The sequence below is a fragment of the Blastomyces dermatitidis genome, assembly GCF_000003525.1.
Source record: "Blastomyces dermatitidis ER-3 genomic scaffold supercont1.7, whole genome shotgun sequence".
Taxonomy (NCBI): Eukaryota; Fungi; Ascomycota; class Eurotiomycetes; order Onygenales; family Ajellomycetaceae; genus Blastomyces; species Blastomyces dermatitidis.
Window position 1 is genome coordinate 2563911 of NW_025544780.1, and position 71735 is coordinate 2635645.

The 71735-nt window shown below is 33.7% G+C and overlaps 8 protein-coding genes and 1 pseudogene across 11 annotated transcripts; 4 read left to right on the top strand and 5 right to left on the bottom strand.

Annotated features, from left to right (window-relative positions):
- Positions 1-15164: 15164 nt before the first annotated feature.
- On the bottom strand, positions 15165-19461 carry BDCG_06869 (C6 transcription factor FacB/Cat8). Its single transcript, XM_045422626.1, has 5 exons — positions 18173-19461; positions 17780-18093; positions 17432-17712; positions 16989-17346; positions 15165-16920 (listed from the first exon to the last, which is right to left on the bottom strand). Exons 1-5 carry the CDS (start codon positions 18672-18674, stop codon positions 15691-15693), a joined length of 2685 nt encoding a protein of 894 aa, XP_045278225.1. The 5' UTR covers positions 18675-19461; the 3' UTR covers positions 15165-15690.
- A 12642-nt stretch (positions 19462-32103) lies between these two features.
- Positions 32104-32192, top strand: BDCG_17416 (annotated as a pseudogene). Its single transcript has one exon. The product of its transcript is annotated as a tRNA-OTHER (tRNA).
- Positions 32193-46383: 14191 nt separating this feature from the next.
- Positions 46384-47108, top strand: BDCG_17417 (uncharacterized protein; the record flags this gene model as incomplete). Its single annotated transcript, XM_045426545.1, has 2 exons — positions 46384-46798; positions 47074-47108. 2 exons carry the CDS (start codon positions 46384-46386, stop codon positions 47106-47108), a joined length of 450 nt encoding a protein of 149 aa, XP_045281881.1.
- Positions 47109-54026: 6918 nt separating this feature from the next.
- Positions 54027-60299, top strand: BDCG_06870 (transketolase). Its single transcript, XM_045422627.1, has 6 exons — positions 54027-54651; positions 54907-55049; positions 55345-55429; positions 55500-55794; positions 55888-57251; positions 57356-60299. The coding sequence occupies exons 1-6, from the start codon at positions 54595-54597 to the stop codon at positions 57467-57469; spliced, it is 2058 nt and encodes a 685-aa protein (XP_045278226.1). The 5' UTR covers positions 54027-54594; the 3' UTR covers positions 57470-60299.
- BDCG_06871 lies at positions 57872-60143 on the bottom strand. Of its 2 annotated transcripts, none has more exons than XM_045422629.1 (5): positions 59846-60143; positions 59529-59709; positions 59251-59398; positions 58943-59180; positions 57872-58640 (listed from the first exon to the last, which is right to left on the bottom strand). In XM_045422629.1, exons 1-5 carry the CDS (start codon positions 60006-60008, stop codon positions 58360-58362), a joined length of 1011 nt encoding a protein of 336 aa, XP_045281882.1. In that variant the 5' UTR covers positions 60009-60143; the 3' UTR covers positions 57872-58359. The 2 variants fall into 2 exon arrangements, with proteins under 2 accessions (XP_045281882.1, XP_045281883.1); XM_045422628.1 differs by having other exon boundaries at positions 57932-58640; positions 58940-59180; positions 59846-60041.
- Positions 60300-63002: 2703 nt separating the features above from the next.
- Positions 63003-64412, top strand: BDCG_06873 (uncharacterized protein; the record flags this gene model as incomplete). The annotated part of the gene is made up of 2 exons (XM_045422630.1): positions 63003-63124; positions 63767-64412. 2 exons carry the CDS (start codon positions 63003-63005, stop codon positions 64236-64238), a joined length of 594 nt encoding a protein of 197 aa, XP_045278227.1. The 3' UTR covers positions 64239-64412.
- A 316-nt stretch (positions 64413-64728) lies between these two features.
- BDCG_06874 (uncharacterized protein) lies at positions 64729-66136 on the bottom strand. Its single transcript, XM_045422631.1, has 3 exons — positions 65829-66136; positions 65569-65772; positions 64729-65492 (listed from the first exon to the last, which is right to left on the bottom strand). Exons 1-3 carry the CDS (start codon positions 65940-65942, stop codon positions 65130-65132), a joined length of 681 nt encoding a protein of 226 aa, XP_045278228.1. The 5' UTR covers positions 65943-66136; the 3' UTR covers positions 64729-65129.
- A 34-nt stretch (positions 66137-66170) lies between these two features.
- Positions 66171-68323, bottom strand: BDCG_17418. 2 transcript variants are annotated; one of them, XM_045426547.1, is made up of 3 exons: positions 68238-68323; positions 68090-68161; positions 66481-67961 (listed from the first exon to the last, which is right to left on the bottom strand). In XM_045426547.1, exon 3 carries the CDS (start codon positions 67668-67670, stop codon positions 67233-67235), a length of 438 nt encoding a protein of 145 aa, XP_045281885.1. In that variant the 5' UTR covers positions 67671-67961; positions 68090-68161; positions 68238-68323; the 3' UTR covers positions 66481-67232. The 2 variants fall into 2 exon arrangements, with proteins under 2 accessions (XP_045281884.1, XP_045281885.1); XM_045426546.1 differs by having other exon boundaries at positions 66171-67982; positions 68090-68323.
- Positions 68324-69005: 682 nt separating this feature from the next.
- Positions 69006-69291, bottom strand: BDCG_06875 (uncharacterized protein; the record flags this gene model as incomplete). Its single annotated transcript, XM_045422632.1, has 2 exons — positions 69006-69077; positions 69169-69291. 2 exons carry the CDS (start codon positions 69289-69291, stop codon positions 69006-69008), a joined length of 195 nt encoding a protein of 64 aa, XP_045278229.1.
- Between the last annotated feature and the right edge of the window lie 2444 nt (positions 69292-71735).

The following is a 71735-nucleotide window of genomic DNA, read 5'->3' on the forward strand; positions in this document are numbered from 1 at the left end:
TCACACTCTGAAGAAGCCTGTACTTCTCACCAGTTTTTAGACATACTATCAGATGTGATTCAAAGGTTGCTTGACTCAGTGTATGATTACAGGCGTACGCCGGCTTCTTATATACGTTATCTAAATTAATTAGTGGCCGCTAGGGCCCCTTTACATTCGCAAGCGTTTTCGGAAGCGGCCGCGTTATTATCCGGCGGTCGTACGTTCTTCCGAACCACACTTAGTAGAGGCTACACATTGAGCTCTATCATTTTCTCTTACTGCCCCACTTTCGTCCTTGGCACTGAAAAAGAAAGAACTCCACTTACCTTGTTTCTCTACCGTGGATTGTCTCTACGGGATCAGTTCCTGGTGTTTCATGTTATGTCAGTTGTTCTGTGGAACTCAGTCAAGGCTGGCATCATCAGCATTGAACGAAGAAGGTTGGTTTTAGAGTGAAGTGAGGCTTTGTACATTTGATAACCCTAGTTGACTTGGTGAGATGAGGTAATTGATAAAGATACTGTACAGAAGGTTCAAGGGACTTGTCACGAGCATGACCTACATATTAGTTAGCTCTGGTTAATTAGGGCCTGTTCGGTGCGTCCGTACTTTTTGAATGCAATAGTGGATCTCATTAAAAATAGTGTATTTATCAATTATTTAGTAGCAAGCCGGTATTGCATCATTTTAATGATCTTTACTGACAATATTCTTCTGTAGAATGGAGAAAGAAGGAGCTTACAAAATGTGTTCTTTTTAAATGAAGTTCAGAGTCTGTTTAAAAAGAACATGTTTTTGTAAGCTTCTTTCTAATCAATATTAGTTAACTGTCTTCACTATGAATGCTATTCTATACTATATTATCTCTAAAAGTGCTATTCTACATCATCTCACACTGTTGAAGTTAAATATGACTTTTTAATAAGATCTTGACAAAAGATGTAAGTACAGTCACTCAATTCACTGAACATCTGGCCTTTTTCATCTGTACTTTGTAAAAAGCAGCTGTACTATTAGTACAGATGCTCTGTTCACTGAACAGTCATGAGATTGAGGCTGTACTTTTTAAAAAAAGTGGAGATCTGTACAAAAAGAACGAGTACACACGGACGCACCGAACAGGCCCTTAATATCTCACGGCTACCTAACACCTATTCATATATCATATCTACTTTGTTATAGATTTTTATTATGTGAAGAAAAATGTACTCTGTAGAAGGCAAAAAGACTTGGCAATAAAAGCGGCCTTCAAACTGGCCACGTTGCCATAAATATCATACTCAGACACCATACCGTGGTTCCCAAGTCGAAGTCATTCTCGACCGAATTCTAGGAAGTGACCTTGGAACTACGAGATATCTCCGACATCCGGGGATGTATATGTTGGACCAATCAAGTTCAAACAGCTATCTAAAAAGGCAAATATATCACAGTAACAACTCCTCTTTTCTTTTTTCAATGTCTGGCATTGAGGGCTTGAAGTTGTAGCCACGATTACTTTGCCATATCGTCATTTGATTATGAGGAGAGATACACGCCCAAACTGAAAAGAAGTGTTCATTTTGTGGCGGTCAGTCAGCCTGCGCCTGAAGGTTCTGTATCAGATCGAGATTCCCCTGGCTGGCTACTATATATAGGAGACGCGGGAGCTAATTAATAATGTCTTTGTACTGTACGGAGGATCCTCTGAAAAGGTTTGATTAGTGCTAAGAATTTAAGGTTGTAACTTTGTTACAGATATAAAGTATTCTCATTCCCTCTTGTAATCAGAGTTCTAAGGTACTGTCTGAATAACCGGCGACAGCTAGCCTAAATCTCAGGAGCTTGAGAATGGAATAATCACAGTATTACAGCTCAAATTCTTAGTGCTAATCAAAACTTTTGAGAGGATCCTTCGTACTGAGAACGAAGTATTCCGGGTAAAATCTGCAGATACCTAGGTTGTCTATCACTTTTTTAAAGAAGAATCAAATAATTGATTTGATGCATTTTAAGTATGCGGTGCTGAACATTCTGAGGCAGCCATCAGAAACATGAATGGCTCACGGGCCTCATGGTGTTGATGATGGCAAAAATAGTCAAACCCAAGTTTTCCCTCTTTGTTTTGGGTTGAAACTGTTTTTTATTATGGCCGACGGAATTTCTGCGGGTTTTTTAAGGCGTCACTCACGGCCGAAGGAATGCCGATAGAAACAGTGAACAGCTGAAACTCTGTTGCTTTTTTGATTAACTGAAAACAGAGAGCTAACCCTTTGTGCTGTATTTACCATTTGTTTATTTATTCTTTTTAAAGGGGTTGAGAGGGCGGAAGATCGCCAGAATTGATAGAGGGAATGAAAACGGCAATCAAAAAACAAAAGAAAAAGATGGCTCAATATGAAGCTGCCTAACGGCACGGCCTGATTAGTTTTTCTCTAGCCAGTCACGAAGCAGCAGATATCAAGCCCTGCTAGCTTTTAATCATTGACAGCTTATTTCTTCTTAAGAGAACAAACTTGACTTTCTCTTATAATATGTAAGATTAAATAAATGAATAATTAAGTATCTTCTTCTACTTCTTATTATTGTTATGATTAATTAATTAAATAATAAATAATTTTAATATAGTACAATTTACTATAGTAATTACACTTGAGAGAAAAAGTTTATAATTAGTTGAAAAAAAATATTAAAGTTAAATATCTATATAATACTGTATTTTATAATAATTATTTATCAGTATAGTAGAAATTTTATTATATAATTAAAATTATAAATTTATTTAAAAGACTTAATATTATAATTAAATTATTTATTATAATATAATATTATACTTTATATTAATAATACTATTATTATTTATTTAATAAAATTTAAACTATATAAATATTTAAAATTTTATATTTATAATATTTTATATATATTCATAGTTTAATTTGTATAAATACAGGTATATTTTATATATTAATTTAATATCGTCTTTATTAAATAATATTATAATACTTTAAAATATTATTATTATTATTCTTTTACTATACTTATATATAAGCAGAGTTTATAATAAGTTCTTATATAATATTAAATACAGATGAAGTGTTACTTATACAGAAAAAAATACAAATATTAAAATTAAATTACGATAATAAAAACACAGTATTGAGAAAACTTAATAATTTACAAAGCTAGATATTATCACTGCTTTTTATAAGATTTATATCACTGTAATAGATAAGTGACTTATAGTATTTTAAACATAATATAATCTGTTTGAATAAGTAGTCATATCTTTTGAATTAGCTAACACTCTCAGTGTATTTCAGAAGTATATTAACTAAGCACTCTAAGAATTTTTTAATAAGTTTATATCTGTCTATCTCAATGACATTCTCATCTTTACTGATAAGTTCAGAAAACAATATTAAGAATATATATAAAGAGTATTACAATGACTATAAGAAGCACAACTACTGATCTGATAGATATAAATAAGTATAATTTTAAAGTTAAGAGTAGACTGACTGTGTAAGTGTGACTCTGTCTGAGATCAGAATCAGAATTTTTGATAGTTTCATTATTAATTTAACTGATCTTATTACACAGTTTTAACATTAGATAGTAGTCTTATACTGTCTCAGTGAGACTTACTGTCTACTCTTATTATATTTTTCAAATGAGATTATGATTTTCACTTCTCAATTTAAATTATTTTTATTTCTTTAAATAACTTTAAATCTTATTTGAGTATTATCAAAAAGTGTTACTTTTTAAAAAATTAAAAATAGTCTAAAAAAATCTTAAAATATCTAAAAATAGTAACTTTATGCTAAAAATGAGATTAAATGAGATTAAATGAGATCACTTTCTCATTTTTTTCAACTCATGATTTCATTTTGAGATTTGATATATAGTCACTTTACATGTTTTTTTAATGACTAGTCTCAGCGGAATTCACATCAAGAAACGTATGAGATCAGATTAAATGAGATTAAATATGAAATTTATAGTCTCAATAGTTAGTCTAGTCAAGAGTATGAAGTATCTAAATTTCATTATAGAAGCTGATAAGAAAATCTGAATAAATTCTAAGAAAGTCTTTACTATTCTTAAATAAGAAGCTTTACACACTGTGAAAGATATATAAAGCTTTATTGAATTTATCAACTTCTATTAATAATTTATATAAAACTTCTCAGATATTACTAGATCACTTATAGATTTTATTAAGAAGAACTCAGTATTTTAATAATCAGTTAATACTGAAGCTGTATTTATATAAATAAAGAAGATGTTTATTAATACTTCTCTATTAATAATATTAAACTCTGATTGAGAAATAGTTGTTAAAGCTGACTTCTCTAACTATATTACTAGACTGACCGTGTGACCGTGTCTGAGACCAGGACCAGAATTTTTGATAGTCTTATTGTCAATTCGACAGATCCCATTACACGGTTCTAACATTAGATAGTAGTCTCATACTGTCTCAGTGAGACTTACTGTCTACTCTTGTCACATTTTTCAAATAAGATCATGATTTTCACTTCTCAATTTAAATTATTTTTATTGCTTTAAATGACTTTAAATCTCATTTGAGTGTTATCAAAAAGCATTACTTTTTAAAAAATTAAAAATAGTCTAAAAAAAAACTTAAAATGTCTAAAAATAGTAACTTTATGCCAAGAATAAGACTAAATAAGACTAAATGAGATCACTTTCTCATTTTTTTCAAGTCATGATTTCATTTTGAGATCTGATATATAGTCACTTTGCATGTTTATTTAATGATTAGTCTTAGTGAGATTTATGCTAAGAAATGTATGAGATCAGATCAAATAGAATTAAACATGAAATTTATGATTCTAGCAGTCAGTCTATATATTACAGAGAAAGCTATATTACAATATAATAATAAAGATATCTTATAATTACATATCTTTATATCTAAGAAACTGAGTTCTGTTAAATACAATTATGAGATCTATAATAAGAAACTTCTTATAATAGTACACTGTCTAGAAGAATAAGACTTTAAACTTTAAAGTATCTTTAACTTTGAGATAATCACAGATCATAAGAATCTTAAGTATTTTATAATTACTTATAAACTTACTGAATAGCAGATGTCATAATCTGAGCTATTAAGCTGTTTTTATTTAATTATACATTACTGCTTCAGCAGCTAGAACTCAATAACAGATACTCTCTTATAATAAGAGTAAGATATGACTTTTAATATAATAGATATTCACTGAATAAATCAAGAGCACTGACTCTTGAACTTGAAAATACTAGTTAATTGTAATAATATAACTTATAACATTATATTTATCTCTCTAGTTTGAATACTCTCTTCTCTCAAACATACACTGAACGAATTGTGATATATAATAGCTTAAACTAATGAACTTTTTCAAGTACTTACTGAAGCAGTATATCAAGAAGCATTTTAATTTCTCTCAGAACTATGTATAAGAACTAATATCTCAGAATACTTAATTAATAATAATAACACTCTGTGATTCTGTGAATAATACTGAGTTTCTCAGTCTAAACTCTTATACATCTGAATAATATAAGAGATGCATGATTTATATATAAATAACTATTCAGATTATAAATAACTGTATTAAATAATCTCTTAAGAATTCTACTGATCTGAGATATTGAACAGTATCAGATACTTTATTTAAAACTGCAACTATTATTTCTCTATTATCTTATAAAAACATTGCAGAAAAGATTTACTGAAACTACTTAATATCTCTGATAGAATCTGATAAGATGTAGTAATTAACTTCACTATCAATGTCTCTAAGAGTAAAAGTTATAGAAATATTCTGATTATTATTAATTAATTAAGTAAAGATATAATATTAAAATCTTGTTATAAGATAAATACTGAACAGATCACTGAAGCTTTCTTATAAAGCTTATTCTATTGAATATATAACTTGCTGAGATCTACAGTATCTGATCAGAGCTGTTAATTTATTAGCACTTTCTGAATAAGAATCTGTTAAGTTCTTAAGATTAGACTGAGTGTGATCATGTCTGAGACTAGAATCAGATTTTTTGATAGTTTCATTATCAATTCAACTGATTTCATTACACAGTTTTAACATTAAATAGTAGTTTTATATGATCTCAGTGAGACTTACTGTCTACTCTTATTACATTTTTCAAATGAGAAAATGATTTTCACTTCTCAATTTAAATTATTTTTATTGCTTTAAATGACTTTAAATCTTATTTGAGTGTTATCAAAAAGTGTTACTTTTTAAAAAATTAAAAATAGTCTAAAAAAAACCTTAAAATGTCTAAAAATAGTAACTTTATGTTAAGAATGAAACTAAATGAGATCAAATGAGATCACTTTCTCATTTTTTTCAAGTCATGATTTCATTTTAAGATCTGATATATAGTCACTTTGCATGTTTTTTTATGGCTAGTCCCAGCGGGATTCACGCCAAGAAATGTATGAGATCAGATCAAATGAGACTAAATGTGAAATTCATGATTCCGGCGGTCAGTCTACTTAAGATTATATACTATTCATTAATTATCTATCACTTTGAAACTGATAATGTATTGAAATAAATAATTCAAACTATAAAGAACTATCTTTATAAGTTCAGTAATTATTTATAAGATAATTAATATAATCTTCTTCTACATACAGAGATTGTCATCAATGACTGAAATACTATTTCAACAGATATAAGCCTGTTCTTTCTTATATATAATTATCATATGAAAGTGTTAAATCTTCTAGAGATTACACAGTTTATACTGAATCTCTGCAGTTTGATTCAGATCACTGATAACTTTGTAATAAAGCTCTAAGATACTTGTAACTGAGCAGAGATCTTTATAATAAGTATTAAATAAGATTAAGAAGACTAAGTTAATATCTACTGAGATTCTGCTAAGTAATATAAGATAGAAGATCTGATGTGATTAAATCTTAAAAATATATAAATTATGTACTCGTCTCATACACTGAACTATTTAAGCAGAGTATATTAATATATATTACCTCTTTTTAAGCATATTTCACATTTATACTTACTAGTTTTATAATTGTCTGCATAGATTTCGCATTTTGAGTCTCTGAAATAGAAGACTGCAAAGTGTTCATACTTTTAACAGTTAGAGTACTGTGTTTGATATTTGAGATTCACTCTTGTATTTTTGTATTTATGAATAGACTAACTGTGTGACTGTGTGTGAGACTAGAATCAGACTTTTTAATAGTCTTATTATTAATTCAACTGATCTCATTACACAGTTTTAACATTAGATAGTAGTCTGATACTGTCTCAGTGAGACTTACTATCTACTCTTATCACATTTTTCAACTGAAATCATGATTTTCACTTCTCAATTTAAATTATTTTTATTATTTTAAATGACTTTAAATCTCATTTGAGTGTTATCAAAAAGTGTTACTTTTTAAAAAATTAAAAATAGTCTAAAAAAACCTTAAAATGTCTAAAAATAGTAACTTTATACTAAGAATGAAATTAAATAGAATCAAATGAGATTACTTTCTCATTTTTTTCAAGTCATGATTTCATTTTGAGACCTGATATATAGTCACTTTACATGTTTTTTTAATGATTAGTCTCAGCGGAATTCACATCAAGAAATATATGAGATCAAATTAAATGAGATTAAATGTGAAATTCATAGTCTCAGCAGTCAGTCTAGTTATTACTACTATCTTAATACATTATCAGAGATTTATAATATCTTTTATATAAGCTTATTCTACTGTACTGTCACTGACTTATTTTCTTCTTAACTGACTTTCAACTGACAGTTATCAGAGATTATAGAAGAAGATAATAAACTTAAATAAAAGATTAAAGATATTCTTAATAAGAGACTCTGCAGCTGTAACTGATAATATCTTGTAAAATAAGTCTGTTATAATTATCTGATCTGAACTCTGAGCTCTGTATTATCTAAAACAGCAGCTCTTGACTAATGATAACTATGCATAATCTCACTTCTGAAAAGAAGAAGTTAATGTAACAAGCTATATCTGATTATAAGATTATTTCATTATACTTTATAGATTTCTATTAAAAGCTCTGATTCTAGACTGACTATGTGATCATGTCTGAGATCATAATCAAACTTTACAGTTATTATATTATTTAAAAGTATTACTTTTAATCATGATTTGTATTTATTATATTAATCTCAAATTACGTTATTTTAAATATTAAAGATTTTAGATTCACTTTTCAAATAAAAATCTAGTCTCAGATAAAGAATATATTTAAATTCTTAGTTATATATTCATTTTGATCTCATTATTGAGAATAATATTAAATAAGAGTATAAAATTATTTCTCACTTATATAATATTATAATATAAGCGTGTCATGCTTACTCACTCTCTAGTGAGCATGTCACAGTGTACAGAAAATCACATTATATAGAAAATATTTTTAATATCTTCATTCTTCATCTTTAAATAATTATCATTAATTATAATCATGTCTAAATCTTCTAATTACACTGAGAAGCAGTTGCAAAGAGCTGTTAATACATACAAAAGCAATTCAAAATTCAAAATTATGTCTCTGTCACAAGAATTCAAAGTCTTATATATCATCTTGTATGAGAGAATCAATGAGAAGAAATCAAGAACTATGAGAGTTTCACTGAATTTAGCATTGAATGACAGTTAGAAAGAGACAATTAAAATATAAATTCATCAGTTGAATATTAATTTTTGCCTGCTCATCATTGAGTATATCAAAGCTGCTGTGAACCGCATGTTAAAACAGCATTATATAGATTCAGAGACTGCACCTCTCACAGTAAGTAAGATATGAATATATTGATTTATTAAATGCCTATCAGATTACAAATGAGTCAAGTAAAAACTTATAAATTCAAAATAAGTGTCTTATAAGAATATAAGCTTCATTATCAACTGATTTAATTGATATGAAGCTGTTTTCAATTAATATCATTTTTTTCACTGCAATATCTACAACTTTAATGAGATTAAATTTCAAGAAGAAGAAGAACATGAACAGTGAATTATAACTACCTTAGAAGATGTGAAGAATACTCTTACACCTGGTTTGACAAGGCAATTGAATAAGATCTTCAAGAGTCGTATAATTCAGACGGAATTGAACGCGTACTGTAAGAGTGAACTTACAGATCATTATTAAGCAAATAGATGTCAGATTATTAAATTCTCTCACAGACAGATACAAGTAGATAAAGTTCTCACTATTAAGAATGTCAATTACAAGATCACAATCTGTAGAGCAGATGAGATGAAAAAGATATTTAATAAGACTCTTCAATTAATTGAAATTAAATCTATAAAATCTACAGTTACTTAATTATAATAAGATAATTCTATAGAATCTCAATCTACAGTGAATTCTACAGCTTTATATTATAGAAGATAGATGTAATAATAATTATTAATTAATTTTTAAAGATTACTATATTTAAAATATTTTCTTTACAGTGTGATTTTCTGTATACTGTAACACACTTTCTAGAGAGAGTGAGTAATCATGACATAATAAGTACTTATTTATTAAAAATTTAATAGAGAGTATTATCAAATACTATTACTTTTCTAAATATAGATTATAATTTATATAATTTTAATTATAAAAAAAATATAAAATATAAAAAAAAATAAAAAAATAAAAAACAAAATAAAAATAAGAAAAAATTACAATAAAAAAAGAGAAAGAATAAAAAATTAAAAAAAAGAGAAAGAATAAAAAATTAAAAAAAAAAATAAAAAAATAAAAAAAATAAAAAAATCAAGATTGCAGAGCTGCAGTATTCTTAAAATACTTACTTTTCAGAGTTTTTATAATATTTATTATCAACTGTATATCTCTTACAGTGAGAGTAATACAGTTATAATAAGTTATTATCTTAATATTATCTAATAAATAATCAGTATATATCTGTATAAATGTGAATAATTAGAAAATATACAGTTAAAAAGTGTGATCAGAGTGAACTCTGCTGCTACTTAAATAGTATCAAGAATAGAATACTGAAATTAATAATTTCTTTCATTAATTTCATAGATATTATATATAAAGATAATCTTAAGAAATATAAGATTTTCTGACTTCTGATAAAAACAGATCTCATAGAGAGACTTTAATTTCATAATATCAGAGACTGAGTATTATTAAAAAGTATTACTTTTATATAATATAGATATACTTACTATAATAATTCACTCTCTGTGTATGTAACTAAGAGTTGCAGCTTTCTCACACTGCATAGCTCTCTCTGAAATGCTGTCACTGATTTATAACTTATACAGTCTCTTAGTTCAGTATATACTGTATATATACAACTCTGTGTACTGAAGTAGTATTAATTATTACAATCTGATGTGATACTCACTTTTCACAGACTATGTTTCATTTAATTGAAGAGAGAAGAGAGAGACATAACTACTATTTTATTTAAGAAGAAGATGAATAATTGAATTTATAGAAGATAATTTATTTTCTTCTGTATTTAAAATTCAATTAATTTATACTTTTCAATTTAAGAGTTTCTGAGAGTGTTTTAATAGTTTTTATATTAGCTTGAAATTAGTAATTGATGAAAGAAGAGAAAAGAGAGAAGAAAGAAATGAGAATAACTTATCTTTATATTATAAAAACAGAGAATTACTGTAATTATTTTCTTTAGTAATAAAGATCTGTTTTCTTCATATATCTCTGATATAGATTATATAATAACTGTATACAAAGAATACTAATAGTGTATGTATTAAATAAAGAAAATATTACTATATAATACTATAGCTGTTTCTGTACATCTTTGAAAGCTATTAATATTTTCTTTAAGTCTCTTTATATTTGATAAGTTAATAATATATTTCAATACACTCTCTTTTAATACTTATTAAAATCAATTATATTATCTCTCTTTAAATATTCTGTGATTCTGTGTATTATCAAGACGCATGAGTGCTGTCACAGATTGAAGAATGAGAAGAAGAAGATATTTAAGTAAGAGAAAACAGATTATAAGACATATTATAATATCTTAAAGAGACTCTGTAAGAGAGTAGAATAGTAATAATTTTAAGTAATACTTCTGATAAATTTAAACTAAACTAAGTATAGAAATAATACAGATAGCACTGTATATAAGAAAATGAAACAGAAGAGACTAAAGAGTTTTATATAATAGTAGTAAGACTAGAAGAAGTTCTGAGAATTGTTTAAAATTAAGATGAAGAAAGAGAGAGAGAAGAATAGTATTACTATAAATAAGTAATAATAGAAGAAGATTAAGAGAGTGTTAAAGTAAGAGATAAAGAAGTTAAAATTGATAAGTTTTTTATTTATTAAGAAATAATGATTTTTAATAACACTTCTGTTCTCTAATTGATTAGCAGAAGCTGATAGAGAAGAAGGGAATTCAGATTATATTCAGATCTTAAATATACTTTATAATTCAGAATATTAAGAAGATAGCTCTACTCTCTAAGTATATTAATCTACTTTGTACTGAGATGAATCTCAAGACAGCAGATAAGAAAATGCAGGATTTTAAAACACAGATTAATCTAACTAAGAGAAAGTAGCAGAAACTCTTTTCTAAGAAGACAGTGAAGAGAGATTTTAAGATGATTATTATCTCAGATAAGAAGAAGAAGAAGAAGAATGAGAATAAGAAGTAAATTATAAAGAATGATAAAAAGAATAAGAAAGAGCAGAAAGATAATAAGTAGAAAAAGATTTTTTCTTTTCTATATTAATTAGTTATAGACTTGATAGCTGTTAAATAATAATTGAAATTAATTTTAAGTTTTGAAAAATTATTGTGCAAGTTGTAATTAATATCAGAAATAATATATATATATATATTTAACTATTATAATTCACAAATCACTATAATGTATAAGTATCAATATTTTTTCAGTATTGATATTTATAATATTAATATATTTTTACTAATATTATCTAATAATGTAATTTGATAATACTCTCTTTTACAATATTAATACATTTCAAGAAATATAACAGAGATTAATCAAGATTATTTATTTACTTTTATACATTGATAATATTCAATCTGAGTTAGTACTAAAATTATAACTAAGTTAAGAAAGAAGATTATTTTCTCTTATAATAATTCTTCTTATACATATCAGTGATTAGTTATTGAAAATAAATTATTATCTTTTTTAAATTATTATTATATCTTCTGAATTAACTTCTTTTACTTCTTTTACTTCTACTAAAGATTCATAAACTCTTTAAGAAATTACTGTGAATTACAAAGTCTATATTATTTACAATTTAACACAAAATACTCTCTTTTAATTATAGTGAATAATCACTTTATTCTTCATATCTAATTTCAGATCATGAAATTTATGAAAAACTCAATATAAATACTGAGATAAACTATGAAATAATTATTAATATATTATATTATAGATTACTGAAGAGTTATCTCTCTACTATAATCACTATAACTTCATTCAGAAATATTTATTATAAACTGATTATAACTTAGAAGAAATTTTCTAATATCTGAAGTTATCAGAATGTAGATAATAAAAGATAAATAATCAGAAAATTATTACTGAGTTAATAAGTTACTCTATCAGATAATAATTTTTAGTAATACTAACTTTCTAATTTGAAGAAAATTATGTAAAAATAATTATATATCAGTACTCTAATTTCATAACTCTTATCTAATAACTTTTATAAATAATTACTTAATATATATATATATCTGAATCTTTCTCTTTAATTAATTGAAAACTCTGAATTCTGAACATATTTTCAAATACTTACTTCAAATCTTCATATTTCATATTAATTCTGTCTTTAGTTTAATCTTGAGATATACTATAAAGTTAATATACAATATTTAGAATCAGAGTTGAAGAATCATTGAAGAGTGTCTCTCATAGTAAATGTATAAACTAGTATAAATAATCTTACATTTATGAGAGTTATATGTTATTATATTGATAAGAACTGAACTTATTAAGATATATTAATTAGATTTGAATCATTGATCAATAGTCATACTGAGAATTATATAACAGAGATATTAATAACTGTGATTAAAAATAACTATTAAGATATTAGTCTCAGTCTTCTTATAATTATAACTGATAATACTGTGAATAACTACACTATAATAAAGAGCTTAAAGTAAAAATTAACTTTGTATTTCTAAAATAATAAATAAGATTATATTCTCTATATTACTTATATAATTTAACTTGTAATATAAACACTGATAAAAAATCTTAATATTAAGATAATAAATAATAAAATGACTGATTCTTGAGATGAGAATGAGATAAAAGTAATTACTTATAACTTTTATATTTACTTTGTAAAAGATAATATTTTTTAATAATACTTTTTAATATTGTTTTTTACTAATACTTTTTAATAATACTACTATTAATTTTGAATAGATGAACTAATAATTTAAATATTATAAATTTGAAATATTATTAATATAATTTATATCTTCTCTAAATAATAATAATAATTTCATAATATTTAATAAATAAATAAATCAATCATATCACTGAATATAATACAGAATATTAGAATATAATAAAGTTTAATATATAAAATAACTATTTAAACTCTTTGATTGTATCAGATAATTAATTATTAAGTGTAATACTTCAATCAGAAAAAGATTTAAATATTGAAACTTTCTGATATAAAGTATACTTAGTTAAAATATATGATTGATTTACTGTTTCAGTTTTATAAAATAATAAAGATAGTCTTAATCACTTATATATCAATACTGCAGTCAGTCTGATAAGTATATAACAGTTTATTTACTTATCTTAAGAAATAGTTAAATTACTTAAAAAGAAATTTAGTCTGAGATAATATTATAGTGCAGACTATTATTACTATAAGAAATAAACTGATATATTACTACAATAAAACTGAATAATCTTTTTCAAAGTACTATACTATAGCAGCTCTACTAGATCTCTTCTATTAAGTTAATATCTACACTTCTCAAGATTAAATAGAGAAGAAATAAGACTTATATATCAGATTAAATTAGTCTGAGACTATTATAATATTAACTATCAGAGATTTGAATAAGTAAATATTTAAAATGTGAAGATAGTGAAATATAATTCTCTAGTAAGTAATAATCTTTGATAATACTTTATATTATATAGAACTATAATACTAACTTTTAAATAGAACTTATATATACTAATTACAACTGACAATCAGATAAAACTATATACTTATAAAACAGAATTTAATCACTATCTTCAAGATAATCTGATGAATTTATATATTAAATCAATTCTAGAGGTATAAAAAATTGTTAAGAGTATATATTCAACTGTTATACTGATAATATATAATACTCTAACAATTTCATTGACAGAGATGAGAATGAAGTAAAAGTTCAACTCAAGCTGAGATATTTATTACTATTACTGAGAACAAGTATAAGAAGAAATAATTAAGAAACTCATAATTATAAAATATAAAATTATCAGATAGTTTAATATCTCTGATTACAGTATATCAGAGAAGTATAGTTTTCATAAGAAAGTAAAGAATAAACTTGTATAAGAATATATTTAGTTATTTTATAAGTATTATTAATAATTATTACTAAATTCTGATTATATAAGTAATTACTAAATAAACTGAATAAGATTGATTTTAATCTTCAGTCTCAGTCTTATTCTGATTTTAAAAGAATGATTATCTTTTATAGTTTATTCTGAGAAATTACTCTTATTTCACAGTTCTTGAATTAAATCTGATTATTTTTCATATCATTTCTCTCAGAAATGATTTATTTTCAGATTTTTTTGAGACTTGATTCTGATGAGACTCATGCTAAGAAATGTATGAGATCAGATTAAATGAGACTAAATATGAAATTCATGATTCTGCCAGCCAGTCTATTTACACTTAATAATAAAGCAAATATTAAATAAAAATATTTAATGTTATTTATATACTAGAAAAATACAGTAAATAATATAAGTTATATTTTTAACTTCTGTTGAATTGTAAAAATAATAATATAAATTAATATACTAAGTTATTAATTATAACATTCTTTTCAGTACATACTTTCATTTTATATAATACAATTTCTGATAAAAATTAAAAAGTGATTTTGAATTAATTCACTACCTAGAAATGAGTCAAATGACTGTTATTATTTTAGTATTAAACATAATTTTTCATACTCTTATTTATCTAGAATTTTATAAGTTAGATTGAAAAGAGTTAAAATAAGTATGTAAACACAATCACATCATATACTTCAAAAAGAAAAAGAAATAACGTATAGATAAAGAAATAAGAGTCACATATAACAAATTATTCCCATATTTTTCTTGCTAGAGAGAGTTCATGAGTGGTAAAGACAATACAACAGAGCAAATGTGTAATTAATCCGTCAACAGCCCAGTAGCAAGCAGCACAAGAAAACAGATAAAACGCCCAAACCCGGAGGGAAAAATGGAATCAGATCGAAATCGATATAAAAGAAAAAATTTGTTACCAATACGCCAGCCTACCCGTATGTACATGTACTAAAGGATATCAGGAACTCCGCGCACCCAAAGGATAAAAAACCACTGAAAAGCGACTACCGATACAAATAATATTAGGCATTGGGTATATTCATTTGTTATATCATTTTTAAAAATCTTGCTCACGCAGGCTGGCGTAAAGCCCAGGTATCAATGATACCTCCAAAGTCCGATGCATTGTCCAGCTGCTCGATGTTATGCGGTATTATGATACCGTCAAGTCCGTCCGAGGCTGATGGGTGTTGTGGCGGCAGCGCTTGCTGTTGCTGCTGCTGCGCATGCGTATGTGTAAGCGTCTCGCAATGTTTACCACTTATCGCTGGCGGCGGCAGTTCGTCAACGGTTCCGATGCTATCTTCCGAAAAACTTAGCACGCTGTGTCTGGTATTCAGATCGCTACTTGTACAGGAGGACCACTCATCCGGAGACCAGCCGTGCAGATCCTGCGAGGGGGGCTGAGTGGACATTCGTGACGGGTGCGGTTGATTTGGTGCGTACTGGAATGGGGGCGTGATCTGGGCGAAGGGACCGGCGCTGACGTCCCCACATTCCCCTCTACCATATATCCCATTGAATATGTTTGCGTGTCCGTTATCCACGCCGCCAAGAACGTGCTCCCAATCAGACACACTAAATTCACCCCCAGCAGCGTTGGTGGTTGTTGCTTTCAACCCAACCTTCTGGTCGCCGAGAGGGAGGTAGTCCAAGTTCAGGTAGTCCGAAGGCAGCTCACCCGAGGAACGGGGAGTTATCGCCGTTAGCTCTGGGTTCGCGGATGAGGCGATGCTGAGGGAGCTGGAGGACCTGACACTGCGCTGGCATAGCTCTGGGCTTGAAATGGATGTCGAATTGGAATTGGAGACAGGTGTGCTCATGCTAAGCGACTGACGGGATTCTAGCAACTGGGATTTTCTCGGTGATTTAGCCTTTGGCGAAGGGGCAGGCATATCCGCGTTTGAATGATGATGGTATTCTGGCTTGACGCGCTTAACTTCATCAGTTGGAGAAACAAGGTTCAAGATGTTGCTGAATTCACTAGCGGCTTCTGTAGCTTCGTTTTCGAGTAGAGACAGGGAGGACGAAAGGAGCTTTTGTCCTTCTTTCACGAGTTTGCAGTCACGACCCAGATCCATGTTCTGCCACAGCACTCCCAGGCTAGAGACAAAAATAAGTTCCCTTCTGTTAACAGCAAGCGAAAGACTCATTCTCCTCTCATCTAGGAGTTGCAGAATTTGAATTATATGCTTCCCCGAGTCAACCAACGCAAGCAGGGAAGGGGAGGCATTGTTTTGCGCAGCAAAGCAAACTGCCGGTCGTCGGATGAGCGTCCGAATGAAGTAGTACGTTAAAGACTGGCGGAGAGGGTTAGAAACAGGCCCCGTAACGGACAAGAAGGATTTCACTAGACTTCAAAACTTACGAGAAGAGGTGACCGGCTTCCGGTGACGCTACTGCTGGGTTTATCCTGCGTAAACTCAAGTCGAAGATGCGGCGGAAGATTCTTCTGCCACCCATCAAGTTCCTCTGCCAGAGAATGAATCGTAGACAACGAAACATCATAACCAGCCGGCGAAGGGTACAGCTGGGCAAGAACCTTGGTTAAAATCCGTGCCGCAGCAAAAAGGGCTAAGGCACTTGAAACTCGCGTTGATTCGCCAGCTAGCGTTGGGACGAATCCTGCATCCGTAATGTTTTCATCATCAATATCGACCGGGTACTCCGCACAGACATCTGATTCCGCTAACAACACAGGCAATCCCGTCAGCGCAGCGGCAAAACTAAGATAAAATGTTAGCAAAAGTAAGCACCACACGTGAACAAGCTCAGTACATAGAGATCCTTCTGAAATAAGAGGGAACTTACCGGTCAAGAACATATTGACACCAGAACACTTTCTTCCGCATTTCACTGGCGAGCGGATTAAATGAAAACCTCCTCTGGCTTTGATGGAGACCAAGTTGATGGCACAACCCCACAGCAAGGCCGCGATAGCGTAGCAGGCTTTTGTAATCAGCCTTGACGGTGTAGTAAATCTGCGCCAAAACGTAGCATTGGAGGGCTGGCAGAGAAATGTCATCTGCTAGAGCATCAATCTTGGGCAGCCAATTTTGCTCGAAGAGCGCTGGATCCTGGGGGATACGGGCCTAATTAGGAGGGCTATTTAGCAAATGGCTCAAAAATATAAAAATGGGGATATGTCCAGTTTCATACAGTAGAGGAGATGGCAGATATTCCAAAAATCAGGTTCAGCTGTACAATGTAGTATTTATCGTCCTCGAATTCCCCAGGATCGTTTGTATACTGGCTGTATACTTTCAGGAGGGTAGGTCTATGGATGACAGGATATAGCGGTGCCCATTCTTGGAAGAAAATGTTGATAAGCTGGTCCGATACCAGCCTCGGGGGACTTTTGGGGTTGACATCCTGATGCCGCCAAATTGGTATTGAGGGTGGACCGAGCAACACGTCGGCTGAGAAGCCCGAAGCTGATCTGCCGCTCATCTCCATTTTTTTGGCAAATGCATCTGTGGAAATATACAGTGTCAGTATGCGGAAGAATATTACAGGAGCACTAGGAGTCAAGGATATCTGGAGGGCCATTACCTATAAACGCCCTTGTACTCGAAGGGCCAGTAAAGGGGGCATCTCTCGTAGGTTTTCTTAGCAGCGAGCATGAATGTTGAACGCGGATCATATCCTCTCTTTTTTCAGAGATAGAAGATTCGGACGACTTGTCGCCTGGCGAAGATCCCGGATCATTCGAGCCATACGACGGACTCTTGCGCGCGGAGGAAAACGACTGCAGGCGTGACAAGACATCTATTTTCTCGTCTTTCTCATCTAGCAGCCCCTTGAGCTCTCGAACCTCTGCCTCTAACGAACGAACCCTGTCCTCTAGGGACTCGGTATAACCTCGAGGAAAGGCACGTCTGCTTAGCTTGTCGCTAGTCTTGCATTCGAAGCCGACGTGGGCGCATTGCGAACAACACGGACGGATTCCGTCACAACGGATCTTCTTGCTCCGACACCGGTCACAAGCCTGGGCAACACGACTCTGCGAGCTGTTGCCCACCTTGATCACCTTCATTGGGAGTATGCCGGGCATGATAGCGGATTCTCGGGGGTGATTGCATATAAAACAATGCTTCCGGGAACTCTTCCCCCAACAGGAGTATTCCCAGTATAAAACAAGCTAAGCCTCCGTCTTGTTTATTTCTATTTCTTTTTTTCCTTTCTATACCCTATATTATACTGGTCCTGAATTTCTTATACCTCCTCTTGTTTTCTTTCTTCCTCTTCCCTTCCTGTGTTCTGCTTAACCCTCCCAGTCGGCCCTTTCAACGTCTTTCACGTCAGCACTATAGCAGAAACGAAGTTTTAAAGTGGATAAGTGTTGTCACTCCCCCCACGCCCAGATGTTACTGAAGGGAAGCAAGCGCAAGCAAGGCTAGCAATGAAAGGACGGGTGGAGTCCGATGACAGCGGTGAAACGCTCTGAGGAGGTGAGTCGATAGATAGATAGGCCCAAGGTCAAGCGATGGGGGCTGGGGCAGAGATAAGTAGGTTCAGGGCGGCGACTGAAGCCCCAATGGACCCGGGGCAGCAAGAGACCTCGTACCTTGGGTAACGAGCGTTCAAAAAAAAATAGTTGCGGGAGGGTAAAATCGAGACGGGATTGTTCCGCAGTGAAGCGGAAGGAAGGAATCTGGAGAGTTCAACACGGGGACCCAGCACCAGAGGAATCTAAGGAGTGAGCGTGGGAAGGGTAAATAGTATAGAGAGCGCTGTGCTGGTTGGTGGTTAAGATAGACAATAATACATACATAACAGGATCGCGAAGACAGATGGCGCAGGTCTGGTCTGGGACTCTTTGACGCCAAGGCCCGGACAAATGGAAATAGTTCGGCGCCTTGTTAGGGTTAAGTGTCCCACCGGTGAAGAGCTAATTAGACCTAGTGTGGCTGGGGAGTCGGTACGGTTTAGTGGGCTTAGTTGGAACGTCTTGCAGTGATTTGGCCCGTTAAAAGGCTTAAACCAAAAGAGGCTAGACCCTTAAGTTTAGACTAAGGTCAGGCCTTAACCTACCATTCCAGTGCGAGGTGTGGTAGCTGAGTGGTTGGGGAAGTGCGCTAGTTTGTCCCACGAAACTGACGGCGATCCCGAGTAACCCCGTGAACCTTACACCCAGCGAATGACTGGGGAAATAGTGGACACAGTCATGAGAATCACCTGACTCAAATCACTAACTCAATCTGACATAACACCTCTAATAACTGATGACTCATTTTCCTCACAACTTATAATGACTATATATTGCTACAATAATCAGTAAAGTCTTAACTAGTGAAAAGAATTTTACATATATATATTTATGAAAAAAATGATTACTCACTTAACCTAGTAATAATGAAATTAAATAAATAATTTTAAAGTATTAAAAGATAAAAATCAGATAATACTGAAATATAATTAAAAAACTATTAATTATACTGCTACTTACTTACTCATCTATAGTAAGTAAGTTATATTATATTAAAATAATAAAAACACTGAAATAATAAAAATCTTGTAAATTCTTAATCTTTATTTTTATTAATAAATTAATAATTATTACAATATTAAAGAAAAATGAAAATATTTTTTTATAAAAATTTGATATTTTCTATTAACATCTCTAAGTATATATCAATAAAAGAAATTTAAATACTGTTAAAATATTAGTTAATAAAAGATTAAATAAAAGTTAGAAAAATATAATTAAATAATAAATTAAGCTATTAAATAGAAAAATTACTCTTTTATAATTAAATATATTTAACATTTCATGAATTCAATTCTGAAATATTATTATACAGATTTTACTATCTCTTTTTTAAAAGTTAGTAAAATATAAATACACAAACTTATTGAATACTTATTTAAATATAAGAAAATAAAGTAAAAATTAATAAATTTAAAAGTTACTAGTTAAAAATATTAAATATATTAAAATCTGATTTAACTGTTTTTAAATTTTATTCAAGCAGTATAGATTTCACATCTGTTATGTTTATAACTAGACTGACTGTGTGATCATATTTAAGATCAGAATCAGAATATTTAATAATCTTATTATTAATTTAACTGATTTTATTACACAGTTTTAAGATTAGATAGTAGTCTTATACTATTTCAGTATGACTTACTATCTACTCTTATTACATTTTTCAAATGAAATTATAATATTCACTTCTTAATTTCAACTATTTTTTATTACTTTAAATGACTTTAAATCTTATTTAATTGTTATCAAAAAGCATTACTTTTTAAAAAATTAAAAATAGTCTAAAAAAAACCTTAAAATGTCTAAAAATAGTAACTTTATGTCAAAAATGAAACTAAATGAGATTAAATGAAATCACTTTCTTATTTTTTCTAAGTTATAGTCTTATTTTAAGATCTGATATATAGTTACTTTGCATGTTTTTTTAATGATTAGTCTCAGCAGAATTCATATTAAGAAATGTATAAGATTAAATTAAATAAGATTAAATGTGAAATTCATAATTCTGACAGTCAGTCTATTTACAACTTCAATAAAATTAAATTTTGAAATGAATAAAAAAGAGAAGAATGAGTTATAACTGTTTTTATAAAAATTAATTTCTTTATTTCTTTATCTTTGTAATATGATGAAACTGAAGTAGTAGCTAATTAGTAGAGTTATATAGATAGTTATCTAGAGAAGCTGTATAAGTAAGCTTAATTATTTTACTTAAATAGTGCGCTCATGAGCTACAGAGTTATTATGAGAATATTATAAATATAATACTTAACATTAGACTGGCCGCCGGGACCATGAATTTCACATTTGATCTCATTTAGTCTGGTCTCATACATTTCTTGGCGTGAATCCCGCTGGGACTGACTATCAAAAAAACAGATAAAGTGACTATATATCAGATCTTAAAATGAAACCATGACTTGAAAAAAATGAGAAAGTGGTCTCATTTGATCTCATTTAGTTCCATTCTTGGCATAAAGTTACTATTTTTAGACATTTTAAGGTTTTTTTTAGACTATTTTTAATTTTTTAAAAAGTAACACTTTTTGATAATGCTCAAATGAGATTTAAAGTCATTTAAAGCAATAAAAATAATTTAAATTGAGAAGTGAAAATCATGATCTTATTTGGAAAATGTGATAAGAGTAGACAGTAAGTCTCACTGAGACAGTATGAGACTACTATCTAATGTTAAAACTGTGTAATGGGATCAGTCGAATTGATAATAAGACTATCAAAAAATCTGGTCCTGGTCTCAGACACGGTCACACGGTCAGTCTAAACTAAGAAAATTGTATGAGAATTACAGTAACTCATGTATATATTATCAGTGAAAAAAAATAAATTACTAACTTCTTTAATAAGAAGTCAGCATTTAGATATTCTATATAGATAATGAGTAATCACTCTTCTTTTATTCTATAAGTAAGAATAGCTGAAGTAATATCACAACAGCATCTTATTTATATATAAGAAGTAATCTGCTGATTTTATATAGAAGTGAGATTCTTAGACTGACTGCTGAGATCATGAATTTCACATTTAATCTCATTTGATCTGATCTCATACATTTCTTAGCGTGAATCCCGCTGAGACTGACTATCAAAAAAACATGTAAAGTGACTATATATCAGATCTTAAAATGAAATCATGACTTGAAAAAAATAAGAAAGTGATCTCATTTGATCTCATTTAGTTTCATTCTTGACATAAAGTTACTATTTTTAGACCTTTTAAGGTTTTTTTTAGACTATTTTTAATTTTTTAAAAAAGTAACACTTTTTGATAACACTTAAATGAGATTTAAAGTCATTTAAAGCAATAAAAATAATTTAAATTGAGAAGTGAAAATCATGATCTTGTTTGAAAAATGTGATAAGAGTAGACAGTAAGTTTCACTGAGACAGTATGAGACTACTATCTAATGTTAAAACTGTGTAATGAGATCAGTCGAATTGGTAATGAGACTATTAAAAAATCTGGTCCTGGTTTCAGACACGGTCGCACGGTCAGTCTAGAGATTCTTATATTTATTAATTAAATTATTTTATATTACATTTAAGTGATGTTATAAAGTGATTGAAAATCAGTTCAGATATTTGCAGAATGAATAAAATCATTTACAGCAAAGTAATAATTTATATAAAGCTGCTACAGAGTCTTAATATAGTCAAAGATGTGATAATACTCTTCTCTTTAAAAGCATAGTCTTAATACTCTTAATATTACTGAATTAGAAATTATCTTTGTTATATAATAACAGTTGTTAACTGATTTAACAGTATATATTATTATTATTATTATTATTATTCTTCAATTATAGATGTATGCAGTTAGAGACTATGACATCTATCTGAGAATCTTTAGATCTCAGGGTTTTTCCTATATATATAGAGTCAACTATTATACACTTATCAATTTCAGATATGCAAAATCAGAAAATTCCAGCTCAGAATATAAAAACTGTTTACAAATTACAGTATTTCAACACCTTTTGATACTTTGAAATCATTTGAAAATATCATGACAAAGGAAAAGAGAACATAGTCTTAAAGATAGACACATTAAATAGATAGATAGAAAAGAACAGAAAGAAACAAGTACAGTAAAGAGAGACTATAATAAAATAAAATTATTAAAAGATAGTACATAGCTGTTTTAACAGACTATATCTAATGAATTTCCATCTCTTCATATTCAGATACTTCTGAATTCAGTCATTTTCTTATAGCTGCTTTAGTTTCTGATAGAAAGTCTATTAAGTATTTAATTCCTGTCTCTGTTGAGAATAAGAATCTCATATTTAATTGATTTAAATCATATTTCTTCTTTAATCTGACTCTGATACTATTGTATAATGCACAATGCATTACAATGTACTCAGGATTTTCATTCACATGGCAGAATAAGTACTCTGTTGAATCAAATCTATCATTAAATCTTTGTATATAGAATTTGAAATAATCATGTTCTAGTTTCAGCTAAATTATAGATGAGAATATTTTCTTTTTACATTTAATTGAACAAGATTTTCACTTTGATTTTATCTCAAATCTTGAATAATGTATACTCTTCTTTTGTTTCTGCTAGCTTTCATTTCACTTATTTAAACAAGATTCTTTTATCTTTCTCTTTATGAAAGATCAGGACACTGTTTTTTGAATAGATCTGCTTAATTCTGAACTCTTTTTTACAGCTGAATCAGCCAATTCATTGCCATGAATATTCATATGAGCAGGAATTCAATGCAGATGAATTATCAGTTTTAATATTCTTCTTTTTTAAATTTTCAAAACTGAGTTTAAAATCAGTTCAAGATTCATTTGATCATTATAAATCTGACTATTTCTAAGTCTTTTTAAAGCAGCTTGACTATCAGAGAATATTCATGTCTCTTTCAAATTATTTCCTCTTTTATAAGATTTTATTTCAATGAGTTTGAAAGCTTTCACTTTTACAAATAGTTCACCATCAAAGACTTCAGATTCACAGCCTAAATTTCAGAAATCTGAGATAAAATTAATATTATCTTCAGTATAAGCAATGTCTGTGTCTAATCTATTCAAATTCTCATTTTTTGAGCCATCTGAGTAAATCAGAATAGAGTCTTTTATATTAATTGTAGAGATCTTCTTCAAATACTGTTCATATTCTCTCTCTTTAGATAGTTCACTTATTTGTAAGTCTATGAGAGATTTCAGCTTTTCTCTTCAGAGAGATATCTTCTCATGATCAATTTTCTCAACATTTAATGAAGAAAATTAATTCTTAATAAGTGAATATAGTCTATACAGTTGAGAGAGCATTTTCTTTAAAGTATTATTCTCATTTTAATTAAGAAATCTATTTCAATCCAGTTCATTTCCTGAGTTAACTGATGAAAATGAAGAAGAGACTCTTTCTCTGATTATATGATTTAAGCTCATCTTCATGACTCTCAGAGCATAGTTTATACAGACTCTTTCAAATTGAATAGCAGAAGATGAAATTGAAGCTTTAATTTTCATTGCTTTAATAGAAGATGACTTGAATGCTTTCAGAATTCTTCTCAAAGCTCTGTTTTATAGACTTTGAAAGAGTTCAGTGAAGTTATCTTGATTGTTTCATTAAACTTGAACTTCATAATCAGTTACTGAGGTAATACAGGCTATGTATAACTGTCTCATAGTCTGAAAGAATAGACCTCTCTCAGTATTTGATAGTCTGATTATACTATTCAGTAGTCTCTCTGTCTTGATGATTCTTTGTTGAATATGATATTTAAAATTCAACTTGAAGTTTAACCATACTCCTAGTCATTTGACATTCAAACTGGGTTTAATCTCTTTATTCAAAAGAGTTAAACTTAGTTCTTTCTCATTAAACCTGGAAAAAAAGTGAATTAGCTCAGTTTTATTCATATCAAATTGAATTAGATTAATATCTGCTCTAACAAAGATTTTCTTTACTGCTTTCTCAATTACTTCTAAATTCTCTTTGATTATCTTTGAACTGTAGAGTAGATCAATATCATCTACATAACTTGAAGATCTCACTATTTTCATCTCTCTATTCTTGAATAGATATGCAGTGTATATTGCAAATAAAACAGGTGAGATTGAAGATTCTTGTGATACTTCTATTTTTATCTCAGTTTTATCTTGTTTTCTTTCATCAAAGAATAGTTGTATAATTCTTTTAAATATGAAACAATTGACTCATTTTATTAGAGAAAGTGACAGTTTTAACATCTTCAAAGTTTGAATTATCTTAGACTTTGAAACATGATTAAATGCATCTTTTATATCAATAAAAACTGCAGTTGAGACCAGGTCTTTATACTTTGCTACTTGAACATCATGAATAACTGAGAGAACAGTATCAATTGCAGAATATTGTTTTCTATCTCTCATTTGTTCATTAAATAGAGAAGAATCACTAATAGAGCTTATAAAAGATAATCTAGTAGCTATTATCTTTTCTAGAATTTTTTTCAAACAGTTCAACAGAGATATTACTCTATATGACTTAGAAATTGAAGCTTTTCTATTAGGTTTTGCAAGAATTACTTCAGTAGCTTCTCTCCAGCATTCAGAATGACAATCATTTTTTAAGAGCTGTAAAAAGAGCTCAAAATATTCATTCTTCAAGTAGAAATATGTGTTTTGAATAATTAAGTGATTAATTGAATCAGGCCCTGCAGCAGTTTTAATTGAACTTGAGAATATTGCTGACTCTAGTTCATCATATGTTAGCTCAGGCCATTCCCAGTTATTTTTATCAATATATTCATGAAATGACATATTCTTCTCTTCTAAATGTGATGAGTTTTGAAAGAGAATTCTCATAAAAGCTTGACATTTTTTCTTAAAAGAGTTTGCTGTATATAATTCATTCTGAAATTTATATTCTAAGGTTGAAAGCTTTGCTACACTTCTTGTTTTAGTATAGTTGAAGGCTTTAAAAACTTCTTTTCCTTGTACTTATTCAAGAAATTTATTCCAGCAATCTGTTTTGACTTTTTTAATATCTGAAAAATATTCATTTTGAATAGCTTTGAACTCTTCATCAGATATTAAGTTATTCTTTTAATCTCTCTTAGCAGTGATTAATTGCTTTCTTTTAGAAGTGATATTCTCATTTCATCAAGGTTTGAAATACTCAGAAGACTTTTTCTTTGAAATATTTTCTTTAATACTTGTTAAAAGAATAGATGTAATTAGCTTTACTCTATTCTCAAGCATTTCATTTGAGATATCTTGGCTTTGATTTCAATAGAGCTCACTCTGTCTTTCAGATTTCAGCTGTTTTACTCTTTCTTCAACTGCTTTTCAATCAGCTTTTTCAAACTTATACTGATTAGAGAGAAGAGGATTTTCACTTCTCTGTTTTTCACTCAGTTCAATATCAAATTGAATGATCTCATGACCTGATCCTAAGGTTTCATTTGAATTAATAAACCAGTTTATAAGTCTTTTTTCAATTAGATTTTGTGATATGAAAGTTAGATCTATAATAGATTTCTGTTTCATGTCTTTTCTAAAGAATGTTTGTTGATCAGACTTGTTAACTAAATCTATTGAATGCTCAAAAGTTCATTCAATCAGTTTATCTGCTCTTACTGCTCTTGTGCACTCTGAGTTTCATCAGAAATGATGTGCATTGAAGTCTTCTATAATTATAGAGTTTTTTAAGAGAGTTATATTTAAAAATCCTCTGTCAATTGTTCAGATATTGTTGTTTTCTTTCAATGATTTTTCATTAAAGATATTTATAAGTTAAATAGTATCAAACTTATTATCTTTATCTATAATGTCAACTACTAGAATATCAGAGTCAGATATGATATCAAATCTCTGATTAAATTAATATCTTGATCTTTTTCTCTCATAGATTGCTACTCTTGATTTTATCTCAGATTTTTCAGAAAGAAAGCAGTAATAGCTTGAATGAGAAATAATGTACTTTTACTCAGTATCAAAGTTTGATTCTTAAAGAAGTACAAAGTCAACTTTTTATTCAAATGCAATCTGAAGATAAGAATAAATACAATTTGAGTTTCTATTCACATTGTTTTGAATAAATGTGATTTTTGAAGAGTTTTTAAACTTTTTTTGTTGTTTTTGTTGTACATTCATACTAAAAGAGAATGAAGATATAGTAGAATTTAATCACTATCATCAGATAGTAGATTATAACTATTTTGAAAAGTAGAAATCTCAACTGCTTGCATTCTATCTAGTTTATCATCAGAGTCATTTCTCAATTCTCTAATCTTAACAGGTGTTTGAGAATTCAAATTCTGTTTATATTTAGCTGGAGAATTAAAGTTTGAAGATCTAGATAGTTGAGAGTTTCTTCTTTTTAATCTTGTAGTTGCAGATTTACTAGCTTGACTTTTCTCTTCAGTTTTAGATTCACTTTAAGCTTTATCTTTTCTTCAGTTCTTCTGAGTTCTTGAAGTAAATACACATTCTTTTGAGCTAGATGCATGTTTTTCTTTGCAATTGAAGCACTTAAGCAGAGTATATTGACATATTTCATCTCTTTTTGAGCATGTTTCACATTTATGCTCACTAGTTTTATGATCTCTAGCACAGAATGCGCATTTTGAGTCTCTGAAATAAGAGATTGTAAAGTATTCATATCTTTGACAGTTTGAACACTGTGTTTGAGCTTTGAGATTCATTCTTGAGTCTTTGTATTCATGAACTCTCATTTTCAAATCTGCTACTCTTACTTCAGAGATTCTTGATTGTTCAAGTGTTTTTGTATATACTAGAACAGAGGCATTTCTTCTGCTCTATCTGAACTCAATTGAATTAAGTCATACAGGCTCTTTTCTCAGTTGAATAGAATTGTATTCTTCTAATTCATTTTTGAGAAGTAGTATTTCTTTCTCACAGTCAAAAATTTCAACTGAAATATTATAAAGAAAGAATTTGTCTCACTTTTCATCTCTCTCAGATAGAATTGTTATATTTAGTAGAGATTCTATTGCTGATTTTCAGAGATTCTCATTCTAAATGAGAAATTCTGCACTGAATTCAGGCCTTGTAGTCAAAATAATAGAATTTCCAAAGAAAGATAGCTCAATTGAAGCTATGACTAATTTTTGAACTTCAATATCAGTTATTAACTGAGAAAAGAACTGCTGGTTAATTTCATTTCTAATTCTGAAAATGAGATTTGAGTTTAGCTTGTTTTTTGTCAGCTCTTCTGATTTGAGACTTTGAGAATAAGTCTTCTGTTTCTGAAGATTTGAAAGTTCTTCTCTTTTTGCATTTCTTTTTTTTTCTTTCTATGAACAGAGATCTGAGTAATATTCTTCTCAGTTTTCTCAGAATTTTGAGCAGATTTTGAACTAGCAGGTTTGAAGACAGCAGATTCTGCTACTTGAGTATATGTTTTCTTCTGATTTGAAGAAGAAGAAGATGAAGAAGTAGAAGATGAAAAAGAGTCAGTGACTGTACTGAAAGATTTCAATGTTTTTTGAATTGCATTTGAAATTCCAAGTTTGAACTTGATCACTTCTTGTAGTTGTCTAGCCTGAGCATGAAGAATTAACAGAACTTCTTCATTCTTCTCACTCAGACACTGTTTTCCAAGAATTTTACTTGCTTTTTCCAGTTCCTGTATTTCAAGAACTTGTTGTTTCTCTATTTCTTCCTTCTTTCTTCTCTTTAGAATTTCAATCTCAGGAACAGCATCTGGGAAGACATCTTTTTCCACATCAACTGAGTGTACTCTTGAACTCATTTTACTCACTGAATGAAAAGTTGATCAGACTGTTTCAATTGAGAGATTTATCAGTCTATTTTCAAATGAAAACTTGGTCAGACTGTTTCAATTGAGAGATTTATTAATCTATTTTTAAATGAAAAGTTGATCAGACTGTTTCAGTTGAGAGATTTATTAGTCTATTTTCAATTGAAAAGTTGATCAGACTGTTTCAAAAGAAGAATGAAAGACTTTTGTGTATAAAACACCTGATTTTTTTCACACTAGTTCAGTAACTAGGTTAGATTTTTGAAGAGAATCTAATAAACTAAAATTAATTTTTAAGATAAATCAATAAAATCTTTACAAACTCTTTCTTGGGATACAGTGAGGAAAAGTATGATATTAATTGATAATAAATCAGATAATATGACAGTTTTTGAGAGAAAAACTGATAAAAAATAAGTCAATTTTTTGCAGAGAAATTGATCAAACCTATTCAATTTTATTCTAAATCATTCAATTCTCCTCACACAATAAGTGTGCAACTCAAATTAGTCAATAAAGAGTGTAAAAGAGAATTAAGTATTAATGAAAGCTTTTCAGTCACTGAAAAAGTAATTCTTACTTAAAAGAATATGAAATTATAACAGAAAATAACTCTGTTTTTAATTCTTTGTAAGAATATTGTATATTATTATTATTATTATTATTCTTCTTCAATTATAGATGTATGCAGTCAGAGACTATAACATCTATCTGAGAACTTTTAATTCTCAGAGTTTTTCCTATATCTGTAAAGTTAACTATTATACATTCATCAATTTCAGATATACAAAATCAGAAAATTTCAGCTCAGAATATAAAAACTGTTTACAAATTGCAGTGTTTTAACATCTTCTGATACTTTGAAATCATTTGACAATATCATGACAAAGGAAAAGAGAACACAGTCTTAAAGATGAACACATTAAATAGATAGATAGACAGGAATTGAAAGGAAAAGATAAAGTAAAGAGAGACTATAACAAGGCCTGATGACGTAGTGATTAACTACGCTATCATGAAGCCTCAATTAGCGGCCTTCCCCCCGGGAAATGAATGTCAAGAGAGAGCAGGTTTGAACCCTGCAAGAGTCATCTTAATCACAGCTTTCACTGTTAAGTCATAAAACAGTATCAGAGGCCCCCGGGTGCACTATAGTGAATCATTATCAAGCTTAAGATGTTCATTCCAAAGGTTCCCAGACATTAATTCTCACTGATCTTAGAATTAACAGTCTTCCAGACACTTCAAGTTAGATCAGTACTAGAGTGATTGAGGTCTAGAATGCCTGTAGAATAGTGAATCATTATCAAGCTTAACTGATCAGATCTCATCTCTCTCACTCTAGACACTCACTTTCAGAAAATGAGATTTAAAAACTATTTAATTAGAACACTCTGAGCCTAGCAAGAATCTAGATAAGATAAGATCTAGACACTCTTAATAGATAATTAGTGTAAGCAAAACTGTGACAGTCAATTGATAGACTGAAATGCTGAGATTGACAGCTGAAAGATTAGAGACTTAACTAGAATTGAGTAGCTCTGATATTATTCTTAGTGAGAATCTCACTTATGAATAAGCTAGTTACAGGAGCTAGCTGAGCGGTGACTCTTTAGAGAAAATGATAATCTCTGAAGCAGATCTGAGAGAACAGAGACAGCGGTCAGTTATATAGAGTGTTAAAATATGTATATAGCTTAAGATGTAAATTGCAGAGATCTTATTCTGTAGCTCTTTACTATACTTATTTCTTTCTGTTCTTTTCTATCTATCTATTTAATGTGTCTATCTTTAAGACTATGTTCTCTTTTTCTTTGTCATGATATTTTCAAATGATTTCAAAGTATTAATAAATGTTGAAATACTGTAATTTATAAACAGTTTTTGTATTCTGAGCTGAAATTTTCTGATTTTACATATCTGAAATTGATAAGTGTATAATAGTTGACTCTATAGATATAGGAAAAACTCTGAGAACTAAAGATTCTTAGATAGATATTATAGTCTCTGACTGCATACATCTATAATTGAAGAATAATAATAATAATAATAAGAGACTGTAATAAAACAAATTATTAAAAGATAGTATATAGCTGTTTTAACAGATTATATCTGATTGATTTTCTTCTCTTCATATTCAGATAATTCTGAATTTAGTCATTTTCTTATAGCTGCTTGAGTTTCTGATAGAAAGTCTATTAAGTATTTAATTCCTATCTCAGTTAAGAATAAGAATCTTATATTTAATTAATTTAGATTATACTTCTCTTTCAATCTGACTCTGAGACTATTGTATAATGCATAGTGTATTACAATATACTCAGAATTCTCATTTACATTACAGAATGAGCATTCTATTAAGTTAAATCTATTATCAAATCTTTGTATATAAGATTTAAAATAGTCATGTTCTAGTTTTAGCTGTATTATAGATGAGAATATTTTCTTTTTACATTTAATTGAACAAGATTTTCACTTGAGTTTTGTTTCAAATCTTGAATAATGTATACTCTTCTTTTGTTTCTACTAGCTTTTATTTCACTTGTCTAAATAAGATTATTTTATTTTTCTCTTTATAAAAGATCAGAACATAATTTTTTGAATAGATCTGCTTAATTCTGCACTCTTTTTTACAGCTGAATCAGTCAATTCATTGTCATGAATATTTATATGAGCAGGAACTCAGTGCAGATAAATTATCAGCTTTGATATTCTTCTCTTTTGAATTTTCAAAACAGAGTTTAAGATCAGTTCAAGATTCATTTGATCATTATAAATCTGACTATTTCTAAGTCTTTTTTAAAGCAGCTTGACTATCAGAGAATATTCATATCTCTTTCAAACTATTTCCTCTTTTATAAGATTTAATTTCAATGAGTTTGAAAGCTTTTACTATTACAAATAGTTCAGCATCAAAGACTTCAGATTCACAGTCTAGATTTCATAAATCTAAGATAAAATTGATATTATCTTCAGTATAAGCAATGTCTGTGTCTAATCTATTCAAATTCTCATTTTTTGAGTCATCTGAATAAATCAGAATAGAGTCTTTTATATTGATTGTAGAAATTCTCTTCAAATGCTGTTCATATTCTTTCTCTTTTAATAGTTCACTTATTTGTAAGTCTATAAGAGATTCAAGCTTTTCTCTTCAGAGAGATAACTTCTCATGATCAACTTTTTTAACATTTAAAGAAGAAAATTAATTTTTAATCAGAGAGCATAGTCTGTACAGTTGAGAAGAGCCCCGGTGGCCGAATGGTTAATGCGGCCACCTGGTAGCGCCTTGGCGTGGGAAACCAAGGCGCGTGGGTTCGAAACCCGCAGGGGATACATTAAATCCGGAACTCAAGCACCTCAGGTTTCTAATAAATACAGAGGTGTACAAATCGCTTCAATGAATCGCTCTATGTTCCTGGGCTGGGAAGTTATTATCGCATGTATCTAATTGTCACTCCTTTGTATTTTCCTATGTTCTTGTTATCTTGGCGTGGTCTCAACACCTGTATTTCCTCCTGTATAATCAACACTTGACCTGTATTTAACATCACGCAAGGACTCATTATAAGCTCCGCTTGCATATGAGTATAATGAAAGAATAATAATAATAATAATAATAACAGTTGAGAAGACATTTTCTTTGAAGAATTATTTTCATTTCAATCAAGAAATCTATTTCAATTCAGTTCATTTTCAGAGTTAATTGATAAAAATGAAGAAGAGACTCTTTCTCTGATTATATGATTTAAGCTCATCTTTATAACTCTTAGAGCATAGTTTATACAGGCCTTCTCAAATCTAATAGCAGAAGAAGGAATTAAAGCTTCAATTTTCATTGCTTTAATAGAAGATAATTTGAATACTTTCAGAATTCTTCTCAAGACTCTGTTTTACAGACTTTGAAAGAGTTCAGTGAAATTCCCTTAATTATTTCATCAAACTTGAACTTCATAATCAGCTACTGATGTAATACAGACTATATATAACTGTCTCATAGCCTGGAAGAATAGACCTCTCTCTGTATTTAATAGTCTGATTATATTGTTCAATAGTCTTTCTGTCTTGACAGTTCTTTGTTGAATGTGATATTTAAAATTCAACTTGGAGTTTAATTATACTTCTAATTATTTGACATTTACACTGAGTTTAATCTCTCTATTTAAAAGAGTTAGAGATAGTTCTTTCTCATTGAATCTAGAAAAGAAATGAATTAACTCAGTTTTATTCATATCAAATTGAATTTAATTAATATCTACTCTAACAAAGATTTTCTTTGCAGCTTCTTCAATCACTTTTAAATTCTCTTTGATAGTTTTTGAGCTGTAGACTAGACTAATATCATTCATATAACTCAGAGATCATACTATTCTCATATTTCTATTTTTGAATAGATATGCAGTGTATATTGCAAATAAAATGAGTGAGATTGAAGATTCTTATGATACTTCTATTTTTATCTCAGTCTTGTCTTATTTCATTTCATCAAAGAAAACTTGTATAATTCTTTTAGATATAAAACAGTTAACTCATTTTATTAGAGAAAGTAGTAGTTTTAACATCTTTAATATCTGAATTAACTTTGACTTTGAAACATCATCAAATTCTTCTTTTATATCAATAAAAACTGCAGTTGAGATCAGATCTTCATACTTTGCTATTTAAATATCATGAACAACTGAGAGAACAGTGTCAATTGCAGAACACTGTTTTCTATCTCTTATTTATTCACTGAATAAAAGAGAATTACTGATAGAGCTTATAAAAGATAGTTGAGTAGCTATTATCTTTTCTAAAACCTTTTCTAGGCAGTTCAATAGAGATATTACTCTATATAACTTGAGAATTGAAGTTTTTCTATTAGGTTTTACAAGAATCACTTCAGTGGCTTCTCTTCAGCATTCAGAATGATATTCATTTTTCAAGAGATTGAAAAAGAGCTCAAAATATTCATTCTTTAAGTAGAAGTATGTATTTTGAATAATTAAGAGATTAATTGAATCAGGTTCTGCAGCAGTCTTAACTGAACTTGAGAAGATAGCTGACTCTAATTCATCTTGAGTAAGATCAGGCCATTTTCAGTCATTTTCATTAATATAGTTGAGAAGTGATATATTCTCTTCCTCTGAATCTGAATCTGATGAGTTTTGAAAGAGAGTTCTTATAAAAGCTTAATATTTTTTCTTAAAAGAGTTTGCTGTATATAATTCATTCTGAAACTGATATTCTAAGATTGAAAGCTTTGCTACACTTCTTGTTTTAGTATAGTTAAAAGCTTTAAAACCTTCTTTTTCTTATGCTTCTTTAAGAAATTTATTCCAGCAGTCTGTTTTAGCTTTTTTAATATCTCAAAAATATTCATTTCTGACAGCTTTGAACTCTTTATCAGAAATTATATCATTCTTTCAATCTCTTCTAGCAGTAGTCAATTGTTTTCTTTTAAATGTGATATTCTCATTTCATCAAGATTTTGAATACTTAGAAGACTTTCTCTTTGAAATATTATCTTTAACACTTACTAGAATAATAGATGTAATGAGCTTTACTCTATTCTCAAGCATTTCATTTGAGATATCTTGATCAGGATTTCAATACAGCTCACTCTGTCTTTCAGATTTTAACAGTTTTATACATTCTTCAACTGTCTTTCAGTCAGCTTTTTCAAAGTTAAACTGATTAGAGAGAAGAGGATTTTCACTCATTTATTCCTCACTCAGTTCAGTATTAAATTAAATAATCTCATGATCTGATTCTGATGTCTCATTTGAATTAATAAATCAATTTACAAGTCTTTTTTCTATTAGATTTTGTGATATGAAGATTAGATCTATAATAGATTTCTGTTTCATGTCTTTTCTAAAGAATGTTTGTTGATCAGACTTGTTAACTAAATCTATTGAATGCTCAAAGATTCATTCAATCAGATTATCAGCTCTTACTGCTCTTTTGCATTCTGAATTTTATCAGAGATGATGTGCATTGAAATCTTCTACAATTATAGAGTTTCTTAATAAAGTTATATTCAGAAATTCTCTGTTAATTGTTCAGATGTTATTATTTTTCTTCAATGACTTTTCATTATAGATATTTATGAGCTGTATAGTATCAAACTCATTCTCTTTATCTATAATATCACTCACCAGAATATCAGGGTCAGATATAATGTTAAATCTTAGATTAAATTAATATCTTGATCTCTTTCTTTCATAGATCACTACTCTTGGCTTTATCTCAGACTTTTGAGGTAAAAAGCAGTAGTAGCTTGAATAAGAAATAACATATTTTTACTCAGTATCAAAATTCGGCTTCTGAAGCAGTATAAAATCAACTTTTTATTCAAATGCAATTTGAAGATAAGAATAAATGCAATTTGAGTTTCTATTCACATTATTTTAAATAAATATGATTTTTAAATAGTTTTTAAACTTTTTTTGTTGTTTTTGTTGTATATTTATACTAAAAGAGAGTAGAGTAGAATCTAATCACTATCATCAGATAGTAGATTATAACTATTCTGAAAAGTAGAAATCTCAACTGCTTACATTATATTCAGTTTATCATCAGAGTCATTTCTCAATTCTCTAATCTTAAGAGAAGTTTGAGGATTCAAATTCTGTTTACATTTAACTGAAGAATTGAAGTTTGAAGATTTAGATTGTTGAGAGTTTCTTCTTTTTGAGCTTGCAGTTGTGAGTTTACTGGCTTGACTATTCTCTTCAGTTTTAGATTTGTTTTGAGCTTCATCTTTTCTTCAGTTCTTTTGAGTTCTTGAAGTAAATATATATTCTTTTGAGCTAGATGCATATTTTTCTTTGCAATTAGAGCATTTAAGCAGAGTGTGTTAACATATTTCATCTCTTTTTGAGCATGTTTCACATTTATGCTTACTAGTTTTGTGATCTCTGGCACAGAATGCACATTTTGAGTCTCTGAAATAGAAGATTACAAAGTGTTCATATCTAGACTGACCGTGTGACCGTGTCTGGAACCAGGACCAGAATTTTTGATAGTTTTATTGTCAATTCGACAGATCTCATTACACGGTTCTAACATTAGATAGTAGTCTCATACTGTTTCAGTGGGACTTACTGTCTACTCTTGTCACATTTTCCAAATGAGATCATGATTTTCACTTCTCAATTTAAATTATTTTTATTGCTTTAAATGACTTTAAATCTCATTTGAGTGTTACCAAAAAGTGTTACTTTTTAAAAAATTAAAAATAGTCTAAAAAAAACCTTAAAATGTCTAAAAATAGTAACTTTATGCCAAGAATGGGACTAAATGAAACCAAATGAGATCACTTTCTCATTTTTTTCAAGTCATGGTTTCATTTTGAGATCTGATATATAGTCACTTTGCATGTTTATTTAATGATTAGTCCCAGCGGGATTCACGCCAAGAAATGTATGGGACCAGATCAAATGGGATCAAATGTGAAATTCATGGTCCCGGCGGCCAGTCTATTCATATCTTTGACAGTTTGAACACTGTGTGTGAGCTTTGAGATTCATTCTTGAGTCTTTGTATTCATGAACTCTCATTTTCAAACCTGCTACTCTTACTTCAGAGATCTTTGACTGTTCAAGTGTCTTTGTATATACTAGAACAGAGGCATTTCTTCTGCTTTGTCTGAACTCAATTGAATTTAGTCATACAGGCTCTTTTCTCAGTTGAATAGAGTTATATTCTTCTAATTCATTTTTAAGTAGTATTCCTTCTTCACAGTCAAAAATTTCAACTGAAATATCATGAAGAATGAATTTGTCTCACTTTTCATCTCTCTCAGATAGAATTGTTGCGTTTAACAAAGATTCTACTGCTGATTTTCAGAGATTCTCATTCTGAATAAGGAATTCTGCACTGAATTCAGACATTGTAGTCAGAATGATAGAGTTTTCAAAGAAGAATGGCTCAATTGAAGCTATAACTGGTTTTTGAACTTCAATATCAGTCATTAACTGAGAAAAGAACTGCTGATTAATTTCATTTCTGATTCTGAAAATGAGATTTGAGTTTAGCTTGTTCCTTTGCAAGATGTCCTGATTTGAGACTTTGAGAATAAGTCTTCTATTTCTGGAGATTTGAAAGTTTTTCTTCTTTTACATATTTTTCTTCACTTTTCTATCAATAGAAGTATGAGCATTATTCTTCTCAGTTTTCTCAGGATTTTGAGTATGTTTTGAGAGAGCACGTTTAGAGACAGCAGATTCAGCTGCTTGAGCATATATTTTCTTCTGATTCAAAGAAGAAGAAGAAGTAGAAAAGAAGAAGAAAGAGTAAGATGAGAAGTCAGTGATTGTTAGACTGATCATGTGACTGTGTCTGGAACCAGGACCAGATTTTTTAATAGTCTCATTACCAATTTGACTGATCCCATTACACAGTTTTAACATTAGATAGTAGTTTCATACTGTCTCAGTGGGACTTACTGTCTACTCTTGTCACATTTTTCAAATGAGACCATGATTTCCACTTCTCAATTTAAATTATTTTTATTGCTTTAAATGACTTTAAATCTCATTTGAGCATTATCAAAAAGCGTTACTTTTTAAAAAATTAAAAATAGTCTAAAAAAAACCTTAAAATGTCTAAAAATAGTAACTTTATGCCAAGAATGAAACTAAATGGGATTAAATGAGATCACTTTCTCATTTTTTTCAAGTCATGGTTCCATTTTAAGATCTGATATATAGTCACTTTATCTGTTTTTTTGATAGCCAGTCCCAGCGGGATTCACGCCAAGAAATGTATGGGACCAGACCAAATGAGACCAAATGTGAAATTCATAGTCCCGGCGGCCAGTCTAGTGATTGTACTAGAAATTTTCAATGTTTTTTAAACTGTGTTTGAAATTTCAAGTTTGAACTTGATTACCTTCTGTAGTTGTCTAGTCTGAGTATGAAGAATTAACAGAACTTCTTCATTTATCTCACTCAGACACTGCTTTTCAAGAATCTTGTTTACTTTTTCAAGTTTCTGTATTTTAAGAACTTGTTGTTTCTCTATTTCTTCTTTCTTTCTTCTCTTCAGAATTTCAATCTCAGGAATAGTATTTGAGAAAGCATCTTTTTTCACATCAACTGAGTGTATTTTTGAACTCATTGTTCTCACTCAATGAAAAGTTGATCAGAATGTTTTAATTAAGATATGTATTGAACTCTTTTGAAAAGTTGATTAGACTGTTTCAATTAAGAGGTTTCTAAGTCTGTTTTCAATTGAAAAGTTGATTAGACTGTTTCAAAAGAAGAATAAAAGACTTTTATATATAAAACACCTGATTTGTTTCACACTAGTTCAGTAACTAGATTAGATTTTTAAAGAGAATCTAATAAACTAAAATTGATTTTTAAGATAAATTAATAAAATCTTTACAATCTCTTTCTTGAGATACAGTGAGAAAAAGTATGATATCAATTGATAATAAATCAGATAATATAACAGTTTTTAAGAGAAAAACTGATAAAAAATAAATCAATTTTTCACAGAGAAATTGATTAAAACTATTTAATTTTATTCTAAATCATTCAATTCTCCTCACACAACAAGTATGCAACTCATATCAGTTAATAAAGAGTGTAAAAAAGAATTAAGTATTAATGAAAGCTCTTCAGTCACTGAAAAAGTAATTCTTACTTAAAAGAATATGAAATTATGACAGAAAACAGCTCTGTTTTTAATTCTTTATAAGAATATTGTGTAAAACTCAGAGAAAAACATCTTACTTTTTTAAGAGAAGTAAAAAACTATTTCTAAAATGTTTTTTTTTTTTGCATTAACTGCTGCAGAAGAATGAGATAGAAACTGCTAAGATATATACTACTATATACTCTCTATCAAGACTTTCTCTCTTCAGAGTCTTGATATTATAGAGAATATAAGTCTGTTTCTATATAATAATATAAATATTATCAGTGAGATGTAGAGGAACTGATTATTTATATCTCAAAATAGAAGACTTTGTCAATGATTATATTAATATAGAGTTAATTCTCAAATTCAATAGAAACCTAGTGTTGCTGTTCTCAATTTCTTGCAGAATCTATTGAATATTGAGATATTAAAACTAGATTTAATATATCTCACTGTGCAGGGATCAAAGGCTCAGTCAGATCTTGAGATATCCTGATTTTATAGTTATTGTGTCTGCTGATTATGTATCAAATACAGTTGCTGAGGTATCTTTTTGTACTTTTCCGCCGGGGATGGGCCAGATTGAGAGGGGTGGTACGAGGGTGAGACTTGGCGTTGATGTCTAGATACACTGAAGGCAGACCGCGGAAGTTGCACTTCAGAAGTGGCCATTGGTTATGTGCTTGATATTATCGCCGAGGTATGGCTAGGTCTCTTCACCTTACAATTTGTATGGCAATTTGGCCCGGGGTTGTGGTGTGGTAGGGGAGAATGGGGGATAATCCCACACAGGAGTTTCAAACAACATCTGGTTCACATTTGGCTGGATAACTCCACCACCACACGGGGTATGCGGTCGGCGATGGGGTCAAAATGCTCGTATGATCGAGGTCTTTTCGATGGATCTATCGGCGGGTTCTTTTTCGAAAAATCGAGCGAGTTCGTGGTGGAGCGGTTGATCACTAAGAAAAAACCAAGAATATTGTATAAAACTCAGAGAAAAACACCTTACTTTTTCAAGAGAAGTAAAAAACTATTTCTAAGATCTTTTTTTTTTGCATTAACTGCTGCAGAAGAATGAGATAGAAACTGCTAAGATATGCACTACTGTATACTCTCTATCAAGACTTTCTCTCTTCAGAGTCTTGATATTATAGAGAATATAAGTCTGTTTCTATATAATAATGTAAATATTGCCAGCAGGATGTAGAGGAACTGATTATTTATATCTCAAAATAGAAGACTTTGTCAATGATTATATTAATATAGAGATAATTCTCAAATTCAATAGAAATCTAGTGTTGCTGTTCTCAATCCCTTGCAGAATCTATTGAATATTAAGGTATTAAAACTAGATTTAATATATCTCACTGTGCAGGGATTAGACTGGCCGCCGGGACCATGAATTTCATGTTTGATCTCATTTGATCTGGTCTCATACATTTCTTGACGTGAATCCCGCTGGGACTATCTATCAAAAAAACATGCAAAGTGACTATATATCAGATCTTAAAATGAAACCATGACTTGAAAAAAATGAGAAAGTGGTCTCATTTGATTCTATTTAGTCTCATTCTTAGCATAAAGTTACTATTTTTAGACATTTTAAGGTTTTTTTTAGACTATTTTTAATTTTTTAAAAAGTAACACTTTTTGATAACACTCAAATGAGATTTAAAGTCATTTAAAGCAATAAAAATAATTTAAATTGAGAAGTGGAAATCATGGTCTCATTTGAAAAATGTGATAAGAGTAGACAGTAAGTTTCACTGAGACAGTATGAAACTACTATCTAATGTTAAAACCGTGTAATGAGATCAGTTGAATTGGTAATAAGACTATTAAAAAATCTGGTTCTAGTCTCAGACACGGTCACATGATCAGTCTAGCAGAGATTAAAGACTCAGTCAGATCTTGAGATATACTTAGACTGATCATGTCACCGTGTCTGAGATCAGAATCAAACTTTATAGTTGTTATATTATCTAAAAGCATTACTTCTGATCATGATTTGTGTTCATCACATTAATTTCAAATCCTGTTATTTCAAATATTAAAGATCTCAGATTCACTTTTCAAATAAAAATCTAGTCTCAGATATAGAATATGTTTGAATTCTTAATCACATTTTTATTCTGATCTCATTATTGAAAATGGCATTAAATGAGATCATGAAATCATTTCTCACTTATATAATATCATAACATAGTACTCATTTGTTGAAAATTCAACAGAGAGTGTTATCAAATATCATTACTTTTCTGAACACAGATTATAATTAATATCATTTTAATTAAAAAAAAAAATGTAAAATACAAAAAATAATAAAAAAACAAAAAATAAAATAACAAGAAAAAATCACAACAAAAAAAAAAAAAAGAGAAAGAAAAAAAGAAGAGAAAGAAAAAAAGAGACAGAAAGAGAAAGAAAAATAAAAAAAAAAATAAAAGAAAAAGAAAAAAACAAAAAATAAAAATAAAAAAAAATCAAGATCACAGAGCTGCAGTATCTCTAAAATACTCACTTCTCAGAGTCTTTGCAATATTTATCATTAACTGTGTATTTCTCACAGTGAGAGTAGCACAGCTGTGATGAGCTATTGTCTTAATATTATCTAATAAATAATCAGTATATATCTATATAAATATGAATAATTAGAAAATATACACTTAAAAAGTGTGGCCAGGGTGAACTCTGCTGCTACTTAAATAGTATTAAGAGTAGAACACTGAAATTGATGATTTCTCTCATTGATTTCACAGACAAGGCATGTGAAGATAATCTTAAGAAATATAAGATTCTCTGACTTCTGGTAGAAATGAATCTCACAGAGAGACTCTATTTTCATCATATCAGAGACTGAGTATTATTAAAAAGTATTACTTTAATGCATATACACTTACTGCAGTGATTCACTCTCTGTGTATATAGCTGAGAGTTGCAGCTTTCTCACACTGTATGACTCTCTCTGAGATGCTGCTGCTAGTTTATAACTTATACAGTCTCTCAGTTCAGTATATACTGTGTATATACAGCTCTGCATACTGAGGCCATATTGATCATTATGGCCTGACATGATACTTACTTTTCACAGGCCATGTTTCATTTGATTGAAGAAGAGAGGGACACAACTGCTGTTTTATTTGAGAGAGAATGAATAATTGAATCTATAGAAGATAATTTGATTTCTTCTGCATTTGAAATTTGATTAGTCTATACTCTTCAATTTGAGAGTTTCTAATAGTGTTTTAATAGTTTTCATATCAGCTTGGAATTAGTGATTGATTGAAGAAGAGAAAAGAGAGAAGAAAGAAATAAGAATAACTTATTTTTATAATATGAAAACAGAGAATTACTGTAATCATTTATTCTAGTAATAAAGATCTGTTTTCTGCATGTATCACTGATACAGATTATATGATAACTGTATACAAAGAATATCAATAGTGCATGTATTGAATGAAGATGATGTTACTATATAACACTGTAGCTGTTTCTGTACATCACTGAAAGCTGTTAATATTTTCTTTAAGTCTCTTTATATTTGATAAGTCAGTAATATATTTCAATGCACTTCTTCTTTTATCATTATCATCATTATCATTATCATCATTATTATCACTATTACTACTATTATTATCATCATTACTATTATCATTATTATTATTATCATATTATTTCTGATCATCTCTTCTGTCTTCACTTCTCTTTAATACTCACTGAAATTAATTATATTATCTCTCTCTAAATATTCTGCAGTTCTGCAGACCATCAAGGTGTATGAGTGCTGTCACAGATTGAAGAGAGAGAAGAAGAAGGTATTTAAGTGAGAGAAGACAGATTGCAAGACATGTTATAATGCCTTGAAGAGACTCTGTAAGAGAGTAGAATAATAATGATTTTAAGTAATACTTCTGATAGATTTAGACTGAACTAAGTATAGAAATAATGCAGATAATGCTATCTGTAAGAGATTGAAGAAAAAGATAGTAAAGAGTCTTATACAGCAGCAGTGAAACTAGAAGAAGTTCTGAGAATGATTTAAGACTAAGATGAAGAGAGAGAGAGAGAAGAAGAGTGTTACTATAAATAAACAGTAACAGAAGAAGATTAAGAGAGTATTAAAGCAGAAGATAAAGAAGTCAAAACTGATAAGTTTTTTATTTATTAAGAGATAATGATTTTTAATAATACTTCTGTTCTCTAATTGATTAGCAGAAGCTGACAGAGAAGAAGGAAATTAAGGCCTTGTTCAGATCTTGAATGCACTTCATAATTCAGAACATTGAGAAGACAGCTCTGCTCTCTGAGTATGTCAATCTACTTACTACTGAGATGGAACCTGAGACAGCAGATCAGAAAATGCAGGATTTTGAGACACAGATTGACCTGGCTGAGAGGAAGCAGTGAGAACTCTTCTCTGAGAAGGCAGTGAAGAGAGATTTTGAGATGATTATCATCTCAGATGAGAAGGAGAAGAAGAAGAAGAAGAAGAAGAAGTGAATTATAAAGAATGATAAGAAGAATGAGAAAGAGCAGAAAGATGATGAGTAGAAAAAGTTTTTTTCTTTTTATATTAGTTAGTTATTAGTTCATAATTATTAATAATTGAAATTAATTTTGAGTTTTTAAAAATTATTGTACAAGTTGTAATCAAGTCAGAAATAATATATATATATATATATATCTATAATGTATAAGTATCAACATTTTTTCAACATTGATATTCATAATTATTAATATATTTTTAATAATATCATCTGATAATGCAATTTAGTAACACTCTCTTTCACAATATTAATATATTTCAAGAAATATGACAGAGATTAATCAAGATTGTTTATTTACTTTTATACATTGATAATATTCAATCTGAATTAGTACTAAAATTATAACTAAGCTAAGAAACAAGATTATTTTCTCTTATATTAATTCTTCTTACATATATCAGTGATCAGTTATTGAAAATAAATTATTATCTTTCTCAAATTATTATCATATCTTCTGAATTTACTTCTTTCACTTCTTTTACTTCTATTGAAGATTCACAAACTCTTTAAGAAATCACTGTGAATCATAAAGTCTATGTTATTTACAATTCAATATAGAATACTCTCTTTTAATCATGATGAATAATTACTTCATTCTTCATATCTGATTCCAGGTCATGAAATTTATGAAAAACTCAACACAAATACTGAGATGAACTATGAAATAATTATTAATAGATTATATTGTAGATTACTGAAGAGTCATCTCTCTGCTACAATCACTGTAACTTCATTCAGAAACATTCATCATAGACTGATTATAACTCTGAAGAAATTTTCTGACATCTGAAGTCATCAGAATACAGATAATAAAAGAAAAATAATCAGAAGATTACTACTGAGCTGATAAGTTACTCTATCAGATAATAATTTTTGATAATACTAACTTTCTAATTTGAAGAAAATCATGTGAAAATGATTATATATCAGTACTCTGATTTCACAACTCTCATCTGATAACTTTCATGAATAATTACTTTATATATATATATCTCTGAATCTTTCTCTTCAATCAATTGAAAACTCTGAATTTCAAATACTTCTTCAAATGCTTAATTTAAATCTTCATATTTCACATTGATTCTGTCTTCAGTTCAATCTCAAGATACACTACAAAGTCAATATACAATATCTAGAATCAGAGTTGAAGAATCATTAAAGAGTGTCTCTCACAGTGAATGCATGAACTAGTACAAATAATCTTGCATTTATGAGAGTTATATATTATTACATTGATGAGAACTAAACTTATCAAGAGACATTAATTGAATTTGAATCATTAATCAGTAGTTATACTGAGAATTATATAACAGAGATATTAATGACTGTGATTAAAAATGACTATTGAGATATTAGTTTCAGTCTTCTTACAATTATAACTGATAATGCTGTGAATAACTACACTATAATAAAGAGCTTGAAGTAAAAATTGACTTTGTATTTCTGAAATGATAAATAAGGTTATATTCTCTGCATTGCTCATATGATTCAACTTATGATATAAACACTGATAAAGAATCTTAACATTGAGATGAAGAATAATGAGATGACTGATTCTTGAGATGAGAATGAGATGAAAGTGATTACTCAAGTAACTTTTATATTCACTTTGTAAAAGATAATGTTTTTTGATAACACTTTTTAATATTGCTTTTTAATAACACTTTTTGATAATACTACTGTTAATTTTGAATAGATTGACTAATAATTTAAATATCACAGATTCAAAACATTGTTAATATGATTTATATCTTCTCTAAATAATAACAATGATTCTATGATATTCAATAAATAAACAAATCAGTCACATCACTGAATATGATACAGAATATTAGAATACAGTGAAGTTCAATATATAAGATAACTATTTAGACTCTTTGATTGTATCAGACAATTGATTATTGAGTGCAATACTCTGATTAGAAAAAGATTCAGATATTGAAACTTTCTGATATAAAGTGAACTCAGTTGAAATATATGATTAATTTACTGTTTCAGTTTTATAAGATAATAAAGACAGTCTCAATCACTTGTACATCAATACTGCAGTCAGTCTGATGAGTGTATAACAGTTTATTTACTTATCTTGAAAAGCAGTTGAATCACTTAAAAAGAAATTCAGTCTGAAATAATGTTATAGTGCAGACTATTGTTACTGTAAGAGATAAACTGGTATATTACTACAGTAAAACTGAACAATCTTTTGCAGAGTACTATGCTATAGCAGCTCTACTAGATCTCTTTTATTAAGTTAATATTTACACTTCTCAAGATTGAATAGAGGAGAAATAAGACTTATATATTAAATTAGTCTGAGACTACTACAATATCAACTATCAGAGATTTGAATGAGTAGATGTTCAAGATGTGAAGATAGTGATATACAATTCTCTAGTAAGTAATGATCTTTGATAATACTTCATATTATATAGAACTATAATACTAACTTTGAAACAGAACTTATATACATTGATTGCAACTGAAAATCAGGCAAAACTACATACTTGTAAAACTGAATTTAATTACTATCTTCAAGATGATCTGATGAATTTACACATTAAATCAATTCTAGAGTTATGAAAAATTATTGAGAGTATATATTTAACTGTTGTACTGATGATGTGTGATATTCTGACAATTTCATTGACAGAGATAAGAATGAAGTGAAAGTTTAACTCAAGTTGAGATATTTATCATTATTACTGAGAATAATTATAAGAAGAAATAATCAAGAAACTCATAATTATAAAATATGAAATTATTAGACAGTTTAATATCTCTGATTATAGTATATCAAAGAAGTGTAGTTTTCATGAGAAAGTGAAGAATAAACTTATACAAGAATGTATTTAGTTATTTCATGAGTGTTATTAATAATCATTATCAAATTCTGATTATATAAGTAATCACTGAATGAACTGAATAAGACTGATTTTAATCTTCAGTCTCAGTCTCATTCTGATTTTGAAAGAATGATTATCTTTCACAGTTTATTCTGAGAAATTACTCTCATTTCACTGTTCTTGAATTAAATCTGGTCATTTTTCACATCATTTCTCTCAGAAATGATTCATTTTCAGATTTTTTTGAGACTTGGTTCTGGTGGGACTCACGTCAAGAAATGTATGAGACCAGATCAAATAGGACCAAATGTGAAATTCATGGTCCCGCCGGCCAGTCTAAATATACTGAATTTATAGTTGTTGATGTGCTGTTGACTTGTTCTGTTGACTTGTTGTCCGCCGGTTATGTATCAAGTACTGTTGCCAAGGTGTCTTTTTGTATTATTCTGCCGGGGATGGGCCAGATTGAGAGGGGTGGTACAAGGGTGAGACTTGGCGTTTATGTCTAGATACACTGAAGACAGACAGGGTATTTGCGGAGGTTGCACTTCAGAAGTGTCCGTTGATTATGTGCTTGATATTATTGCTGAGGTATCTTTTTGTATTTTTCTGCCGGGGATGGGCCAGATTAGGAAGGGCGGTACAAGGGTGGGACTTGGCGTTGATGTTTTGGAACATCAAAGATGGACAGGGTTTTCGCGGATGTCGCTCCTCGGATATCTCCACAATTACAGATTGGGGATCTTCCAAAATCCGGAAGATTGGTGCATATGGCTAGGTCTTTTCACCTTACAATTTGTATGGCAATTTGGCCCGGGGTTGTGGTGTGGTAGGGGAGAACGGGGGATAATCCCACACAGGAGTTTCGAACAACATCTGGTTCATGTTTGGCTGGATAACTCCACCACCACACGGGGTATGCGGTCGGCGATGGGGTCAAAATGCTTGTATGATCGAGGGCTTTTCGATGGATCTATCGGCGGGTTCTTATTCAAAAAATCGAGCGAGTTCGTGGTGGAGCGGTTGTCTTGAATCTGAAGATACTAGTTAATTAAGATGAAACAGTTTATAACACTATACATTATCTCAGCAAGCTCAGACGCTTCTCCAGATATTTATTGCTGTTTTAACACTGGATTGATGATTATGTCATGAGCTAATCTCAAATAAGCAATAAGCTAACTCAAATAGTAAAATCAGGTCATGTGAGTGATGATATCTTGTAAAGTGTCTGAGAAGAAACAGTTCCTGATTATTAGCAATATAAGAAGAATTTACTCAGTACTCTGAGTATGAAAGAGAATTTCAACTCAACTTCATAGATTCATCATTTCTGTATTATCTTGAAATCTTAGAATAATAATGTTCTTACAATGTATCTGATTTTTATATTCATATCTCAAGTTCTTAGAATAGAAGTATCATCTCAAAGTTGACTAGTGTGTTTTTGAACACAGGAATTTTAATTCAATTCCTCATACAAAAAAAAGCTCTTAGAAATTCTGAGATTAAAAAATATAATCATTTTCAAGAGTATACATCTATCTTAAATATAGATTTTTTTGAAATATTAAAGAAATATTTCTATTCTTCTTCTCTTTAGCTATAAGCTAAGGTGATTTTCAAATCTCAAAGATATGTGAATATATAGTAATAGAAAGTCAAAGTTAAAGAATCTGAAAAATTCTTGTAAATCTCAGAAATCTTTATTGAAGATAGAATCATTTCTTCTCAGACTCTCTAGTGAGAATTGCTCTGAGCACATGACTTGTATCAAAAGTAGATTAGTGTCATACCGGATTAGTTAATAATAATATTAATACTGCAATCTGTTCAAACTGAGTCAGAGATCTGAGCTCACTGAGATAAACTATACATACTTCTTTAGTTAGAACTGTCATTAATATCTTCACTTTCTCTACACTGAATAAACTGTGATATATAGCAGCTTAGATAAATGAACTTCTTCAGACTCTCACTGAAGCAGTATATCAAGAAGTACTCTGATTTCTTTCAGAACTACATATAAGAACTGATATTTCAGAATGTTCAATCAATAATAATAACACTCTATGATTTTATGAATGACACTGAGTCTCTCACTCTGAATTCTTACACACTCAGATAATGCAAGATATGTATAATTCATGTATAACTAGTTATTCAGACTGTGAACAACTGTATAGAATAATCTTCTAAGAGTTCTACTAGTCTGAGATATTAAACAGTATCAGATGCTTCATCTGAAACTGTAATTACTATTCTTCTATTATCTTATAAAAGAACTGTAGAAAAGATCTATTAAAATCACTTAATATTTCTAATAGAATCTGATAAGATGTAGTAATTGACTTTGCTATTAATCTATCTAAGAGTAAGAGTTGTAGAAATATTCTGATTATTGTGAATTAACTGAGCAAAGATATAATATTGAAATCTTATAATAAGATGAATACTGAACAAGTCACTGAAGCTTTTCTACAGAGCTCATTCTATTGAATATATAAATTACTGAGATCTATAGTATTGAATCAGAGCTGTCAATTTATAAGTACTCTCTAAATAAGAATCTGTCAAGTTCTCAAGATTATATACTATCTATTAACTGTCTATCACTCTGAGACTGATGATGTATTAGAACAGATAATTCAGACTGTGAAGAATTATCTCTATAAGTTCTGTAATTACTTATAAAATAATTGATATAATCTTCTTCTACATGCAGAGATTGCTATCAACAGTTAAGATACTGTTTTAACAGATATAAGCTCATTCTTTCTTATACATAAATATTACATAAAAGTGTTGAATCTTCTAAAGATTACACAGTTCACACTGAATCTCTGCAGTCTGATTCAGATCACTGATAATATAGTAATAAAGCTTCAAGATACTCATGATTGAGCAGAGATCTTCATAATAACTGTGAAATAAGATTAAGAGAACTAAATTAATATTCACTGAGATCTCACTAAATAATATAAGATAGAAGATCTGATATGATTGAATCTTAAGAATATACAAATCACATATTCATCTCATATACTAGATTACTGTCATATTAAGTATAAAGTGATAGAAGTTCTAGATAGTCATAACTACTATCTTAACACATTATCAGAGATTTATAATATATTTCATACAAGCTTGCTTCACTGTATTATTATTAATTTATTCTCTTCTCAACTAACTTCTGACTGACAGTCATCAGACATCATAGAAGAAGATAATGAGCTTGAGTGAGAGATTGAGAATATTCTTAATAAGAGACTCTGCAGCTGCAGCTGATAATATCTTGTAAAATGAGTCAGCTATGATCAACTGATCTGAACTTCAAGTTTCACATTATTCAAAACAGCAGCTCTTGACTGATAAGAACTGCTTCTGAAAAGAGAGAATTAATATAGCAGAGTGCATCTGATTAATTATATAGACTATTCTGTTACACTTCACAAATTTCAATCACTTCATTCTTGAATATGTATACTCTGATTCTCAGCCATTCTTGATCACTGATTCTCAGCCGTCATGAACGCGTATGCTCTGATTCTCAGCCATTCTCAATCACTGATTCTCAGCTGCTATGAATGCGTATATATTCTTTCACTCTGAAGCTCTACTGCGTACATCATCACATACATGTATAAATATTCATCTCAATCACTGATTCTCACACTTTCTCTTTCTTTTCTTCTCTAATATTTTTATCTTTGTTATATAAGATCTATTAATATAATACTGATCTATTCAGCGTAGGCCTCTTACAGATAATATCATCAAATATCTTGATATTCTGTTTCAAGACACTGTTATATAACAGAAAGTATTAGATTGATTACAGAGTATCTGACAGAGAAATACTTCTCTTATAATATTCATCTCTGACTTCAACACTAAGATCTTAGAAGCAGGTAATTAATCTTGAGAGAATTAAATAAAGATTAGCATGCTTAAGAAGACATTTACTTTTGAACTCTTATAAACTCTTGTAAGTGTAGACAAAGATCAGACTTATAAAGACTTCTACACACAGCTCTAAATATTGAATAACTGTCTTATCAAGCTCAAGAGTATACAGAACAGTAGTAGAAGATATTACATCTTAATAACTTATACACTCATGCTGAAGAACAGCAATGATACAGATGTTATAAACTGAATAGATTCAAATGTCTATGTATAAGCAAGGATTTCTGCTATTTAAACAGGCTTCTGAGTCTCTAAGATCACTTCTGAAGATGTCACTGATCAATATCAACATGAAGTATATATTAACTGTAACTAATCAGAACACATTGCTTTTAACTGTTAATCAGTCTATATATCTTCTTACTTAAAGAATGAATCAATATCTATCTGTGTCAATCACATTATATTAGAGAAAGATTTAGAAAATAACTATAAGAATGCTCTGATGAAACAGAGAAAAGATTAGCTTCTATTCAAATTTATAAACAGAAGCTTGAAGAGGTCAGATGATAATAATTTAATCTGAATTCTTATACACTCAGATAATACAAGAGATGCATAATTTATATATAACTGATTATTCAGACTGTGAATAACTATATAAAATAATCTTCTGAGAATTCTACTGATCTGAGATATTAAACAGTATCAGATATTTTATCTGAAACTGTAACTATTATTCTTCTATCATCTTATAAAAGAACTGTTGAAAAGATCTGCTGAAACTGCTTAATATCTCTGATAAAATCTGATAAGATATGATAATTAACTTCATTATTAATCTCTCTAAGAGTAAGAATTATAGAAATATTCTAATTATTATAAATTAATTAAGCAAAGATATAATATTGAAATCTTATAATAAAATAAATACTAAATAAGTCACTGAAGCTTTTCTATAAAGTCTATTTTATCAGATATATAAATTATGAAGATTTATAGTATCAGATTAAGACTATTAATTTATAAGTACTCTCTAAATAAGAATCTATTAAGTTCTTAAAATTATATACTGTCTATCAACTATCTATCACTTTAAGACTGATAATATATCAGAACAGATAATTCAGACTGTGAAGAATTATCTTTATAAGTTCTGTAATTACTTATAAGATAATTGATATAATCTTCTTCTATACACAGAGATTACTATCAATGATTAAGATGTTATTTTAATAGATATAAGTCTGTTCTTTCTTATATATAAATATCATATGAAAGTACTGAATCTTCTAGAAATTATATATTTCACACTAAATCTCTACAGTCTGATTCAGATCACTGATAATATAATAATAAAACTTCAAGATATCTATGATTAAGTAGAGACCTTTATAATAAGTACTAAACAGAATTAAGAAAATTAAATTAATATTTATTAAGATCTCACTAAATAATATAAGATAGAAGATCTGATATAATTAGACTGATCACTGGGATCATGAATTTCATGTTTGATCCCATTTGATCTGATCTCATACATTTCTTGACGTGAATCCCGCTGGGACTACCTATCAAAAAAACATGCAAAGTGACTATATATCAGATTTTAAAATGAAATCATGACTTGAAAAAAATGAGAAAGTGGTTCCATTTGATCCCATTTAGTCCCATTCTTGGCATAAAGTTACTATTTTTAGACATTTTAAGGTTTTTTTTAGACTATTTTTAATTTTTTAAAAAGTAATGCTTTTTGATAACACTCAAATGAGATTTAAAGTCATTTAAAGCAATAAAAATAATTTAAATTGAGAAGTGAAAATCATGATCTCATTTGGAAAATGTGACAAGAGTAGACAGTAAGTCTCACTGAGACAGTATGAAACTACTATCTAATGTTAAAACTGTGTAATGAGATCAGTTGAATTAATAATGAAACTATCAAAAAATCTGATTCTGATCTCAGACACAGTCACATGATCAGTCTAGATATAATTGAATCTTAAGAATATACAGATTATATATTCATCTTATACACTGAATTATCACTATATTAAGTATAAGATAATAGAAGTTCTAGATAGTTATAACTACTGTTTTAACATATTATCAGAGATTTATAATATTTTTTATATAAGCTTGCTTTATTACACTATTACTGATCTGTTCTCTTCTCAACTGACTTCTAACTGACAGCTGTCAGATATTATAGAAGAAGATAATAAGCTTAAGTAAGAGATTAAGAATATTCTTAATAAGAGACTCTGCAGCTGCAGCTGATAATATCTTATGAAATAAGTCAGATATAATTATCTGATCTGAACTCTGAGTTTTACATTATCTGAAACAGAGACTCTTAACTGATGAGAACTGCTTCTGAAAAGAGAGAGTTAATGTAGCAGGCTGTATCTGATCAATTATATAGACTATTCTGTTATACTTCACAGATTTCAACTACTTCATTCTCAAATGTATACACTCTGATTTTCAGTTATTCTTAATCACTGATTCTCAGCTGTTATGAACATGTACACTCTGATTCTCAGTTATTCTCAATCACTGATTCTTAGCTGCTATAAATTTGTATAGATTCTTTCACTCTGAAGTCTTATTATATACATTATCATGTAAATGTATAAATATTCACTTTAATTACTGATTTTCATACTTTCTCTTTCTTGTCTTCTCTAACATTTTTATCTTTATTATATAAGATCTATCAATATAATACTGATCTATTCAGTGTAGACCTCTTACAATTCACAGAAGAAAGATAGAATGTAGAGAGTAAATATATAATAGTATTTAAGCTAAGTTATAAATAGTATTCATGAACTTCAGTCTAGACTGACTGTCAGAACTATGAATTTCATATTTAGTCTTATTTAATTTAATCTTATACATTTCTTAACATAAATCTTACTGAGACTAATCATTAAATAAATATACAAAGTAACTATATATCAGATCTTAAAATAAAATCATGACTTGAAAAAAATAAGAAAGTGATTTCATTTAATTCTATTTAGTTTCATTCTTGATATAAAGTTACTATTTTTAGATATTTTAAGGTTTTTTTTAGACTATTTTTAATTTTTTAAAAAGTAACACTTTTTAATAACACTTAAATGAGATTTAAAGTCATTTAAAGCAATAAAAATAATTTAAATTGAGAAGTGAAAATCATGATCTCATTTGAAAAATATGACAAGAGTAGACAGTAAGTCTCACTGAGACAGTATGAGACTACTATCTAATGTTAGAACTGTGTAATGGGATCTGTCGAATTGGCAATGGAACTATCAAAAATTCTGGTCCTGGTCCCAGACACGGTCACACGGTCAGTCTACTCCAGTCTAATATAGTTGTGTGTAGCCAAGGCCCGCTAACCCTATTGAAAATGTGAGAGATAGGATTAGAGGTAAAGGATCCGCGAGGAGCGGGATTTCTTACATCTGGTCAGACATGAGATGTTTTCCTTGTTTTGTGAATTATTGTTGATAAATGTCAGTCAACTCCTTCATACGGCCTTGATTTTTGAACCTCATATAAATGTTTTTTGCTAATTAAGGAATAGTTAGTTATAGCCTTAAGCTCCTAAATATTGAGAATGTAGGCCAAGCAATTTTAACTTCAGTACTGGAATATCAATATAAATTTGAAGCATTTACGAGGACTTTCTCATCTCTAGAGTTTCAAAATACTTCTTATCTCTCTAGACTCGTCACTCGTGATATTTTTAGTCTTTTCATTTGATTAACTAGTTAGTTATAATTTATGATGGTAGACGGATTATTAACGGGCCATAAACCTTTAGGAATTTGTAAGGTTATTCAGCAGCATGCGTTGCACCTGTACTGTATGTACAACGGTAGTATACAGCACAGGATCTCTTAGAATGCTCCAATTTATTTTTAAAATCAGTAGAGTAGGGTGGTGTGAAACGCAGTATGCGGCCACAGGTGGAACTGGTGATGGAGACCTCAGACTTTGTACGCTGTAAGTTGTCCCACGCTACATAAATCTGTCGCAGGAGGAAAGGTGGCGTCTCAAGATGCTACTAGGATGCCAGCGGATCACAGAACCCCGAGAGCCCTGAGGAGGAATATAACTCCTCCTAGCTCCGTGATTCCAGGGTATGTCAGATGGCTAAAAAGGGGGAGAGGGTGGGTGACAAGGGCTACTACGCAGCGTATACTCCGTACATTATTAACTATTAATTAATAAGTCAGACAGACAGAAACTTGCGAGCGCATTAAATACAATACACAGACTTGTTAGGTGGTTGAGGGTGGGAAGATAGGTATCAAGGGTGTATGGAAACCGTATAATCCGTACTGGAGGGCACCCCCCCGTGAGGCAGATACGCGTATCACCTTTGAAACCTCCCACTTTAGGACTCCCCGGTGGCGTAATTTTGGTAACCCTGGGTAATAATAGCTGTACTCCGGAGTACAGCGGCCTGTAAGGAGGTATTCTGTATTCTGCCCAAACTCGCCGCCAAACCGCCCCACCACGCTTTGCAGACAAACCTCACTCAAGAACTTCATCCTGTCCTCGACTTTTGTCGTCTGCGTCTGCCTCCTCTTCAACTTAATTCTCTTCTCTGGATTATTCCCTCTCCATTCTTCTCTCATCTTCTTGTCCAGGAATCTCTCCCTCCTCTTCTCTCTCCCTGCGTTCCGTGTGCCTATCTTGCTGATACGTTGATATCTCCTCTGCCAACTTCCTTCAAAGCTCAGCTGGAGACCCCTCTCTCCGCCTTAAAAATTCCGCATTATTCCAGATTTATCCACCGCAATCATGGGGAGCTACACTGATATCGACCAATTGGCCATTAACACCATCAGAGTGTTGGCTGTAAGTAATATCTGTTGTCTCCTGTCAAGTCACCCTCCAGTTTCGCTGTCAGAAAATGGTGGGGTATCAGCGCGGGGTTGAGATAGCCATATATACAGCTCTGATATCTCGCCCTCTACAACTCCCCTCCTATCAATTGCACCCGTTGATTTTTACAAATTCACTTTGCTTTCTTTCTAGCTACGTGGCGAAATTCCTTCCTCTTCCCTTCGCTCCATTGCTAACGTATGTGTCACTCGTTTTTCTCACCTTTAGGTTGATGCCACATCGAAAGCAAACTCGGGCCACCCCGGAGCTCCAATGGGTCTGGCACCCACTGCTCATGTCCTTTTCAACAAATGTATGACCTTTAATCCCAAGAACCCAAACTGGGTTAACAGGGATCGATTCGTCCTCTCGTACGTCTTTTCTTACTTGTTTTTTCCACATGCCCCGCGCAATGCGCCGTTTGTTTCCGCCCCTCGTTTCAGGTGTTGCTCCTCTTATTTTGCGGGGCATGAGATACCTAGCCGAGAAGACTATGGATCACCACAGAGTTGAGATTTCGTTGAATGAGCGCAGAAACTTTTCTTAATTGCGCTGGAGCCCCTAGCAGATGTTATGCCCACTTCCGTTCCGGTCATTGCGTCATTGCGCATTCCTTGTTTCGGAAACACTTGCGCTAACGTTTTTGAAAATCCTTTTTGCGGATAGGAACGGACATGGTTGTATGCTCCAGTATGCTCTACTCCACCTCTTTGGGTATGCTGTCTCGTTGGATGACCTGAAGGACTTCCGCGTTAGTGGCCCCCTGAATTGCCTGATAATTAATCCCTGAGTAATCCCGTTTATTGACGAATTCCGTGCAGAAAATTGATAGCATTACCCCAGGGCATCCTGAAGCTCATGATACCCCCGGTGTTGAAGTAACAACTGGACCTCTAGGCCAGGGTTTCGCCAATGCCGTTGGCCTTGCCATCGCTCAAGCTCATACTGGTGCCGTGTTCAATAAGCCTGGCTTCAACCTGATCGACAATTACACCTACTGTATCTTCGGCGATGGCTGCGCCATGGAGGGTATTGCCAGTGAAGCGGCCAGCACTGCTGGTCACCTTCAACTGGGCAACTTAATTTGCTTGTATGATGACAACCATATTTCTATTGGTGAGTAAACGAAAAGTGTTACCCTCTCCCCCCTCCAAATAAATAAATAAATAAAATAGCCCAAACTTGTACTCACATGGTGCTCTATAATAGATGGCGATACCAACGTGGCATTCACTGAGGATGTCATGAAGAGATTTGAGGCATATGGATGGCACACAATTCATGTCGAGGATGGCGACCATGACCTCGCTGGCATTGAGGCTGCTATCCAGAAAGCGAAGCAAGTAAAGGATAAGCCAACCATGATTAAAGTCACGACCACCATTGGCTTCGGCTCCAAGCTTCAGGGAACCGGTGGAGTCCACGGAAACCCCCTGAAAGCCGACGACAGCCAGAGTGTAAAGAAGCTCTTTGGGTTCGATCCTGAACAGAGCTTCGTCGTACCCCAGCAGGTCTATGAGCTTTACCAGAAGAAGGCTACCGAAGGCGCCGCCAAGGAGCAAGAATGGAATGCCCTTCTCCAGCAATACGCATCCAAGTACCCTACTGAACATGCCGATTTCGTCCGCCGTCTCTCTGGAAAGCTTCCGGAAGGATGGGAGAAGCATCTTCCTAGATACTCCCCAACTGATGCTGCAGTTGCCTCCCGCAAATTGTCGGAGACTGTGCTTGAGAAGATCCACGATGTTATTCCCGAACTTTTGTCTGGCTCTGCCGACTTGACTGGCTCGAACAACACGAGATGGAAGAACGCCGTTGACTTCCAGCCACCAAGCACTGGTCTCGGTGACTGGTCCGGCCGCTATTTCCGCTATGGTGTGCGGGAACATGGAATGGCCGGTATAATGAACGGCATTGCTGCCTACGGAACCCTCATCCCAGCTGGCGGTACTTTCCTCAACTTCGTATCCTATGCCGCTGGCTCCGTCCGCCTATCGGCACTTTCACAAGTTCGCACAATCTACATCGCAACCCACGACTCAATTGGTCTGGGTGAGGATGGCCCCACCCATCAGCCCATCGAGACTCTCGCCCACTTCCGCGCCTTGCCGAACATCATGGTCTGGCGCCCAGCTGACGGCAACGAGACAAGCGCTGCCTACTACTCTGCTTTGACCTCGCGACATACTCCCTCCATCCTCGCTCTGACCCGCCAAAACCTGCCACAGCTCGAAGCCTCAACCATCGAGAAGGCGATCCGTGGTGGATACGTTGCCCTAGAGACAGAAAACGCCAACATTACCCTCGTTAGCTCTGGGTCCGAGGTCAGCCTCTGCATTGACGCCGCTAAGTACCTCAAGGAGAAGCACAACATTGTTGCTCGCGTCGTCTCCATCCCCTGCTTCGAGGTGTTCGACGTCCAGGACAAGGAATACAGACTCTCCGTCATTCCGGACGGTATCCCCTCTATGTCCGTTGAGGTCATGAGCACCCTTGGCTGGGAGCGATACTCGCATGAGCAGTTCGGCCTCAACCGCTTCGGTGCTTCCGGCCCTTACAAGGAAGTTTACAAGGTGAGTTCCGAAAAAGCATTCTGCACCTAAAAAATCTTAAGCCCCCTTCTCTACATTAGCTTTAAAAGAAGCGAAAATAACTAATATATCCTGCGTCCCTTTAGAAATTCGATTTCACCCCCGAAGGTATCAGCAAGCGCGCCGTCGCCACCATCGACTTCTACAAGGGCTTCCCCGTCCGTTCCCCCATCAACCGCGCCTTCCAGCAAATCATCTAAGCACATATATTTATAAACTCCGACCTCTATTCACCAGAAACGTCTCTTGTGGGTGAAGGGTTTTCAATGAAGTTTATAAAAAGAAAAAGACAAGGCATACAAGACTAAAGAGAAGCGATGTCTTTAGACGGCCACATACACACGCATAGTGAAAAGAGGGAGAAAAAATAAAACACAAGAGATTCCTTTTTTATTTTTTCCGTTCGCTGAACTAAAAACTTAAAGTTTTCTATTTTACCCGTTCCTATTCCAGCATTCTTAACTCTATCCCCGCGTCATCTTGCAACCCAACCCCATGGTTTCCACACTTCGTTTTTGTTGAATTTTCGAGTTTCATAGATCTATTTGTCACGGTTCTTACATGATTCAAAATGAAAAATACAAAAATTGGTGTTTTTTATTATTTATTGCTATTTATCTCTTACGGATGTGATTGCTCTATTCGGAATATATGGTTTGTAGTCGCTTTGGAGAAATATATGTAATGTACCCTTACCACGGTCTTATTATGTATTGGTCATAATTACCTAGGTTAAACTAACCTCAAATCGGGCGACTGAGCAAAGATAGGTAGGGTAAGATGGGATAAAACCTCTTGAAAATGAATTCCTAACGCTCATTAGTTGTATTATTGTGGACTGGCTTTTTCATGTTTCTTTTTATTTATTTATTTTCTTTTTTCTCGACTCTCTTGGTATCCGCCATGCATTCATTCCCCCTTGCAATCAAATGTATGTGTACCAACCCCAGCTCACTGCGGCCCCTCCCACCTCATATTTCCTTGCCTATATCCCCCGCTAGGTATTACATCTCACCTACTCACCCTACAAGTGTATCCCCCATTAATTAAAGAACAACATCTTAAAAAAGAAACCTGCCCTCACCCTCCTTTACACATCCAACGCCTTCCTCGCGAAATTCGGCAACACAAAGCTCGCCCGGTGGATCTCCTTGTTATAATAGCGGCACAGCTTCTCCTCCTCCTCACGCGTCCAGCTGCGCACGGGCTCGCGCACGTCCCGGTCCTTGTCCTTGCAGCAGACCATGAACCCGATCTGGCCGGACGGGTAGGTAGGGATCGTCGTGTAGGCATACTCGACCACGGGGAAGATCTCGCGGATGCTTCGCTTCAGGTCTGTGATGAGAGAGAGGTGGAGCCATTGGTTTTCGGCTGTTTGGGGGGAAAAGATAGGGATAGCGGGGGGCGTGGGATTAGTAGTCTGTTTATGGAAGGTTTGGGTGGAGGTAGCTTTTTTTTTTTTTTGGCTTTGCGTGTGAAGGGAAAGGGTGAGGTGGTGTGGTGAAAGGGGTGAAAGGGGTGAACTGGGGTTAGAGGTGGGTAAATAAATAAAACCCCCTCCCCCTAGGGATATAGAAGGGCAGTGTGTATGTTGGTGCATTTTTAAATTTATTTCTTCAAAGGCAGTAATCACACGTGCAAGAAGGATTGGGGGAAGGAGATCGACGAACAACCTTGAGTGGTAACGACACCGCCTTCACGCAGCGCGTTGAACAGCAGCTCGAAGTATGGTTTCTGGAACAGAGCCTCCGCAGGACCTTCTGGGTCGGAGCTGTCGGTGATGATGACATCGAATTCGTTCTTGCGATCTGCGAGGAACTTGAACCCGTCGGCCACATGAACCGTTACGTTGGGATGTTGGAAGCCAACGCTCATTCCGGGGAGGTATTTTTTGGAGACGCGGATGACGGCCTGTATTTCGTCCGACATAAGGGTTTTTGTCCTGGCAGCTCACACGAAATCCACTTATCTGCATACATACCTCGTCGATGTCACAGAGCACAGCCTCCTCGACGCTCTCATGCTTGACAACTTCGCGCAGGACACCTCCGTCACCTCCACCGATGACGAGCACTTTTTTGGGGTTGGGGTGGGAGTTCATGGCGAGATGCGTGATCATCTCTTGGTATCTAGTTAATTGGCTAGAGTTAATCGGAGAAACCACATTTTATAGGTAGCGGAGAGGGAAAAAGAGGGGGGGGAAGGGGGGCAACCGCCGTTTGCTGGAAAGGATTGGGTGTCCGTCTAACAGCAACATACGAGAATTCATCACGCTCTGTGCATTGGATGACATTATCCAGCACAAGGACAGTGCCGTGGTCGCTGCTCTCGAATACCAGGACATCTTGGTATTTGGATTTCTCATGGTGAAGAATCTGGTTGACTTTCAAGGTCAATGCCTGGCCTGGCCACATATCGGAAACCTCCGAGAACCAGCCATCTAATTCAATTCAATTGAATTCATAACTCCTGAGTTAGTTTGAAGAAAAACGAAGACCTGTAAGCCGCTTCGGTACAGCAAATTCGTGGGTTGGGTGGGAGAGGTTATATTGAGCCATGATGATGAGGCAGCGCACCTTTGATAGTGGGGTGGGTGAGTTCGCTCATTGTGCGTTTTTGCAGGGTGGTAAGAGGACGAAAGATGGAGGGAGTGCAGGAGAGTAGACGGGACGAACAAGAGGTGCGGAACGGGGGTTTATATAGGCGCAGCGAGAGGGGTCTGCGGCCGTGAGATGGCATGCGGAGGAGGAAGAGGAAGAAGATGAAGCAGAAGAAGAGCGAGGTCTGAAAGCAGAAATTAGGGCTAGAACTTTTTGGCTTACCCCGCCATGACGAAAATTACACGAACTGCAGAGCGGTTACGGGGAACGGTGCAGTGTATCGCGGTATTATATGGTATTGTATGATATCCGTTTGCGTATTCCGCCGTTTCCACTGTAATCTATTGGACATCTTGCGATGAGATGAGTGTATTGTAATGACGCCCGGTATGTATCTGTACACCATACATACGAAAGATCAATTTGACAAGAGAAGATTCTTCTCAGTATCAAATACTTTGCTGAAAATTGAATCTTTAATGGGTCTTGATCAAAGGGACTGGGGCATAAACTCAATATCTGAAGGAAGACCAGAGGCCTTGCTCTTGTATCCTCCAGGGCTCTTTTACCTGCACTGTGAGATGGATTGTGATACCGCTCAGTGCTTCCAGACAATGGACATGTTGGTACTGTACAACACCTATATTCTTTCTGCTCCCTAGCATCACAGCATCACAGCAGCAATCTTTTGCATCTACAGGTGGGGCACATGAGATGCTCTTCCAATTGAGCTGCAAGCCTGAGGTGGGACTCATACCCATTGTACCGGCAGCCAGCAACCAGCAGTCAGCCACCAGGATGCTCAAGAAGTTTCCAGTCTCAATTGCAATAACTTGGATTTCTTTTGCCTCTTCTTTAAAAAGAAGAAACACATATAATGTAACTACTATTTAGTACATTGTTCTGTAGCAGCGGGGAAGTCCGATAGAAAAATGAGAAAACAAGAAAACAAAATCAATACATCTACAGCTCAAGTCTGCGTCTACAAGGGTTTTACATATATTACCAGCACATGGGCCTCTGGCTAGAAGCAGTGCAAGATTGTGGTGAAAAATATCTGCGGAATTTATGTACTCAAACGCAGATGAGGTGGCCGTAATGATCATTGAGGGGTGGGTAGCATATCCCCCTTTAGCCCCACACAAGACAACCCTGTGTGCTTCCCTTTGACAATTGAGATACGCTTAAAGGGTTCGCTTCCATCTCTTGGCTTCTCCTCAGGGGTTTATGATTTAGAAAATATAGGGAGTGGAGAATAAATGTCCTGCCGGTATCCTTGCAATGCCTATGACATGTGCATGTGCATGTGCATGTAATGTACCGCAGTACAATATGTTCCCAAAGCTGAAAACGGAGAAGGTCAGAAAGACATTCCTTTGTAAATCACCTTACAAGCAGCATTCTGGACAGGGCGACAGCATATCTACACTAGTTCACGCATTAAATGCCCCTTGTCATACTTATACCCGCATCCAGCAAGCAACCTGTCAGCTGGCATATGATAAACACATGCCATTTGGCGATATGAGCTATCATTTTCTTTGAAAGGGACAAAAAAGGAGTGTTGACAGCATTTCATCACTCATTGGATCTGCTGATGTTGTGAGATAATTCTATTCTATGACACCTGAGGTTTATAAGCCTGACTTCGGGCTATAAACACTCCTCGATATCTTAGCTAAGAAAGAATTCCTTCCCTTCTACCGGTCGAACGTGTAATACAACATTCATAGCTCACTCAAATAAAATATTCCCGCAGAATCTGATGTATAGAGAAGAAACTGCATCGAAATTTACGCGACGATAGTACGAAATTCACTAGCGGTTCTTCAAGTGACGCATTTACGTTACTATAACACCTCTATTAAGCTCATTGGCTCGAAAATGGCGTGGTGGAAGGAATGTGCAGTGTGACACGGGAGAAGAATAAGAATAAATATAGTAGAATATAGCTGTTGCACATGGGTATGCCCAGCTCTATCAACAGTGTTTTACAACTCTCAGTGACTACTTGTATTAACTTTAAGAGAGCAGAGTACAATAGGGTTAAATCTGAATTTAGAAAAAAACGGTAATAGGTCGGAGAAAATGTGTAATTGTGGATTATTGTTGAGTATATGGAATGGAAGGGTGAGAGAGGCGAAGGGGGTTGAGCAGTGGGAAGCTGCGGGAAGCTGCGGGAAGAGCAACCACACCGCGCCCGGAAGGGGGGCCCCTGGGGTCGGGGGGCAGGATAAAAGGAAGAGAGGCGGATTGGATTGATACTTGATGTACATTACGTTTAGCATACCTCTGCTAGGGGTATTGATAGCGGGGCTTGAAGGATGCGAGACCAACACGAGGGGAAGTATCTATGTAACATTGGGAACGGTAGGTGCTGGCTCATGAATTAACTCCCCAGGCGACGAACGATATTATTTAGCGGCTGACAGTATTCATAGTTGGGCAACGGAATAACGTCTGACAAGCCGAGACCGAAGCGAAGGTTATCTATGTAAGGGACCTGTGGCTTAGTGAGGGTTTCCACAATCAAAAACTATATATCCAAAATCGAGGAGAATTTCTGAGAATCGTTAGTAAGGTTTGCAGGCATGTCTGATATCGGCAACCAAACCGTTAGGTGGAATTGTACTGTACAAAAGTCAGGTAGAATTAGCGTATTATTGTAAACGATGAAGTATGTTGAATAAATCTCCTTCGCAACATAGCGAAAGTGCTCTAGTCAAGTAGAGCCAAAACGTGGTCGAGAATCTGAGGCAGGTAGCGGCTACTGGCGTCAGCCCCAGTGCCAACCGCTCTTGTTTCATGGTCTATCCTACGAGGGCATCATTTCCGCATCAATAGGAAGCCATAACCGTCACAACTAGAGGTCCAGGCTTTGACAACGATCTCCGCGATAGTGTGCTTTGGTAGTAGTTTAGGTAGGAAGGTTTTGACCCTGGAATGGTGGAGGTGGAGCTAGACCAGCGAGGGATCCAGATGATTCTGCAGTTACTCTGATATGCACGGTGGGCAGTTGCCTGCATACGTTGCTTTAAGCTTTTTTACTGAGTTGCGGTTGCTGTGTTCTGCACGGGCGGCTTTAAATAGTTGCAGAAGACATAGTGCTTGGTCATTGCCGAGCTGGGTCCCGATGTCAGTCGGGACATCCCACGTTGCTGGGCTACGGCGTTCGATTACCGAAACTGGGCCGCGACCTTGGGACCTCCAGATGGTGTTAGTCTCGGAGGTCGTTCACCGATTTCTGGAGCCTTGGTAGGTATCGGCTGCCATTGGTCCCAGTGAAATATTTGATCCTCTGCTTCCCGAGAGCCACATCGAGGGTTCCGATGTTGCGGGTAATCTAATGCAGCGTGGATCACCATGGTTGCCGCGAAGTTGTACAGCTAACCTTAACTTTGAGTAGATGTCTCCTCAAATCAATGGAGCCATTCCTGGTTTAGTTAACGAATCAGATAAGGGAATTCCGATCTGGCAGTAATCAAGTAAGTTACCTCGGTATCTACCGCCCGCAGTCGACCAGTAAAGTGGTGTGATGGCTGCTGGACGGATGGCTGCCAAAACTAATAGATGGATTCTAAGATGCCCATTACAGGACGGAACAAGGAATCACGAAATCTCGCACTTTCTGGGGCCAGAAGTCCTAAAAACTCTAATAAACAAGACAAAGTTTCGTGTAGTCAAGCAAATGGTGGCATGATTATCATTCCTCTCAGCTGGTCAGTGGATTGCCAAATATTCTGAAATATTTCTTTCGGTTAGCCTCCTAATCAGTAGAATTATCAGCGACGAAGCTGCTGATATTATTAAAACGCCTAGACTTTCTCTTCGCAAACCTCTTCTGATACCCATAAAAATAAAATAGTAACGAGGCTCGATACGACCTTACTATTGTAGCCTGTCAAATCATGAAAGAATCGGAGGAGCAACAATCCCCCGCAGAGGCGGACAGGTGCTCGCTTCGTGTCACCCAGTAATCAACTGGGCTTACGACGAGTCAACCTTAAAACCCCGTAACATAACCACCAACTCTTCCCTCTCGGCTGTAGGTGGTGTCAGCCGTCAAAGCCGAGCTCGCATTCCGGAAGTGGGATGCCAGACCGTCACCACCCTGCTGGGTGATCGACACTTCAAGGCCAGAGAGACCCAGTCCTCCGAAGTGGCCTCAAGGAGGCGAACTCTTCCAAGAAAATTTACGAGCATAATGAAAGCCATGAATCCACCCTGTTTAATGGCAAATAAGATTGAGGGTTTTCCGGCTGCTATTTTCGGGGATTGGGGGATGCCCGCCCTCGTTTTGCGGCTGAGGATAGGATCCCTGTTTGGTCTGGATTATATGGAAGCCGGCATGAGAGAGTGGCTAAAGTAATGTTCCATTCAAGTTAGAAACGAAAGGATAGCAGCGTCATATTTTTGCCGTGGTGGGGCGAGGATTGGATTGATGCGAGGAAGGTGTTGAGATACACGTATTATTATTGTTGTTGGGGGCGGCCATCCACGCGGTCAAGCCAGTTTAGCGGCCAACTGTTAGGGCTGATTATTCATCAAATAAGCTCGCGTGGGACGCTATTCCGGAAATAGAATAATATCAACTTTCTGGAGATGTGATTGGTTCTACCTTCACGCCAAGATATTTTAATTTGGAAGGTTAGGTGGGGCTGTGGGCCATTTATCAGGCTTCTGGTTGGCTGACTTGATCTCCGCTGCGACGGTCAAACTTTGGTACCTTTCAAGGTTATATGTTAAGCGTATATTAGGTTGTCTCAACCTCTTATCACGAGTTGGGGACTTTAAACACTGCCTAAGTCGGAGCTGACTGGGGGCCTGACACCTGATAAGGACAAGGCGACTTGGGTAGGTATTGCATTATTAAATTGGTGTGCATTAGGGATTGGTATTCTAAGAACTTGTGCAGGATATCAGCGGTATCGGACTGCAGTTATTGGCGAACTTTGCAAGGCCTAATGAAAACATAAATGAAGTGCTTGAAAACAGGGAGCGGTCAAGCCCAGGCACAAAGGAGCAGTCTCCAAAATCTTCGTAGGAATACACATCATGCGTCAATTAAAAGGTAGCTAATTCGGATCATTTCAAAACCACCTACATCCGTAGACGAAAAGAAGGAATAACCAACCACCCTGTAAGCGCCGAGCATGTGTTCTATTTACAAGCAGAGTCCCAGACGAAAAAAAAAATAGAATAGAAATAGGAATATCATCAAGTCATCCCAATATGCCGCTCCCTCACAAGCCATCTGTTTCTACAACCCATCGGAGTTAGAGCTGTATTCCCCTTGATCGCTATTCGTCTTCAAAGCCTCCTTATCAAAGTAATATTGCGGGCCGGAACTTGACATTGTATATGGCACGATATCGAACTTGTCTGGTGTTAGAATGTCGTCAATCGTGCCGTCCGTCGCTGATCTCAGCAGATCAAGCTCTGCGGTTAAATTTTGAATGCGAGAGTTGAGTTGCTGTACTTCTTCTGTTCGCTGGTGATAGGATTGAAGCAGATTTTGATGTTTGCTATGAAGATCATGTAGCTTGCCTTCGAGGCTTTTCAGGTGTCTTTCCTTTCTTTCTCGAAACGCACGTTGAGACGCTCTATTTTGAGCGCGCCGCCTCTTTGAGATTGGAGATGTGGTTAGCTGTAAGTCACTGAATTTGGGATATCGAACGTTATTGAACATCAATGCTTACTAGGTGCATGTTGGAAACATTTTCCTTGTCTTTAGAACTATTTGGTTTATTTCGTCGCCTATCATGCTCATCAAGTGTGGTGGAACCAATATATTCTACAGGAATCTTCCCTGCCATGGGGTCATAGTAAGGCGCTGAATCGTTGCCAAACGGAATCATGTCATAAGGAGTTCCCATGTTTGTGTATATCGAATGTGTCATGCCCTAAATTCATTCATCAGCCAAAATCCAGGTGAAATGTAAGATTGAGGCAGGCCTACGCTGGGAGATGTGGGGCTGGATAGATCTGAAGCAACCTCTGCTGGTCCAGCGTTGAAAGGAAGCTGTAATGATTCAGGGGAGTGGGGAGGAGAGACGGCGAATCTGTAATCCATTTCCAATATGAATGAAGAATACCCCTGGAAGATTCGATTCTAGCACGAATTCAATATTGGTATGTAATTGTAGGAGCAATCACCATTCTGGGTGATTGATTGCCAAACAGCATGAAATATGAAGGCGACAATCGAGGTTCAAACATCTGAAGGGGTTTGTCTCTCTATAATATAAGCAAATTTCTCCACAAAACCTTCCTCGCCATTTCTAGGACAACCCCCCCCCCCCGCCACCCTCCTACTATCTTGATCCCGAAAATATCACAGCTCATATCGACTCTTGGCCCCGAGCACTAATAAGTCAAAGAAACTACGTGCGCTGAGCGCGCTGTCAGCGATATTTTAGTGATTATTGGCAATGACTCGCTTCCCGTGAAAATAGCAAGGTTTACCAGACGCATGCTAAAAGCTCTCTCCGGTTCGTATATGCCGAGTGGACGATGAAAGAGAAATTGGGCGATATAATTCGAACGGATGGCATTGGGTCATGTCATGGCGCCTCGCTGCTGAGTGATGCTATGCTGTCTGAGGAATATTTTGCGCATCTTGCCCCATGTTCCGCCACGGAATAAGCACAATTGAATCACCCCCACCCCTTCATACAAAAACCGGTTTAGCTGCGCGGTCTCGAGGTGCGCAATGCCCGCCTTGAGACAAGCTTTCAGTTCCATCAACATGGGCCTATAGAGGGGAATCCTCTCTGTACACGGAAACACACCGGAAAAGTCAACAGGGGGTGAATCCCTAGCTGAACCTTGGACATTTCATTATTTTGTTAACTATAACTCCTTTTACTTGGCCGGTAGTTACAATGACGACCAAGCTAAAACTACAGATTAGATCGGATTGATTTCGATCCATCCTGAAAAACGCGAATGACACTCCTCCGTTTCCCCTCCATTTCCCTCTTTCAGAGTATCGGCGCGGTGCACGACTATTGGTTGAGATAATAGTTTAATGGATATTTATTGGCAGAGATATCCACACAATTCTGGGGATAAAAAGGGCGGCGGGAAGTTTCTCTTGTGATTTCGGGACGGTCATAAATCTCATGAGTCTTCTATCATCGACCACGCCAGGAGGTGATTTGGCAGTCCAACAAGGCTAGCACCGCTTGCCTGTTGCCACTCTGCATCGTATCGCCATTCCGGAGAGGTGTCGGCCGCCTTTTCCTAGCTGACCTGGGTAGACTCGAACTCCAGGAATTGAATGTGAGCCCTCGTTTGTCTCCCTTGCTTGCTTTTATGGAACTTGTTTGTTTGCCTCCCACTGTTGAAAAGCCCTTGACAACTACCTGGCGTGCAGCGTGAATAATCCGCTGGGATGAATATGAGGACTAAAGAAAATGCACCAGCTGATCCGCTCCGCATTCCCACCGCAAATCGTTCTCTTTCGTGCTATTATTATTTCTGCCGTGGTAATCAGAATGCATGGAAGAAAGGTTTTTAGTCTTTCGAACTGTTCACTTCGAATGATCGCGAGTCCTATCTTCCCGTTTGGCGTGAGGGTTAGTTGGGCAGAAACTAACCCCATAGAGTCAGGCGCAGCATCGGCCTCGGGAAGATATTGGCCAGTAGGAGCATGCAAAAGCGAATCGCGAAGTTGCTGGTCATTTTTGCCTGGCAGAATGCTGAATTGTGATTGGCAACATTTATCACTTCCCCTTGGCGTAGGGCTGAACTTGGGGTATTCAAGTAGAGATCCTCTTAAAATAGCCCCAATTTCCATGCGTCACGGCGGTTATTTCCAGCGGTGAGCGCTTTTGACAGCAATCCTCTAGTATCCCGAAGCCCCGGTCAAAATCATCGGCGTTGCGGACGCTATTCCAAGGCGACCATCACCCGACCCTCTCCCTTTTTTCTCTCATCCCTCCCTCCTTATCTTCATTTCGGGAGAAGTCGAGTGGTATCCCAGCAGAGCAGCTCACCACCAGCATCAATCGGTAGTTAACCGTTCCAGCATACATAACTACACGCTTTTCTCTCTCCAGCAGTATGAGGTAAGCACTGGGACACATATCTAGCGGATGCAGTAAGCAGCCTATAATTTAGTCAGCCATTCTAGACATGAGAAGTGACCAATGCCACGAGGAAAGGCATCGGCGTCGATAACACCCCAAGGATACGACAGCGGAACCAGGCACAGACAAGATGATTAGCTACCAAATCATTTCTCAAGGATATGCAGAATGCTGGAGCACAACGATAGTGATCGGCGTCCTAATTGGCAATTTTGCCGTCAATGCTCTGTTTGAGTTTAAACCAGACGAAACACCGGAAATGTGTACAGACGCACGTATCTCAGACCAGCAATTTTAACGAAACTCCTACCGAGCTAACAAGCCCAGCCTTGGAACCCGGGGCCAAAGCATTTTGTGGATAAATATGCCGGTGGCCCCCAAACAAAATGATACGAACATACTTTTGGGCTAGTGTTGGAAAATGAGTTTATTTTGGGTGGAGAAAGAGGCCAAAGGAGGGTGGGTGGCCCAGCGTGGCCGTCCTACCATGCTGTCTTCTGCCAGTTGGGAATTCATCACCTAAGGTAGACCATTTTGGAGATGCGATCTTTCGTCTCCTAGTTACGAGGCTCCACCAGCCTTTCTCTCTCCAGAGTGCGATTGGGACGGTGTTTGAATCTCTGCCTGTCCTACGTACATGTACATATCATATCATACCTGCTCATTCTCGGAGAAAGTCACCGATGTTTTTGGCTCATCCCGCTGTTTCCATGCTCCTCTCTGCGCGATGTCCCAATCCGCCTGGAAACAAAATGGGTACTCCACACCGGGAGCGTAGGGCGAAGGGCAAGTTTTATTTGGTGGCCAGCTTCATTGAGAGAAGAACACAGAGAGAGCCGGGGAACCCTATTTCGGACGCATTGTCTACTTGACAAGTCTTACCGGTCCCCAAAACGTGGAGTTGATACCTTTACTCGTTGTGTGCAGCTTTTGTGTGAGGTTCCAGTGAATATAACTGACATTGGAAATTTTGAGGGAGAGATATTCAGGCCGCGCATTTATTGACATAAGAGAAGCAGATGCACATACCAGAACTGTTAACTTCATGTCAAGAGAGGATATGCGAGCTCTAGGTCCCTAAAGCCGTCTACTGTCGAAACTTCGAAGTAGTAAGACTGGAAAAAACGAGCATTGATCATTCATGAGTCAACTTGAAAGAAGGAGAAGAAGAAAGCGTCAGCAGGATTGAATACTTGAGCTGCTAACATCAGACCTCAGTGAAGTGAAAGACCCCATTATATCCTCTTTGCTGTCTACTGGGTCAAGGGATACCACTAGTAGTCCATCTGGGCCGCTCTGGGGCGCATCAATTCCTTGTGATCTGGCCATGTTCATCAATATCTGGCTCTATTCAGACCTGATTTTGAGCCTTCTCTAGTCAGCAGGTACTTGCAGGGGAATCCTCCAAGTATACAGCTTATACAATTATTGGACTGACCTTTTGCCTTCTAGTCGCAATACTTTTGGGAGCTTGATTCTTCAGGGATTATAGCCGCCGGGCTAGCAAGTTTCATGGCTGCTGAGAGACGTGATGGTATCGGTATATGCCAGATTAACCACCCAAGCTGTTCCTAGGAAGCAGAATGGAATGTGCGTGATGTGTCCCATACAAACTGATGGGGGGGAAACTGCAACTGAGATCTCAATGTCACCATAACGGCACAGGATTGAAAACTCCTCAGCCATGTGGTGTCTGTTTGGCGGTCTGCATATGTTCGTGTATAAATCTCATCTGGCAAAAAGATGACGTGGGGTGTTAACCATTGTGCCAAAAGGATTAAACCTTAGTAAGGGTAACCCATCTTAAGATATTGTATAGGGACGGGAGGAAGGGCCAGACGAAACTTGAGTTTGCTGTTTCATATCTCTAGTTATGAACAGCGGATGTATTACAGTGAGCACATCATTCTTCATGTCTGAATGCAAGGATTAAGTAGGTCTTTTTGCGTTGCTGACGTATACAACATCATATTACTTTGTAGTTTCGAGCACAGAAACTGATCTGCTCATGAATGTCTGAAGCAGTTCCACAGCTTAATATTTGTAACTGAGGACGACACTAGAACAGCTGAAATGTGCTGGCTACTTCCCGTCCATGTCAAATTGAGAACGTTCCCGGAAATTCTGGCTTTATAGATCGTCTTAATGCTACTCCTTTTAGACTCGATTTGGTTATACCTGGAATCAACCACCCCGGCAGAAGCACGAGTATATTCAAGCTTTTATATTTTAAATACATTTTATTTGCTGTTGGGTCCTTTCTTTTCGACGGCCGATCCGTCTTCTCGTCGAGCTATAGATTTCGAGTTTACCTAAGATATTTCTGGCATGTAGCCTTTAGCTGGCTCTAGTAAGCTGAGAAATCCTTTACCATAGCAATGGCGAAGATATCTTTATTGAAGTATAGAAGAATATCTGTCTCTTTCCCTTCGCAAAGATTCTTTGCCCACTGGAGCTTGTGGCCTACAATCGTCCACCCCAAATGTAGACTGGAAAAAGGTAAGCCTGGACATCGGAAAAATATCACGGGCAATAAATATCATTGTTGAACCCTGTCAAGTGATGTCCTAGTAGATAAGAGCTGCAGTAGTAGTGAAGGAAATATAAATTTCCGGTAAGAACACGCATTAAGAACACGCATCATAGGGGATAGAAAGCGAGATTGCCGCCGCTAAGCCAGTTGCGGTCCCTATTATTGATCAGGGTCAACGAACTAGTTCAACTTGATGCACATGTACTGTACATGTACATGATCGAGCTCGTAAATAATGCTTCGGCAGCAATCAATTGTTGGATGGGGATAGCTGTCGAATGTACTACACGAGCGGATTTGTCAGCTCTACTTGCCCAAGAATAGTTATAATATATTTACCTAACAACCAATAATCCCTGCATACTAGAGGCTTCAAACGGACAAATGTTGCAAACAGAGAATTATTGGCAGCGAGGGAACCAGCCAATGCTGCTGCATCTACAGTCTGTAGTTCGTGATTAAATGGTTGAAGAATATTTTCTGGGGTCTGATTAACGATTTAGAATGTTCGACGCGGGTATGTGCAACCACGGGAGGCGCAGATGAGTCGATGCTAGTCCATCGGAGCTCCGAAACTCCTCGTCTAACAAAGGAGTGTATCGCTCCATTCCTGCAAAAAGAATGGAATGCATGTAAGAAAATAGTGCGCAGACTGAGGGAACGATCGAGTTCAATAATTGTGGCTTAAAAAGAAGAAAAAGAATATTAAATTGTCCGAGAACAGTGTTACGATCTGCAACCTGAGCCAATAATAATTGCATTGTTTGGAAACGGATTGAGCAAGCGCGGGAGGACGAAGGCAAGGAGAAAAGGAGAGAGGGGAGGTAGAGACCACTATATTATTCGTCATTCCACCAGTATTCATGGGTGATGATACACCAGTCTCTTCAGTTTCGATGCGCTTCATCGCCTCGCGAGACATGTCCGATGATCGGGACCGGAAGGTAATCCGCCTGCCGGGAGAGACACCTGCCCCGCTGGTTTTCGGTCAAGCAGGCTGGTTAGGGACTGGAAACTAGAAAGTGGCGAAGAAAGACGAAAAATGAGAAAAGATTCACAAGATTGGCAGATATATCCGCCGAGCGGAGGGTGATCTGCTCGAGATTTCAGAGAAGTTCCACAGGAAATAGTAATGGGAACCGGCAACTTGTTCCTTCTGCAGAAGGGACTGACCTTTCCTCATTAGTGAAGGATTGTCTGCAGAGAACCAAAGCGCGCTCAGTCTTCTCTTCCTGAGAGG

Bases quoted from the DNA above. Each gene is read 5' to 3' on its own strand.
- BDCG_06869 (XM_045422626.1), bottom strand. From the start codon at position 18,674: ATGCCCGGCATACTCCCAATGAAGGTGATCAAGGTGGGCAACAGCTCG. The intron at 17,713-17,779 runs GTATGAAACTGG...CCTCCTAATTAG, and splicing joins TATCTGCCATCTCCTCTACT to GCCCGTATCCCCCAGGATCC. The intron at 16,921-16,988 runs GTAAGTTTTGAA...CCTCTCCGCCAG, and splicing joins GAAGCCGGTCACCTCTTCTC to TCTTTAACGTACTACTTCAT.
- BDCG_06870 (XM_045422627.1), top strand. From the start codon at position 54,595: ATGGGGAGCTACACTGATATCGACCAATTGGCCATTAACACCATCAGA. The intron at 55,795-55,887 runs GTGAGTAAACGA...GCTCTATAATAG, and splicing joins TGACAACCATATTTCTATTG to ATGGCGATACCAACGTGGCA. The intron at 57,252-57,355 runs GTGAGTTCCGAA...GCGTCCCTTTAG, and splicing joins CTTACAAGGAAGTTTACAAG to AAATTCGATTTCACCCCCGA.
- BDCG_06871 (XM_045422628.1), bottom strand. From the start codon at position 60,008: ATGCCATCTCACGGCCGCAGACCCCTCTCGCTGCGCCTATATAAACCC. The intron at 59,710-59,845 runs GTGCGCTGCCTC...GAATTGAATTAG, and splicing joins CACCCACCCCACTATCAAAG to ATGGCTGGTTCTCGGAGGTT. The intron at 58,641-58,939 runs GTTCGTCGATCT...CCCCCCAAACAG, and splicing joins TGTCGTTACCACTCAAGGTT to CCGAAAACCAATGGCTCCAC.
- BDCG_06874 (XM_045422631.1), bottom strand. From the start codon at position 65,942: ATGGATTACAGATTCGCCGTCTCTCCTCCCCACTCCCCTGAATCATTA. The intron at 65,773-65,828 runs GTAGGCCTGCCT...GAATGAATTTAG, and splicing joins CCAGCCCCACATCTCCCAGC to GGCATGACACATTCGATATA. The intron at 65,493-65,568 runs GTAAGCATTGAT...CCAATCTCAAAG, and splicing joins ATGTTTCCAACATGCACCTA to AGGCGGCGCGCTCAAAATAG.
- BDCG_17418 (XM_045426546.1), bottom strand. From the start codon at position 67,670: ATGGAAATTGGGGCTATTTTAAGAGGATCTCTACTTGAATACCCCAAG.